Source organism: Molossus molossus, unplaced genomic scaffold (assembly GCF_014108415.1).
Source record: "Molossus molossus isolate mMolMol1 unplaced genomic scaffold, mMolMol1.p scaffold_m16_p_5, whole genome shotgun sequence".
Classification (NCBI taxonomy): domain Eukaryota; kingdom Metazoa; phylum Chordata; class Mammalia; order Chiroptera; family Molossidae; genus Molossus; species Molossus molossus.
Genome location: NW_023425388.1, coordinates 107,024,843 through 107,089,629, shown reverse-complemented (window position 1 = coordinate 107,089,629; position 64,787 = coordinate 107,024,843). Strand labels below are relative to the sequence as shown.

General features: G+C 37.7%; 1 protein-coding gene across 1 annotated transcript; it reads left to right on the top strand.

Annotated features, from left to right (window-relative positions):
• The first annotated feature begins 6,309 nt into the window (after positions 1-6,309).
• LIPI (lipase I) lies at positions 6,310-57,800 on the top strand. Its single transcript, XM_036242528.1, is given in 12 exon segments — positions 6,310-6,355; positions 9,514-9,720; positions 9,723-9,898; positions 13,753-13,861; positions 22,194-22,295; positions 26,601-26,698; positions 28,094-28,253; positions 35,890-35,931; positions 39,474-39,585; positions 43,186-43,308; positions 43,310-43,360; positions 57,713-57,800. Coding segments are annotated over 12 exon segments (1,314 nt in total).
• The last annotated feature ends 6,987 nt before the right edge of the window (positions 57,801-64,787 follow it).

Below are 64,787 nucleotides of genomic sequence, written 5' to 3'. Positions count from 1 at the left end.
GCAAAAATTATTCTCAGTGAGGATGAAAAAAAAACAACCCCAACTCTACCCCGGGTTGCAGGCTGATCCCGGGTAGGGGCCGTGCAGGAGGCAGCCTGTCCATGTTCCGCTCTCACACAGATGTTTCTCTCTTCCTTCCTCCCCCACCCAAAAAAAAGTAGTACAAATCTATACCGCTCATTCGTGGGGTGTAAGGCGTGAGGACGCTTATTTTGTCACCTGAAGGCAGTGACAGGGCAGTGTTCCGTTTTTTGCCTGAGCACAGCCAGGGCCCAGGCAGCCCCGCGAGGCCCTCACTCAGGGCGGAGCCTTCACTGCCCGGTGGGGATGGGGCGCGCACCGCTGTACCCAGCCGCTCCCTGCAGACAGTGCCCGGCAGACCCAATGAAAGCCAAGGCACAGCTGAGGGCGGGAAGGGGGCCGGGCTCCGAACGGTGAGGTACGCCCACCCCTCCGCCGCCCCGCCCCGCCCCGCCCGCCCCGCCCCTCCGCCGCCCCGCCCCGCCCCCTCCACCGCCCCTTGCCCACCGACGGCACCTGAAGGGACAGCTCGTGAAGGATCTCTTCCCGCACAGCCTCTAAATCCCCACAAACACCGTCCTCCCGTCCTCCTGAGCAGGGCATCTCCCTCGGGTCAGGGCGGAGGACGGCGGAGGAGGTGCCCACACGCCCCCTCTTCACCCCTTCGCCGCGCTGCCGGGCGAGGGGGTGGAGCCACGAGCCGAGCGCCGAGGGGCCGAGCCCGGCCGCGAAGCCACGCCCCCGGCGCCCCCCGGACCCGCCCACCGAGCCCTCGCTGTCCGGGCTCCCGCTGGGACCGCGGGCCGGGGTAGTGGGTGCGAGTAAGAAAGATTAGTGTGAAAGGGGCTTTGCCCTCTGGCTTGGGGAGTGCCCGCCGTATTCCTTCCTGGGAGCGACATTAGTCGCTGATTCTGGATTTATTCAACCAACAATTTTTTTGAATTAATTTTTTTTTGTTACAGATGTTTCTCCTTTTTTTTTCCCCATTGACACCCTCCTCCTCATCCCTCCCACCCGGTCCCCAGCTTTGTGGTCCGTGTCCATCGGTTATGCATACATGCATATAACTTCTGTGGTTTATCTCTTCCCTCCCCCCACCCCCTCTTCTGAGGGGTGTCAGTCTGTACCCTACTTCCATGTCTCTGGGTCTACCCTATTCCTCAGACTGTTAGTTCATTATATTCCACAAATAAGTGAGATCATGTGATATTTGTGAACCAACATTTTAAATAAAATATCTATAGAGATTAAGTTATACTCACTGCATTATGGAAGCTCCCAGCCAAATGGGGGGAAATCAGTTTCCAAAGAGTAAATAAATACATCTTTAGGATTTTAAAATTATATTCTTTATACAAGTCTTTTTGAAAGAATGAATGCACACATGCATGGATGTGGATACAACAGAGTGAGTACCAGAACTAAAGTGTATTCGCCCAGGAAGCACTTCCCAGAGTCTGAAGTGGCTGCAGAAGTTTTAGGTGGATGCTTGAAGGCACTTGAATTTGAGAAAACAGCCTACACCAAGGAATACTAGAAAGTGTGTACAGCAAGTTTTGTGACTGAAGCCAGAATTCTTGCAGATAGCTGCTGGGCGCTGTAGTAAGATCCAATATTTGCACTTTGTGTTAGAACTGTACTTTGTATGTTGTGTACCAGTGTGAAGAATTGATTCTTACTTGAAGATTTTTTAAACTCCTAAAAACAATAAAGATAATTTAAAGGAAGGGAGATGAAAACTTAGAATCTCAGTACTTTGGTAAATCAACGGCCAACTGTTAACTTGGCTTCCTTTCTGAAGATAGGTATGTCTCCATAGAAACCTGAAATCATTGTGTTAGTACCATTCAAGTAACCAGGACCTCATCTGGCCTTTAGGAAGGCATGGAGATCATTAACTTTGCATTGAGTAGGCATGCTTTTTACTTGGTTGGTGGACCAAAAAAAAAAATCATCTCTTCTAATGAAAAGGGACACAACTTTGGAACCCTGATTTTCAATTGAACTCTGACATTACTTAATTTTATGATTTTAGATAAATAATTATACTTTTTGGAATTCAAGTTCTATTTCTTGCCCAGATGGTGTGGCTCAGTGGATTCTGCCTTGTGCCATGGACTGAGTCCAGGTAGGGAGCGTGCAGGAGGCAGCAGTTGATGTTTCTCACATCGATGTTTCGCTTTCTTTCTCTCTAAAAAAATAAAAACATTAAAAACCCCCTTCTATTTCTTTTTTAAAAATATGTTTTCATTGATTTTTTTACACAGAGAGATAGAAGCATCCATCAGCTGCCTCCTGCACACCCCTAAGTGGGGATCTAGCCTGCAACAGGGGCCTGTGCCTGACCAGGAATCGAACCAGGACCTCTCAGTCCATGGAACCATGTTCAATCCACTGAGCCACAGCAGCGGGGCAAAATTTCTATTTCTTAAGAAATGGATTGGACTAATGCAATTACTTAATTTAATAGGTATTTTCTGAGTGCTTGTTATGTGCCAGGCACTGTCTTTAATCCTTGGGAAACAAAAGTAAATATAAAGATCTGTCTTCTTAAAGATTACAGCATAATAGGAGAGACAGACTTCATGTACATATAAATACAAAATAATGTGTCAGTAACTTTACTAGTCACCTTCAGTTGATATATCATGATATAAATTCTGTCTTCATTTTTTCTTTCTCTCCTTTGTCATTAGCGTTGTTGTAGTAGGGTAGAAAGGGGTTAAGGAAACTAGCACCTTGTAGATGTATAACAAATGTGTTGATCATATGGATGGATACTTGCAAGTTTCAATTATACCTGGATGTATTGATTTTTAAAATTCATTTACCTCATAAATCTTATCCAAACCAACATATTTTCTTATTAACTCCCCTCAAACATTGCTTATCTGGGAGATGTATCTTCAGGTATTATTGTAAAATGTGCAGCACATATATATGACTGAATGAGAAAACTATTATATTTGTAATTATTGATCATATTATATTGCTACAGTGAAATTTACATTATTCTTTGTCTACAAATGTATATGATTTTGTAGTTCCTATTATATCCTCTTTTCTTCTGGCAGTAGGTAAGTTTATAGTGCTTATAGTTCTAAGCAAATTTAATGTTACAAGCTCTGAAAGTTAGCTCAAGCAGTTAGTTCTTTGTTCAAAATTTTATATCAATATATCCTTTTTCTATGTAAGCTTACTGTATTTCCTTACTCATATGGAGTGCATGCATGGTCATAAACCTATCAGAAGCTGAAAAATAACACTTTGCTCTCACCGTTTATTGAACTATTAGTCACATATAAGGTTTAATGGGTTAAATACATGGAACACTCTATAAAAAATTAGCCTTTCTTCATTCATACCAGTATGTCTAAAACCCCTAACTGTATTAATGTATCAAAAATGAAAATGTTTATGAGTATATAATATATTCTATATAAAATATAAATGACATTCATAGAAAAATATATTTATATAATATATATAAATATTATATTGATAAATATAAATTTATGTATTTATATTGTATATAATTTATGTTTTTAAACATTTTGTATATAAATTAGAGCACCTTTCTCCATTTTTTGTCTTTATATAATACTTTATTCCTCAATATTTTGCTATTTAATGCAATGGACATTAATAATGTCAACTTTCTAACTATTGACAGTAAGTGAAAAATATGAAATGTAATTTTATATTTTGAAACTGCTATGCATAATCCTGACTTAAATGCCAAATTGATATACATATATAATTATCACCTGAGGACATTAAAATTTATTTTTATTGATTTTAGAGAGAGGGGAAGAGAGAGAGAGACGAGAAGAGATGAGAAAAGAGAAGAGAGAAGAGAAGAAAGAAAGAAACATTAATGTTTGCCCTAGATGGTTTGGCTCAGCAGTTAGAATGTCAGCCCATGGACTAGAAAGTCCAGAGAGTCCCTGGTTCGGTTCCGCCAGGGGCACATACCTTGGTTGCAGCTTGACCCCAGGCCCTGGTTGGGGTCGTGTGGGTGGCAACCAGTGAATGTGTCTCTCTCACGTGGATGTTTCTCTCTCTCTTCCTCCCACTCTGTTGAAGAAATGTCCTTGGGTGAGGATAAAAAAAATAAACATCAATGTTGGAGAAAAACATGGACTGGTTGCCTTCTGTACATACTCTGACCGGGCTGGAACCAAAAACCTAGGTATGTGTCCTGACTGGAAACCAAATCAGCAACCTTTTTGGTGTAGGGGACACTCAACCAACTGAACCACCCAGCCGAGCCAAACTGATATTTTTAATATGAGCTCTTTAGAATGGTAAAGATGAAAATAATGTGTAAGATTCATATTATACTGTCACATCAAAAGCAAAAGGAAAATTTATGTTAAATAGGAAAGACATGCCCTGGCCGGTTTGGCTCAGCGGTTAGAGTGTCGGCCTGCGGTCCAGAGAGACCCGGGTTCGGTTCCCGCTAAGGGCACGTACCTCGGTTGCAGTGTGTCCCCGGCCCTGGTCGGTTGTGCGGGTGGCAGCACTTGATGTGTTCCTTTCACATCGATGTTTCTCTCTCTCTCTCTGTTCCTCTCCCTCCCACTCTACCTGAACAAAAAATGGAAAAAAAAAAAAAAAGTCCTCGAGTGAGGAAAAAAAAAGGAAAGACATTGTTTAATATGAGTATAAATTGATTAAGAAAAATCTTTTTTAAAATATGTTTTTAGTGATTTTTTAGAGAGAGAGGAAGGGAGAGAGAGAGAGAAACATGGGTGAGAGAGATACATCTATAGACTGCATCCTGCACGCCCCCTACTGGGGATCAAGCCAGAAACCTGGGCATGTGCCCTGACAGGGAATGGAACGGGGACCTCTTAGTCCCTGGGCCAATACTCAATCCACTGAGCAACGCTGGTCAGGCTTTTCCCAAATTTTGAAATGATATTGTCTATTTATATCTTTGTTCGAGAAGTGCAGTTGTTATAGCTAAAATTATGTAAAAGGACCTAGGTTATTTGGTGGCCTTCAGTCAAATTTTAATGGACACAGACAACAAGGTGGATAGGGCCAGAGGGAGGGGTAGGTGGGATCTGGGTGGAGAAGGGTAAAGGGGTGGGGGATGAGTAACATCTGTAATAATGCTGACAATAAAAAAAAATAAAATAAATGGTGGTACTCTTTTAAAAGTCTCACAATATAATGTTGATAGTCATTAGCAATTAAATTTGTCATGATTTTTAAATGAATAGCTCATTCTGTTTGTGAATCCTCTGAAACACCTCCCCAGACTTGCTCAGACTGGTTTCTGTTGATCAATGATGTAAACCAAACACCCCTTCCCTTCCCTTCCCTTCCCTTCCCTTCCCTTCCCTTCCCTTCCCTTCCCTTCCCTTCCCTTCCCTTCCCTTGTACGTGCCCCTAGCGGTAACCGAACTGGGGACACTCTGGTCCACAGGCCAACCTCTGAGCCAAACCAGCCAGGGCCAAACACTTATTTTCTTAAAGTATCTTTGGAAATTTACAGACTTAAATTTTCAAAAAACAAATTTAATTTTGAATTTATAATGCATGTATTAGATAGAACAATTCTCTGTTTTCCTTGCCTATTTAAGTCAATTGCTGGAAGGAAAATAAAAGATAAATTAAGTAAGCATTTGAAAATAGAACCTATAATTTAAAAAATGCTTGTTATACTAAAAACAAAAATATTTTTTATTTTCAATTTTAGATCTCAAGAGACAGCCTAGCAGTTTGAATTTTAAAATAGCCACTGAGTTTGGGTTGTAAAATGACAAACATGAAAAGGCCATATTTTATACTTGACAGTTTTATGGACATGGATTTCATTATTGATTTTATGGTATAGAAAGACAACTTAGTTTATAATCAAAATTAACATAAAACCACAACTTTTTCTGACTCTTTCCATTTCTAGCATTTGCTAACATCACATTTGCTCTGCTTTCAACAAATATGTTCCTCCTACCACTTCTGAAATCCTGAGGTTAAGAGAAATAAAGAAAGATATAATTAGCTTTTTCTTTCCCTTACATTCAAATTGTGTAGTTGAATGTTTGTGACTTATTACAAAGTCTTTGACTTAAAAATCTTTCTCAAAACTACAAGCTAATTGGGTAAAAACAAACTGCCTGACCTTTTCAACAAACAGGGTGGAGCAAGAGGTCAGGATCTTTTACATTAAAACCTACCAGAAGGTGACAATCCTGCCAAAGAGCAACCTCACTGAATATCAGAATTTCTTTTTTGGTGAATCTGAGTACTTCTTTTGCTTCTGTCAGATTCCAAATGAGAGTATACATATTTCTCTGTTTGATGTGCTGGGCAAGATCTGGTAAGAACTTGATAATTTGATTTATCTTTAAAAATTATGTATAAAATAATCAGTTTGGTCTGTATTGTGAGATATAGAATGCTGACATGATATGAAGAAATATACTATGATTATGGATACAAATGATATCAAACAGATTACTATGAAGAAAGTTTGTATATATATGTATATAAGAGTGTGTGTGTGTGTGTGTGTGTGTGTGTGTGCGTGTGTGTGTGTGTGTGTGCGTGTGTGTGTGTGTGTGTTTTGGTAAATTGTATATTCTGTTTTTCCTTTCCTGATAATAGGTAACTAGAATACCTTTTACAAGAATATGCTGAGAAGAAATTGAAATATTAAGAGAAATTAGAATAATTTAGTAATAAATTAATTCAGTGTTTGAAAAATTTGGCATAAAAAACAGCTTGTTTCAATATAATTTGTTCAAATAACTCTACCATTGAGGAAGACTTTTACATAGGTATATTGTCAATTGCAAAGCAAACATACTACAACTTTCTTTTTTGTTTCTTTCTTTTTTTTTTTTGGTCCTATTATGCTAGAGCAAATCCCAAACTGATTTATGGTAATAAAGCAGAACTTTCTTCTTCTGGCTTGCTAGTTTATGGTAACAAAATTTACTACTTTTAATAATACCATTTCTTATTTTATGGCAATAAAGTAGAACTACTTGATCTAGTTCTACTTTATGATAGTAAGAAAAGTAACAAATTTAAAATTCATGATGAATAGTTTTTTGTTGGGATTTTGGAAAAGCAGATTCTTTTCTTTGTTTTTATTTATTTAAAACTCTTGACTGCATACTCGAATAACCTTAAAAATATAACCTAAATATTCAAGTTATTTTTTGTTTCTCTTCCATTAGATATTTGAGTTAACCATACATTTTGGAAATGTTTTAGTTTTATATTATGTGGGGGAGGAATAAACTTTCCTCTCCCCTCAAAGTTCTTTCAGCTAGTCTGGTAATCAAATAGGCATGAGACAGATTAACAAGAGAACATAACCTAATTTAATACATATGTATGCATGGGAACCTTGAATACATGGGAGATTCAAAGACAGACAGTGAAAGCCATATATGTGACATTCTAAGCTTCAGAACAGGGGAAGTCATTTATAGGATGATAAGAGCAGTTATTCAGCAATTAGAAGATAGGCCAAAAAAAAGTTATATGTAGATGATCTTTTATTACAGGCAAGGCCCTAATTCATATAGTTAAGGGGAGGGGCAGAAGTTTTTCTTTTCTCTCTTTTCTTCTTTTTAATCCTCACCTGAGGGTATTTTTCTATTTATCTTTAGAAGGGAGGGGGGGAGAGGAGAGAGAGAGAGAGAGAGAGAGAGAGAGAGAGAGAGACATCGATGTGAGAGTGAGGGAGCACACAGTTTTTGAGCCTACAGGGTCTTGGTTGCCTTTAGCTCAAATAATCCAAATACACAAACCCCATCATAGGGTGATTCATCCCGAACACCCAAAACTCAAATACAGAATTTAAATAGTACCAATATACAGTTTATCATCTATGTTTTACTCCTTTGGAAGTTTCTTGATAGGCATTTTATGTTTCTGTAATGTATAATAGCAGCAACTTGAAAGTTAGAGAAATTTGAAGTCTAGGCTCCTAAGCTTTGTGTCATATCATGATTTACATAATTTTAATATCACAGTTTATACACCAAATTTATATGGCTGACGTTCTGAAAGTATTATTCCTTTTGTTACTAGATAGTTGTTTATATTTTCAATTAGGAAAACTCAGATATAGTTACTAAGTATGTTTTTGTCTCTGTTCACTAAAGTAGAATAATAGAGCTTTCAGTTATTAATAATAAATAAAAAATAAAGAAATTAGCCCTGCTGGTGTGGCTCAGTTGGTTGAGCATTATCCCATGGACCAAGAGATCCTTGGTTCAATTCCTGGTCAGGGTACATGCCCAGTTTCAGGCTCGACCTCCAGTGGGGGGCGTGCAGGGGAAGCAGCTGATGTTTCTCTCTCATTGATGTTTCCATTTCTCCCTCCCTCTCCCTTCCTCTCTCCCAAAATTAATACAAACATTAAAAATAAATAAAATATTTCAGTGATTCTCAAAATCATTCTTAATCCATGCACTCTTATGCTTTCTCACATTTTCTTTCCATTTATTTTATTTTATTTTTATTGTCTACACTATTACAGATGTCCTCCATTCCCCTCCCCCTTTTGCCCACCTCCACCCCTCTTCCCCAGGCATTCTCCACATTGTTGTCTGTGTCCCTGGGCTATGCATATACATTCTTGAGCTAATCTCTTCACCTTTCTTTACCCCTCTAAGATCTGTCAGTCTGTTCCTTGCTCCATGCTTCTGGTTCTGTTTTGCTTGTCAGCTTATTTAGTTCATTAGATTCCACCTTTAAGTGAGATCATATGATATTTGTCTTCTTCTGACTGGTCTATTTTGCTTAGTGTAATAATCTCCAGGTCCATCCATGCCATAACAAATGGTAAGAATACCTTCTTTTTTACAGGTGCATAATATTCGATTTTGTAAATGTACCACAGCTTTTTTATCTACTCATCTACTGATGGGTGCTTGAGCAGCTCCTAGATCTTGGCTATTGTAAATAATGCTGCAATGAACATAGGGGTGCATATATTCTCTCTAATTGGTGTTTTGGGATTCTTAGGATATGTTCCCAGATGTGGAATCACTGGGTCAAAAGGCAGTTCCATTTTTAACTTTTTTAAGGAAACTCCATACTGTTTTTCATAGTGGCTGCACCTGTCTGCATTCCCACCAGCAGTGCACCAGGGTTCTTTTTTCTCCACACCCTCACCCGCACTTGTTGTTTGTTGGTTTATTGATGGTAACCATTCTGGCATGTGTGATTTTACTAACACAATTGCTATTTGGTACAGATTAAAAAGAATTCTTAATTTTTAATCAACTATATTTATTTCTATATTTTAGTAAATTTTAAATACTTAGTTCAAATATTCTTTTTACATAATCAATACATCAACGTTGTAGTTGCTTAGTAAATTATGTTGAAGTGCTAGTGGGACTAAATTTTCCCCACCCTTCTATTTCAATTCTATTGTTTGCAAGAGCAACAGGAATGGAATCAAATACTATCTCAGTACTCAGCTTAACTGAATTGCTTTTTTTTTTTTTTCAGAGAATAAAAGACCATGCCTTAAATTCTCTGAACTAAGTATAAAGGATTCCTTCAGAGATTTGTTTAATCCCCAAACAGAGATGTTTCTGATAATGTATACAAGGAACAACCAACACTGTGCTGAGCCACTGTTGGAGCAGGATAACTCACTTAACGTGAACTTTAACACAAGTAAGAAAACAGTCTGGCTTATTCATGGATACAGACCAATGGCTCCATTCCATCATGGCTTCAGAACTTTCTAAGGATTTTGTTGGATCAAGATGATATAAATATAGTTGTAGTAGATTGGAACCGAGGTGCTACAACTTTTATTTACAACACAGCAGTTAAAAACACCAGAAAAGTTGCTGTCAGTTTGAGTGAGTGCATTCAGAGGCTGTTGGTAAGTCTGGAATGTTATGTGTTATATATGCTATACAATATACAGTGTATTATGCAAGACTACAAAGTGTTAATAAAATGTTTTTTTTCATACTTTCAATGCTTAATGCTTTTTTCTCATAAACATTCAGAATTGCTTTGATATGCTAATGTATGAAGCTATCTTTATTTTGTGTGTGTGTAAAGACATGACCTGTTTTACTTTTTAAAAATTATCTTAAAAACTATGTTATTATGTTTTATCTTTTAAGTTTTTTTGATACTAAGTATAATAGCTGACATTTATTGAGTGATTATTAATATGCCAGGCACATTGTTTTGTTTTATCTTTACAGCACTCAGCTCTGTGTGTGTGTGTATGTGTGTGTGTGTAAATTTTATTTTATTTTATTTTTATTACAGATGTTTCTCTTTTTTTTTCCCATTGACACCCTCCTCCCCATCTCCTAATCCCTTCCCCAGCTTTGTTATCCGTGTCCATTGGTTATGCGTACATGCATATAAGTTCTGTGGTTTATTTCTTCCCTCCCGCCACCACACCCTCTCCTGAGGGTTGTCAGTCTGTACCCTACTTCCACATCTCTGGGTCTACCCTATTCCTCAGATTGTTATGTTGATTATATTCTACAAATAAGTGAGATCATGTGATATTTGTCTTTTTCCACTTGGCTTGTTTCGCTTAGGATAATACTTTGCAAATCCCTCCACGTCTTCTCAAAGGATAAGAGATCTTTCTTTCTTACAGCTGCATAGTACTTCATTGTGTATATGTAGCACTGCTTTTTTTTATCCATTCATCTACTGATGGACATTTGGGCTGTTTCCAGATCTTAGCTATTGTAAACAGTGCTGCTATGAACATGGGGGTACAGATATTCTTTCTGATTGGTGTTTTAGGCTTCATAGGGTATATTACTAGAAGTGGGATCACTGGTCAAATGGAAGTTCAATTTTTAATTTTTTGAGGCAACACCATATTGTTTTCCATAGTGGCTACACCAGTCTGCATTCCCACCAGCAGTGTACTAGAGTCCCCTTTTCTCCACACCCTCGCCAACACTTGTTGTTTGATGATTTGTTGATGGCGGCCATTCTGACAGGTGTGAGGTGATACCTCATTGTTGTTTTAATTTGCATCTCTCTGATGATTAGGGATGTTGAGCATTTCCTCATATGTCTCTTGGCCATTTGTATGTCCTGTATGGAGAGGTGTCTATTCAGTTCCTCTGCCCATTTCTTAATTGGGTTCTTTGTCTTCCTTTTGTTGAGTTGTATGAGTACTCTATATTTTGAAAATTAACCCCTTATCTGATATATCATTGGCAATTATGCTCTCCCATACCGTGGGTTGCCTTTCCATTTTGATGGTTGTTTCTTTTGCTGTGCAGAAGCTTTTGAGTTTGATGTAGTCCCATGTGTTCATTTTTTTCCTTTGCTTCTGTTGCCTTAGGTGATGTATCAGTGAAAATTCTTCTGCGTATGATGTCCAAAATTTCGTTGCCTATCTTTTCTTCTAGGATTTTTATGGATTCACAGGTCACATTTAAGTCTTATCCATTTTGAATTTATTCTTCTGTATGGTGTAAGTTGATGGTCTAGTTTCATTTTTTTGGCATGTACTGTCTAATTTTCCCAAGACCATTGATTAAAGAGGTTGTCTTTACTCCATTGTATGCTCTTGCCTCTTTTGTCAAATATTAATTGAGCATAATGTCTTGGGTTCATTTCTGGGTTCTCTGTTCTGTTCCACATATCTGTTCTTGTGCCAGTACCAGGCTGTTTTGATTACAATAGCTTTAGTATAACCTGATATCTGGTATTGTGATCCCACCTTCTTTGTCCTTTTTATTTTATTTTTTTCAGGATTGCTGTAGCTATTTGGGGTCTTTTTTTGTTCCATATGAACTTTTGAAGTATTTGTTCTAGTTCTGTGAAGTATTTTTTTGGTATTTTGATGGGGATTGCATTGAATCTATAGATTGCTTTGGGTAGTTGGGTAGTATGGACATTTTAATGATGTTAATTCTTACAATCCATGAACAAGGTATGTGCTTCCGCTTTTTTATATCTTTTTCTATTTCTTTTTTTAATGTCCTGTAGTTTTCTGCCAATAGGTCCTTTACTTCTTTAGTTAAGTTTATTCCTAGGTATCTTAATTTTTTTGCTGTGATGGTAAATGGGATTGTTTTTTTCAGTTCCTCTTTCTGTGAGTTCATCATTGGTGTATAAAAATCTCACCGATTTCTTGACGTTAATTTTGTATCCTGCTACTTTGCCAAATTCATTTATTAAGTTTAGTAGATTTTTGATGGAGTCTTTGGGGTTTTCTATGTATAATATCATGCCATCTGCAAATAATGACAGTTTCACTTCCTCCTTTTTAATTTGGATCCCTTTTGTTTGTTCTTATCTTTTAAGTTTTTAACTCCATAAAGATTTTAGGATAAAAGAGTGATTCTATGTGGACATAGGGAATAAACTATATAATCATTAGATACTTTAGATATTTTTTCTAAGGTATGGCTAATATGTTTACAGTAAATCAAGTGTGAATTGGTAATAATTAGGAAAAAACAATTTGAAAAGTGGCTTACGTCTGCCAACATTGGAGGCAGGTCTCAGTTTCATTCATATTTGTTCAGCACTTAGGTCCAGGGTTAGGATGGATGAAGTAAATTCAAGACTGTTTTAGGTCATCTTTCTTTACTCAGTCACCCATGTGGAAATCCATGTCTGTTCTTGAGAGAGGTGGTGGTGATGGGCATTTGAGAGAAAGAAAGGTGATATCTGATTTGAGGGGCACTTATGGACTTGAAATCTGCCTTTGAATTGTGTTGTGTTTAACTTTCAAGTCTCTGCTTAAATCTAGCAAACATAACACATTCAAAAGTAGTTACTGTGGTGGTTAGGAATCCAACTGGAGGGTTTCAAAGACCAAATCCATCTCATCATCTACATGACTTTGGACAATTGCTTAACCTTTCTGCCTCATTTCCTTAGCTATACATTTGGAATAACAAAAGATTAGAACAATGTTTAAGTATTAAATGAAATTGATTCTTAAACAGTGCCTGCCATTTAATAATCATTGACTAAAATCAGCTATCCTAATTATTTTTACATACTCAGATTTGGACAAAACCAAACCATCCTTCTAGGTAACTGATGCTCCTGTTGTTATGGATAGTCTGTACATTGCATAATTGATTTTTCCTTACAACAGTGGTCTTTAACTAATTAACGTATGTACTTCAAAATATGGGAAATATAGTATCTTTGAAATGAGGATGATTATTCACACTGTCCAGTCTTCCAAAAATTTTGACAGAATCAGATTAGTATATATTTTGGAATTAAACAGACCTGGATCTTTTTCACTTATACTATTAAGTATATGTGGCTTTGGGCAACTTATGATCAAACGATACTTACTCAGCATTTCACATGTTCCAGGAACAGTTTTAGGTAATAGGATAAAAATAAATACCTTCTAGACTATTGTGAATATTAAATATAAGATTTATAAAGCACCTGTCAAGGTAGTTGGTACAAAGTAAGTGCCCAATAATGTTTAATTACTATTGTTATAAAATGCTTTATTAAGTAAATGTGTTATTTTGCATATACTATTCTAGATTATAGATGACAAAGGTTTTAAAATTTTTAGATAAAAATTTAATGTAATTATTAAAAATATATAGAGAAAAATCAGATATTTAATGATAAAATCTTATTTCCTATCTCCCCAAAATGGATTCAACTACACAAAAATAACAAATTTTAGAATATTGATGCAAAAGGCATAATTTGTGATTTTCTGAAGTGAAAATTGTAACAATGAATTTTCAATTGCAGGAACATGGAGCATCTCTTGATAATTTTCATTTCATAGATGTGAGCTTAGGGGCTCATATTAGTGGATTTGTTGGAAAGATATTTAAAGGTCAACTTGGAAGAATAACAGGTAAAATATTTTTGATAAAATTAATGTTAGCATACTTTTAAGAATTAAATGTTACTTTATTTAAAATTTAATGGCTATAATATTTAAGCCATAAAAAATGCACAAATACTTATTCTTTCTATATTCTATTCAAATGCTAGTCTTTGTTTTAGTTCGACTTTAAAGTCTTGTTTAGTTCTTAACTGAGCTTAAGTAACCCTTATAGAATTGAAAGGAATCAGATCAACTTCTGCAGCCCCATGTGAATTTTAAAGACACATTATTGTTACAATCTAGAGAAAAATTTGGTCCATTAAATATAAAACTCTTTTCTTTTTTCTTATCCTCACCCAAGGACATTTTTGCATTTATCTTCAGATAGAGCAGGAGGGAGAGAGAGAGAAAAAGAGAGAGAAACATTGATGTGATAGAGACACATCTCCTGGTTGCCACCCACATAGCCCCAACCAGGGCTGGGGACAAACTAACCAAGGTACGTGCCCTTAGCGGAAACCGAACCCAGGTCTCTCTGGACAGTGGGCTGATGCTCTAACCGCCGAGCCAAACTGGCCAGGGTAAATATAAAACTCTTTTCATGTATTAAATAAAAATATACAGATGCACTGTATTTAATTTTCACAAACTTTGATGTATTTCAATTCTTAAAACACTTTTTTTTTTTTTTTTTTTGAATGACAGGAGACTTAGCAGTTGGTATTCAAGCTTAAGGGATTCTGGATCCCAGTTCCCCTAATATTTTCTTAACAAAGTCACTTCATCCAGTAACCAAATAATGCTGATGGATTTTCATGCTTCCCTTTAGGAATGCTGGTGATTTCTTCTTTCTTTCTTTCTTTCTTTTTTTTAAGAATTACAGATTTTCTTTGTATTTGAAGACTTCCATTTATGGTAGGGATGAATTGGCTATAAAGCCACCGAGCATGGCTACACAGATTGAACTCTATACTTCTCTAGGGATAAGATGGAAATGGTGCTTCCTTGAGTTCTCCAGTCCACAACCACACAGCCTAGCAACCCATCAAGGGAGAATCACAGCCATCTGGTCTATTTATCTCGAAGGTGCAGCCTAATTAGTGAGTGAACCTAAATTAGAATATAGGTCTTCTTTTTCTCTGCTCAACACCTTCTAAGACCATGTTTTGGTTTTCTGGGGCCAGTGGCAGAGTGGCTTAGCTAGACATAGCAAGCATGCTTTCACTTTAGCATGGAGTTGTCACTGGAAGGTGATAACCAGCTTCTCTCCCTGCTTGTGATACTATTCAGCCAGTAGGTTTCCATTTCTCAGCACCAAAAGGTCTAGGGGGCCAAATGGTTTCCTGGACCTCACAGTCCACCTAAGTGTCAATCAGTGAGTATTTAATTTTAATTTTATTATTTAATTTTTTTATATTTCAATTATAGTTTACATTCAATATTATTTTCAGGTATGCAGCATAGTGGTTAGACAGCTATATAATTTACAAGATAACCTCCTCCAATTATTCTAGTGCCTACCTGCCACTGAAATAATGGTGACTTTAGAACTAGTGGGATAGTATCTCTCCCCAGCCAAGTTAACTTTATAACAATTATGGAGATTAATGTCCATAAAGATGTGTAATCATTTCAAGTGTAAATTAAAGGTAGTAGAGTTTTTAGTGAAGTGAAGCAAAAGGGGAGGGGAGATGTGAATAACTTGTGCAGAGCATTAAAATGTTTATAACCCTTTAGTATACTTACTCTGATCAGTTTTAATGTCATTCTCATTATACAAATGTGAAACTTGAGGTTAATTGAATGAATGTGAAAGGGTTAAAAATTTAGCAACAGCTAAGCCAGGACTTACATGAAGGTGTCTAGCAGCTGAAGCCCATTCTTTTTCAATCACTATGCTAGTTCAGTTTCAACTGGTGATAATCCTACTTTATTTTAAGGTGTGTTGACTCACATACTAGTCCAGTTTGAAAGGCTTCACATGCCATTTAATTATGAAAGCTTACAAGGCCAGAAAATGTGATGCTTCTACATCAGAATAGTTTATAGGAAGAGAGAAATTTCTGCCTCATTCATTAAGTGGGCTAAATAAACAAGAATAATAGAAGGGTCTGAGATAAGCAACATTATACTTAACTTTTTAAATTTTCTTTATAAGATGATTGTGTCTTCCATTGAGTGGATCTTCTCAAGGTGTTGACTTTTATCTCTTCCCTCCTTTTTTGGACACTTTTTAGAACAACAGTTCTCAACCTGTGGGTCACGACCCCTTTGGAAATCGAACTACCCTTTCACAGGGGTCGCCTAAGACCATCGGAAAACACATATTTCTGATGGTCTTAGGAACCAAGACACCGCTCTTCTATCCGTCACCAGGCGGGTCAGCCCACATGCAGATATGCCCACATATGACTACATGGCGTGATGACATTATCGTGCCAACCGCATCACAAACACCCCATACAAATACAGGTGTATGTGACAGGGTTGGTGCCATATGTACTTATGCAGACCAGTCACACATGTGTAGAAAGCAGCTACTCTGTTAAAAGCAGCTACTGTGTTGAAAGCAGCACTATTGAAGGTAAAATGTAAAATCATGTGCTGTAAAATCATCAACTACTGCAAAAAAAAAAAAAAATCTGTACCATGGGAATTTAATCTAGATGATGGGTCTTTTTATTTTTTTATTTATTTTATTTATTTTTATTTTTTTATCTTTATTGTTGAATGTATTACAGATGTTCCTCAATTTTCACTCATTGATCTCCTCTTCCTCTCGCACCGCCCCCCCCCCCCCACCTCCTGCCTTTTCCCACACTGCTGTCTGTGTCCATTGGTTATGTATATAAGTTCTTTGGTTTATTTCTTCCCACCCCCCAAACCCCTTCTCTTTGAAGTTTGTCAGTCGAGCAACCAATTTGTACTTCTTAATCCCTTCACCTTTTTCACCCATTCCCCCAACGCCCCCCCCCCCACATCTGGCAACCAATAAAATGTTCTCTGTATCTATGAGAATGTTTCTGTTCTGCCTGTTCATTTTGTTTGTAGATTCCATTGTCGTTAGATATGTATTCATTGCCATTTTGTTTGTTCATATATTTTATCTTTTTCTTCAAAAAGACCCTTCAACATTTCATATAATAATGGTTTGGTGGTGATGAACTCCTTTAATTTTTTCTTGTCTGGGAAACTCTATATGGCCATCTATTCTAAATGATAGCTTTTCAGGATAGAGTAATTTTGGTTGTAGATTCTTGCTTTTCATCACTCTGAATATTTCTTGCCACTCCCTTCTGGCCTGCAAAGTTTCTTTTGAGAAATTAGCTGACAGTCTTATGGGAACTCCCTTGTAGGTAATCAACTGCTTTTGACTTGCTGCTTTTAAGATTCTCTCTTTGTCTTGAACCTTTTGCATTTTGATGATGATGATGTGTCTTGGTGTGGGCCACTTGGGGTTCATCTTGCTTGGGACTCTCTGTGCTTCCTGGACTTGTATGTCTGTTTCCTTCACCAAGTTAGGAAAGTTTTCTGCCATTATTGTTTCAAACAGGTTTTCAATTTCTTGTTCTCTCTCTTCTCCTTCTGGCACCCCAAGATGCGAATGTTGGCACGCTTGAAGTTGTCCCAGAGGTTCCTTACACTATTCTCATTGTTTTGGATTCTTTTTCTTTTTGCTGTTCTTATTGGGTGTTTTTTGCTTCCTTATATTCCAAATCAATGGTTTGCTTCTTGGCTTTACCTACTCTACTATTGAATCTGTGTAAATTATTCTTTATTTCAGTTAGTGCCTCCTTCATTTCTGACTATGCATTCTTCATTTCTGACTGGTCCTTTTTTATGCTATTGAGACCCTCACTAAGTTCACTGAGGTTCTCACTAAGTTCATTGAGCATCCTTATAAGCAGTATTTTGAAATCAGCATCTGTTAAGTTGCTTATCTCTGTTTCGCTTAGTTCTTTTCTTGGGGTTGTGTCCTGTTCTTTCATTTGGGACCTGTTTCTTTGTCTCTTCCTTTTGGCTGCCTCCCTGTGTTTGTTTCTGTGTATTACTTAATGAGAGGTACAGGGCTAGCTGAGACCAGATGCTGCTTGTTTGAAAGAATTTAGGGACACCTGAAGCAGGATCCAAGTCAGGCCAATCCTATGGTTAAGCAACTGGCAACAGCATGGGTGGGCCTGAAAGTTGGGTGGGGCGAGGCCTCAGGGAATCACCAGGGTGGGGCTACCAGTGTGAGCCAGGTTGCTGGAGTCCCAGATATGGCGGCTGTCTACCACCCCAGGGCAGGGCTTACCAAAAAAAAAAGGCCTCTGACAGCACGTTTGTACCAGAGAAAGCCCCCTCTCCAGCCTTCACTCTAATGCCAAACAGCTCAGTTCTTCCCTGTATGTTTCTCGCGCCCCTCGAGCTGCCCTCCCCCCCAAGCTTAGAGGGAGTGAGTTTGATAAGTCTGTGTGCGGTCCCTGTAAGGAGCTGCCTGGGGCTCCAGCCGCCTCAGCCTCCCTGAGCCTCAGTTCCCACTGGTTTTTCCAGCCAGAAGTTATGGGGACTTCTCTTCCTGGCACTGGAACCCTGAGTGGGATACCTGGTGTGGGACAGGGACCTCTCAGTCCTCAGGAAAGACCTTCCCAGCTGAGGTGTCCTCCTGATTTTTATCCACCACATGTGGGTGTGGGACCAGCCCGCCTGCCTCCTGCTTCCTACCAGTTTCGATGAAGCTGCTTCTTTAATCCCGTAGTTGTAGGTCTTTTATTCAGCTCGGGGTCAGGTGGCTTTGAATGATGGTTGTTCTGTAGTTTAGTTGTATCTTTGATGTGGTTGTGGGAGGACGTGATACCGCATTTACCTATGCTGCCATCCTGACCAGAAGTTGATAGATCTTTTTATATTCAGCTGTGGTTGATGTGAATACTACCCTCTTGTGATAGTAACAGGTATGTACAAAAAACAACACAGAATGGTAAATCATAGGAAACTTTAATGAACTGTATTGAGTAAACTATGCCATGTATCATCTTTAGTATTATTATAGCTATTGTTATATACTATTTTCATTAGCAAAGCATCCCATAACAATGGATTATGTAGAGAAGAATGTTAAGAAAAGAAAATATAGTGAGGATTTTTTACAGTATAGTTTTACCTTAATAATTACAGCAGGAATTGAGAAACCACAATGTGTTATTTGTTGTGAAGTTCTATCAGCCAAATCTATGAAGCCGAACAAACTAAAATGACGTTTTGATAGCAAGTATCTGAGCTTTGCCAGCAAGGATACCAACTATTTTAGAAGCAAAGCTGATGAACTCAAGAAAGCCAGACTTGAAACTGGTGGCAAGTACCACAAACAAAACATAGCAGCCATTAAAGCTTTATATTTGGTAGCACTCAGCATTGCCAGAGCTATAAAACCTCACACCATTGCTAAAGATTTATTGTTGCCAGTAGCCAAAGATATTGTTCGAGTTATGATTGGAGACAAATTTGTTATGAAATTGAGTGCAATTTCCTTATCTAATGACACTGTCCACAGAAGAATGACATGTCTGCTGATATTCTTTTTTTTTTTTTAATCCTCACCCGAGGACATTTCTTCCATATTTTGTTCAGATAGAGTGGGAGGGAGAGAGACAGAGAGAAACATCGATGTGAAAGGGACACATTGAGTGGTTGCCACCCGCACGACCCAACCAGGGCTGGGGACAAACCGCAACTGAGGTACATGCCCTTAGCGGGAACCGAACCGGGGTCTCCAGACCGCAGGCCGACGCTCTAACTGCTGAGCAAAACCGGTCAGGGCTGATATTCTTGATCAGGTTATCCAGGAAATTAAATCTGCTCCACTTCCAATATTTAGTATCCAGCTTGATGAATTTACAGATATTGCAAACTGTTCACAGTTACTGGTCTACGTAAGGTATATTAATGATGGCGACTTTGAAGTTGAGTTTCTTTTTTGCAAACCTCTTGAAACAACAACTACTGCATGTGATGTATTTGACACAGTTCATTTCTGAAAGAGCATAAGATCTCTTGGAAAAAGGTCTGTGGTGTTTGCACAGATAATGCTTTAGCTATACTAGGGTGTTGATCTGGATTTCAATGTTTGGTACTGAATGAGTCACCAAAAGTCGTCGGAACTCACTGTATGATTCATTGGCAAATATTAGCAATGAAGACACTGCCACAAGAGTTATAAGAAATAACAAAAAGGCCCTGGCCGGTTTGGCTCAGCGGTTAGAGCGTCGGCCTGCGGTACAGAGAGACCCGGTTCCCGCTAAGGGCACGTACCTCGGTTGCAGTTTGTCCCCGGCCCTGGTTGGTCGTGCGGGTGGCAGCCACTCGATGTGTCCCTTCATATTGATGTTTCTCTCTCTCTCTCTCTTCCTCTCTTTCCCTCCCGCTCTATCTGAACAAAAAATGGAAAAATGTCCTCGAGTGAGGATAAAAAAATAAAAAAAAATAACAAAAAGCATCATAAGTTCTGTCAATTTTGTAAGGGCGAGCATTTTAAACAGTCGACTGTTTTCGTAACTGTGCAATGAGTTGGGTACACTGAACAATGCTCTGCTCTTTCACACTGAAGTAAAATGGTTGTCAACAGGAAACGTTTTAAAACGTGTTTTAGAGCTTCATGATGAACTCAAAACGTTTTTTTAATCAGAAAGCAATACCGCAGTTCGAAGCACTTTTCAGCAATAAAAGTGAACTGCAGAAAATAGCTTACTTGGTTGACGTCTTTGCCATCTTGAATGAGTTAAATTTACCACTGCCAGGAACAGATGCAACATGCCTCGATTTGTCTGAAAAGATCTGATTATTCCAAATGAAACTTCAGCTTTGGCAAAAAAAAATTGGATGAAAATAAAATTTATGTGTTGCCTACCTTATCTGCTTTCTTTGAGGAACATGGCATTGAACCAGACAAAAGAATTATGATGATAGTTTCTGTGAAATAACACTTACATATGCTTGCAGATGAAATTTCATCTACCTGACATCCCATTTGCACTTACCAGAAGCCCATTCACAGTCAAAGTTGAAGATGTTCCTGAGACAGCGCAAGAGGAGTATTGAACTTATTAACAGCAATGCAGCGAGAACTGATTTCTCTACAATGCCAGTTACAATATCCTAGATCAAGTGTTTGCAGTCATATCCTGTTCTGTCTGAGACTGTGTTGTGCCTTCTTCTTCCATTTCCAACAACATATCTTTATGAAACAGGGTTTTCCAGCTTGTTAGTATCAAGTCTAAATACAGAAGTAGACTTGTTGTGGAAGATGATCTTCATTGTGCTCTTGCAAAGACTGCCCTAAGAATTTCTGATCTTGTGAGAAAGAAGCAATCTCAACCTTCGCACTGACCAACCTTCGCACTGATGTTGGCTTTTTATGCATACTGTCGCAAAATGTAGCAATGTAGTTTACTGTTGTTATATTAAGAATGTCACCCATGGTGCACCATGCTTCAAGACAAAATTTTATTTATTTGTAACTAGAAATAAATATTTCACAATATATAATTACATATTATTTTTGTGATTAATTACTATGCTTTAATTCTGTTCAATTTGTAACAATGGAAATACATCCTGCATATCAGATATTTACATATCAGATATTTACAAAAATAATTTTATGGTTGGGGGTCACCACAACATGAGGAACTGTATTAAAGGGTCGCGGCATTAGGAAGGTTGAGAACCACTGCTCTAGAAGGTCATGAGCCTAGAATTTTTATTTAGAATTTCAAATACATCAGATATATATATATATACATATTCAATGGAACTTTTAACACATTTTTTTCATATGTGTGTGGTAAACTTTTGTGAGAAATGAATGATAAATAAATGTTTGTTTAAATATAAAACAGTGATAAATATGTTTTATCCCACAGCCCTAATTGCATCTGATACCTAAAAATTAGTTTAGACCTATAGATAGATCCAGGATGCATTAGTAAGGCAAAGGTTCAAGAAAGGACCAGGATGGTATTAATCCCCCCTCCAATCAGAAGTAGTAGTAGTTATTTATTATTCACATTCTACTTTTTTTTTTCCTAATTACTTCTTAAATTAAAATGCTAAAAAACTACAATATTTTGTTGAGGCATCTCTAGTGTGGCTTAATATTGTATTGTTGATAAACTCTGAAGATTGGTAAAAAGTATTATTCAAATAGTAAAGATGCTTGCTATTCACCCAGTTTTATTTATCTCTAAATTTGTTTTGACAAGGTTAAGCTAAAACTGTACAGGCTTATGTTTATGATGGAATAATAATGCAAACATATGATCTAATGAACAATACAGTAAGAATTGATTAATAGAATAATAGTTTCTTTCTTAAATTTCAGGAGTTGACCCTGCTGGGCCAAGCTTCTCCGGAAAACCATCAAATGGCAGATTACATCACACCGATGCAAAGTTTGTGGACGTCATCCACTCTGATACCAATGGTAATAACAGTGCAGGATTTATCGCTCAGTTATTTGAAAATGAAAAGAAAGGGATGTAGACACTTGGAAAGGAGAACATAAGAGGAGAAAGAGTAGGGGATAAAGTGATAATAAATATCACTTTAGTGATAGTATAGTGATTGTATTTCCCACAAGCACTATTTTTTAGAGTTAGTGAACTCCTGCGGTATCAAACGGCAATCTTTGCCTTCAGCTTTTCTTCCTTAGGTTTCAAGAACTATCATGTCATCCAAAAGAGTTGAAATTTATAAAAACAATACTTTATCCTGTTCACTCTATTTACAGTTTTATTGATTTGATCACAATTTTCCCCTTGCTTCAAGTATTTAGGTTAGCATTCTCTCCGTTCATTTTCTTGGTGTGATGTATGTCAACTAGACCTGAGCACAGCAATTCAGGCACAGATAGAGAATAACTTTCTCTAAAAGTAGGAAAATAATTTTTTTGTTGTTTTTAATTATCTTTCTGAAAATGACTTATAGATTATTTTGATAGTTTTGGCCAGAGAACATTAGACAGACCCTTTCAAGGAATAATTGAGATTACCCTGACCCCCTTTGACACTGATTATAATAATATTTATTGAATGTTTTCTATACATCAGACAATGTTTTAAGTGCTTTATGTTAAATAATTATGAAATGCTAAGCCCCTATGAGATAAGTAAACCTTATCCATGTTTTACCATTGTGGAAGCTAGGGTTAAGGTCATAAGGCCATAAGTGGCAGAGGCAGAATTTGAAATCAAACCTTTTGATTACAGTCTACACTTCACCAGTATGTTGCTCTGGTTAAGATGTGGTTGCGGGCCTGGGGAGGGTATGGTGTTCAGAGAGACAGGAGGAAGCAACACTCAGATGGCCCCTATTTCCCTGTTTCCTCAGGTTCCTTTTCCTTTGGTTCAGGTAATTTACTTTCACATTCCTCTGAATTTACCTTGTGGAGATCCATACCAGTGATTTTGTGAGGAACATAAATCCATAAATGCCATAGATGACAATTTTTCAATGTCTATGTCATATGCCAGAGCCTATGATAGAAATAATTCTTCTCTTTATTTGGAATCTAAGTTCATCTACAGTGCCCAAAGTTTCATAGTCCTAGTATGATAATCCCAGCATCTCAAGTGTCTGTTTTCTCTAGCCCTCTATATCAGCTTGACATTCCCACACACAGCACACCTGCTGCCCAGTTACTCTCAAGTTCTTGGTCTGAACTCTTCCTTCTGAAATCCCAGTTTCTCTTCTGCTTATGACCTTTCGAATTAGCTCTTTATACTTTGAATTAGTTTTGTTTGCATTTTTAGTTTTCCTAATAAATTCATTTGGATTGTTTTATACAGTCATTTCTCGGTATCCATAGGGGACTGGTTCCAGGACCCCCTGAGATACCAGAATCTGCAGCTCTTCAAGTCCCTTATGTAAAATGGTGCAGTATATATAACCTACACAAACCCTCCCACATCCTCTCAATCATCTCTACATCGCTTCTAATACCTAATATAATGTAAGTGCTATGTAAAAAATTGTGATGCTGTATTGGTTAGAGAATAATGATAAGAAAAAATGTCTGTACCAGTTCAGTACAGATGCAATCATCATAGGCCTAACTACACAGCACATGCCAGCAACAACGTAACATGTTTTTTAACATTTTTGATCTGTAGTTGGTTGAATCTGTGGATGTGAAACCCACAAATATGGTGGGCCAACTGTACTCTTGATATCTTTTGATGACAGCCTGTCAGATCTAAGTTGCCGCTAGGTACCACAGAGTTGGCATCTTTGATTGATCTTTTTTATGACAATCATAAATGAGGAACAGAGATTTTTGATACTACATATTCACCTGACAATGTAAATTGAACCCAAGACCCTTAGGGCCAACGCTCTAACCTCTGAGCCAAACTGGCCAGGGCTAAGTTAATATATATATATATATTATATAATATAATATATTATATATATATATATATATATATATAATCCTCACCCAAGGACATTTTTTTTTCCATTTTTGGTTCAGATAGAGTGGGAGAGAGAGAAAGGAAGAGAGAGAGAGAGAGAAACATTGACGTGAGAGGGACACATCGTGTGGCCACCACCCGCACAACCAACCAGGGCCGGGGACAAACCACAACCGAGGTACGCGCCCTAAGCGGGAACCAAACCCAGATCTCTCTGGACCACAGGCCGACGCTCTAACCACTGAGCCAAACCAGCCAGGGCTAAGTTAATATATTTTGATGTGGGTGTCAAGTGGCTAAGTGGCTGCTGGCTTTATAATAATAAAACCTAGCATCATGATTTATGTCTTTTTCTTTATTTATGGTTTACATTTACAATAAAAAGAATTAAGAACCCACATCTGCTCTCCCCACCCTTCTTGCAACCAAGGGAATGAATGACTTAAGCAGACCAAGCTGCCCTGCCCCCTCCACCTGACAAAAGGGAAATAACATGCCTGAATCAGCTGCTTACAAGGTAATAATATACACTTTTGCTTCTCCATGATTCCTGAGCAGTCTTCTTGGTTTGATTCTACTTCATTGGCAGATTGGAGAAAATGATGCCTCTAAACCTGGAAACCTTAGTCTTGGAACTTCATCTTGAGTTCAGATATGAGGAAATTCTAAGGATCTCAACAATTATTGGACTTTTTTTTTTTTTTTTTGCATATTCAGGAGATTGTTCATCCTTGCTTAAATTCCACAAGCTAAGTGGGTGATGGTATATAAAGAGGGATTAATTATCATACCCTTTCCATTGTCACAAATCACACATCTGCTTCACTGAATTCTATGGGTTCTACTGAAGCCATTTACAGCATGCTTTCTCTTTCCTTATGTGCTGATTTCCCTTCCCTTAATGTACACGCCCAGTGATGCCCAGTGTTCACATGCCCTGGGGACACCTCACTAGCTGTTCACTTGGTCTGTGACATACTAGAATTAAATCTAGGTGTTGCATCATTTTTTTTTAATCTTCAAGAATTTTATTGCCATTAATAACCTGTAAAAACATTTTTCAAAATTTATTTTTAGATTGCAGTATCTCCCAATAAATGTTTCACTGTAATCATCACTTTATAAATGTTTAGAATTCCCTGAGAAATGATGTAAAGCTTACAGTCTTTTGCAAGTTTGTTATGAAATGAGCCTCTCTTGGGCAGGTGTGTGGCAGCTGTGCTTGATCTAATGCTGTGTCCCCTCAGGAATGGTGTCCTTTTCATTTTCTAGTCATCTTAATCCTTAATGTTGATCTAAGTATTTATCTTTGTTATGCTAAATGTATTATTATCTCTCTCAAGAGTTCATGATGTTGTAGGATATTTTTCTGTCTAAAGCCAAAGCTTGCAATCTTATTTGGTAGCAAGATTTTATATCTAATCATAGTCCTGAATATTCTTTCATTCTTATAGCTCCCCTGTGTTATAGACCCTATATTGGTAATGGTCCCAGAATTTGCAATTTTCCTAGTACCCCAAGGATCTACAGATGTACAGAAGTCCTTAAATCACAGCTACTGTTTCATGTCACCCTGGCCCAACTTGTTCCAGCTGAAACAGCATATTTAGATGTTCTCCAGTTTGTGAATCTAGCACTTAGTCCTAGGCATTATGATCCAGAATGGGAGCAAGTCATCCCACTCGCCTGAGAGGTCCTGTGTGACTAGTCTTTATTTCTTCCATTGCTCCCTCTTACACGTTCCGCTCTTGCTAACCTGGCTTCTTGGAGCATCTCTGGCATGCCCACACAGGTACGTGCTTGGCTCACTGCCTCACACACATCCGCCATGTCTTTGCTCAACTCTCTCCTCCTCAGTGGGAGATTATCTAACTGAATTACTGAATTAATTCAAAGTGCAAACTACAACCTTCACTAGTCACTTACTGTTCCCCTATTCTATTAAATTTTCCTAGAGCACTTATCTGACATACTGTATTTTCACTTGTTTATTATGTCTTACTTCCATTGGAATGTAATTTCCATGACAATTTTTGCTGCACTTATTTTTTTCACTTATATTCATAACACAAAGAACTATGATGAGCCCGTAGTAAACTGGTAAATGTGTCAAATTAATGAACCATACTTTTCATGAGGAATTAATTTAAAGAATTAGCACCAGAAAAACTCATCTTTTTAAAAATTGCATTTATTTCATTTTCAACTAAAAAATTGAAAGTCTCTTTCAATAGATTTTATATGAGATTTTATTTTATACAAATGTTGCTGATCTGATTATATGCACTTTGTGATTCTTGGGTACTTTTTTTTCTCAGGTTTGGGCATTAAAGAACCCTTGGGACATAGAGATTATTACCCAAATGGAGGAAAAAAGCAACCTGGTTGTCCTAAATCAATATTTGCAGATATACCAGTGATATTTTCAAATAAATTACATATGATTCAAAATGAAAGAAAATCAATATACTTTTCCCCCTCTTAATCTCTGGGGAAGATTTTGATAACAATTGCCTGTGTATCAGGAGTTACAGGTGAAAAATGGTTTGATTTTATCCTTCTTAGTTGATAAGGATTAGCAGTAGACATTCCATATGGCCATGGATGAGATCTAGTACATTGCAGTTTCAGCAGTTTTAGTTCATAATTTTAACATTAGGAAGTTTTAAGTCACCGAAGGAGCACATGTGGCCAAATATCATATAACACAAGTCTGGTCTCATGATTTAATCTTTACTGTCAGCATAGTATTACAGAAACACAGATTTATAAACTCTTTTTTTTTTATTGAGTTGAGAGAGAGAGGAAGGAAGAGGATCAGAGAGATAGAAACATCGATGAGAGAGAACATTGATGGGTGGCCTCCTGCATGCCCCCACTAGGGATTTGGCCTGAAACCTGGGCACTTGCTCTGATTGGGAATCAAACCAGCGACCACTTGGTGCATGGGTCAATGCTCAACCACTGAGCCACACCAGCTGGGCCAGATTTATAAATTCTTGCACTTGGTTGTTCTGTACATAAATAGCCAAGCAAGTGCTCCAGGTGTGGAATTTGGCTAACTTCAGAGCCTTAGAGAGAAATGTTCTGAGTTGTACAGTGGCAATTGGTCAAGAAACACATTGCTAAATGCCGCTGCAGCTACAGAAGTCTGGTCAAAGAGATAAGGATGTGAGAAGTTGGAAAAGGAAAGGGACGTGATAAAATTGTCTTTTAAAATCTTCACCTGAGGATATGTTTTTCTAGAGAGAGGATGAGAATAAGAGAGAGAGAAACATCAACGTGAGAGAAACATTGATTGGTTGCCTCCCATACACACCCTGACCTGGGATTGAGCCTGCAGCCTTTTGGTATACAGAATGATGCTCCAACCAACTCAGTCACCTGGCTAGGGCATGGGACATGATGACGTTTTAATATCACCTGATTTCATAGTCATCTCTGGGATTGAGGAGAAATGTTAAGATGTGAAGTTAGAAAAGAGAGATGTTTGTACTAGTTATTAAGTATGGTAGCACCATGTTTACAAAGTTTGCTAAATTATTTAAATTGAACATTTTTTTGCTGTGTTAATTATGACGTTAGAAAAATTTCTTATAAATATCATGTAAAAGGCATACTAAATTTAAATTTTTATTGGTATGATTTATTTAGTTGCTCTAGATAACACTGCATTGTAGTCAACACTTGAATATTCCTAACATACAGTATTGAGTAGAACTTAATCTTTATTTTTTTCTAACTTGCTTGAACTTAGTTTAATGCATCTACAATTTTTTTTTGCTTGATTTTTAACATGTAAGGAATTCAGTTTATTAAATTCAGCCACCAGAGACCAGTTTTCCTGTTCATGGCAGCTATGGAAACCAACTGCAATTTTATTTTATTTCCTTGTCATTCATACAAAGATTACAAAACCGGTTCATGTGTGGAGTGTGACAACTTTAAGAAAAAGTCTTGTCCCAGGCTAGGTAAGAGAAATTGTTATAATTACTATAATTTTTTGTGGGAAATGAGTAAAGTAATTGTGTTAGTATCTTCTGCTGAAAGCTTTCCTATTTATTTGTATGTCAGCATTTTATGGAAAAATTATCTGTGGAACCACCAGAAAAAAAAATTGTTCACATTTTACTAAATATTTTAAGATGTTTAATGAGGAGACCTTGATCAACTGTCTTCCTATGCTCGATATAGTGGGATAATTTGGTGGTTTCATGATGATCCTTGTTCTTGATATACTGAAGAATCTCGTCATCTATTTGTCATCCATCTGTATTTCCACCAGAGAAAGGGACCTGTGCATTCTTAGTGGCACAGCGGTAGTTTTTCTTTAGTGTTAGGAGCAAGTGAAGAGGTGTGAATCATAATTATAATTAGCTTTTCATTTGCTATTAGCAGGTAGACATGACTTATCTGTGGTTCACACCTTCTAAATCCATAAAGCTTGGTTAAGGATTTTTTCTGAGCACTGAAGCCTGCCAGTGGGAATTTAGTGAAAGAAGATTCCACAAAGAAAAGAATGCGATAGCTGGAAAGAATCTCAAACGCCGTTTGTTCAGGGTTTTCTAAAGAGAATAGCAGAGCCCAAGCATGTCTTGAGCATGTCAACATCTGATCAGTATCGTGTCAAGGGCTGCAAATGTTTCCCAAGACAAGGGGCTCATGGAGTGGGCAGCAGTGGCAAAGGCTGATTAAACAGCCACGGGCAGTTCTCCTCCGCAGGAGGTTTACACTAAGGCACAGAATTGCTAAGCAGAGGCAGGAAATAAGCAGGCTTTGCCAGACTTATTTTCTCATAGACGGGGTCAGTCCAAACTGATTTTGTAGAGTCAGTTTTCTTCAGACCTTATGTGTTGCTTTTCTGGTCCCATTGCTTCTCCTGTAAGTAAGAGAATTGGACCTCCTGTGAACATATGGATTGCTTCTGGGCACAAGAGAAAAGTAGCGTTAAACCTCCGAATTCCCAGTTAAGTATCCTTTCTACTATACTCAGATCTCAAATTTGGAGGTAGTAATGTAGAAACACACAAATACATGAAGTGGGAAGCATCTTATGTTTGCATACGTACATATTCTTTATGTACATATAATGTATGTATCTAAAATGTATATCAAATGTAATATACAGTATAGATGGATGCTAGCTATACTATGTATTGTATATAATGTATACATGTACACACTATATTTATATGAATGTATACATAGAAGGATTGGGGGTTGTACTCATAGAGCTAAATTTAGTGTTCAAGTTTTATTTAATCACTTTATTCTGCTGAATATATTAAAAAGAGTTACAAGTAAAATTCTGAACTTGTAATACAATAATAAAATTGTCTACAGATGGACTCTAGACATATGGAATATTCTAAGTTCTGATAATATTTCTAGGCAGTGGATTTATTTGTAAATCTTCAATTTAAGACATTATTGTAATTAAATAAAATGTGAAATTATTTGAAAAATTTTAAGTCATAAAAATCCATTTTAAGTTATACTACTACTGCCCTGGCCTGTTTGGCTCAGCAGTTGAGCGTCGGCCTGCGGACCAGGGAGTCCCGGGTTCGGTTCCTGCTAGGGGCGCATACCACACACACACACACAAAAGTTATACTACTACTACTGCTCATTATTATTATACATTGATGTTTTAGTTCCTTTATGAGTTTGAAATTTTTGGATGCTATTTGATGGAAGTCTAATTCTAACATTCCAATTTGTTCAGGTAGAGTGGGAGGGAGAGAGAGGAACAGAGAGAGAGAGAGAGAAACATCGACCTGAAAGGGACACATCGAGTGGCTGCCACTCGCATGACCGACCAGGGCCGGGGAAAAACTGCAACCGAGGTACCTGCCCTTAGCGGGAACTGAACCCGGGTCTCTCAGGACCGCAGGCCGACGCTCTAACCGCTGAGCCAAACAGGCCAGGGCATAGTAAGTTAACATTTTAAACAAACAAATGATTGGTTTTATGTATGAATTTATATTTTATTCAAAATGTTATTTCTTCCCAGTCAAATTTCATCATATACTTTCAAGGAGCTTTAAATTTTGTTAGATTCAGTTGTACACATTTAAATAAGGACTTGGTTTTTTAGCTAAAATGAACATATGCTTTGGGTAATATTTTCCCAAAGAAACAATCAAGGTCCTTGTTTTTTCCCTAAAATTTGCATGACTATTCTTCCCATTTTTAGAGTTATGTCAGCATATAACAGGTTCCAGAGCTTAAGACATCTATCTTCACTTTTCCACACTTTTGAGAACCTAAACTAAACTATCTAAATTTTAAAAAGTGCAAATAAATAATAATTTTCCCAACAAGAGGAAAAAATGTGAAGAACAAGAGAGAATCTTTTAGAACTTAATTAAATAATAAGATTTATGAGGTGGTAAATGAGAAAGCAAAATTTTTCTGTTTAGAGATGAAAGGGTCAAAGTGATTTATAATTAAAGGTAAATGTTATTGTATGAAGAATCTTGTGAGAAAAGTTTCCAGTTACAATCATTGACCTTGGTTATTGGGGGGCAAAAATTTTAAATAGATTCTCATATTTAAAACTATGTTTAGGTCAGTTGTTGTCAATGTTTTGCAGTCATCGTTTCTATTAATTATAAGATATTGTAGTTCTTTAAACATTAGTGATCTTTCCTATTACCCAGAATTGGGCCTGTGCATTCTTTTTTTTTTCCAAATCTTTATTGTTGAATGTAGAATGTATTACAGTTGTTCCACATTTTTCCCCCATTGACCCCCTCCTCCCCACTCCTGTCCCCCTCCCACCTTTTCCCACACTATTGTCTATGTTCATTGGTTATGCATATAAGTTCTTTGGTTTATTTCTTCCCACCCCCCCAACCCCTTTCCCTTTGAGGTTTGTCAGTCTAGCAATGAATTTGTGCTTCTTAATCCCTTCACCTTTTTCACCCATTCCCCCAACCCCCCTCCCAACTGGCAACCAACAAAATGTTCCCTGTATCTATGAGAATGTTTCTGTTCTACCTGTTCATTTTGTTTGTAGATTCCATTGTTGATAGATATGTATTCATTGCCATTTTGTTTGTTCATATATTTTATCTTTTTCTTCAAAAAGACCCTTCATCATTTCATATAATAACGGTTTGGTGGTGATGAACTCCTTTAACTTTTTCTTGTCTGGGAAAGTTTTTATATGCCCATCGATTCTAAATGACAGCTTTGCAGGATAGAGTAATCTTGGTTGTAGGTTCTTGCTTTTCATCACTCTGAATATTTCTTGCCACTCCCTTCTGGCCTGCAAAGTTTCTTTTGAGAAATCAGCTGACAGCCTAATGGGAACTCCCTTGTAGGTAACTAGCTGCCTTTCTCTTGCTGCTTTTAAGATTTTCTCTGTGTCTTGAACCTTTTGCATTTTGATGATGATGTGTCTTGGTGTGGGCCTCTTGGGGTTCATCTTGTTTGGGACTCTCTGTGCTTCCTGGACTTGTATGTCTGTTTCCTTCACCAAGTTAGGAAAGTTTTCTGCCATTATTGTTTCAAACAGGTTTTCGATTTCTTGTTCTCTCTCTTCTCCTTCTGTCACCCCCAAGATGCGAATGTTGGCACCTGCTGACTCCCTGAGGCCCCGCCCCACCCCACCCAACTTTCAAGCCCACCCAAACTGTTGCCACTTGCTTAACCATAGGATTGGCCAGTCTTGGATCCTGCTTCAGGTTTTTCCTAAATTCTTTCAAACGAGCAGCTTCTGGTCTCAGCTAGCCCCATACCTCTCATTAAGTAATACACTGAAACAAACACAGGGAGTCAGCCTAAATGAGGAGACAAAGAAACAGGTCCCAAATGAAAGAACAGAACACAACCCCAATAAAAGAACTAAGCGAAATGGAGATAAGCAACCTAACAGATACTGAGTTCAAAATACTGCTTATAAGGATGCTCAATGAACTTAGTGAGAACCTCAGTGAACTTAGGGAGGGCCTCAAGAGCTTAAAAAAGGACCAGTTAAAAATCATGGATACACAGTCAGAATTGAAGGAGGCATTAACTGAAATAAAGAATAATTTACACAGCTTCAATAATAGAGTATGTAAATCCAAGGAGCAAACCATCAATTTGGAATATAAGGAAGCAAAAAATGCCCAATCAGAACAGCAAAAAGAAAAAATAATCCAAAAAAACGAGGATAGTGTAAGGAGCCTCTGAGGCCTGTGAATTCTTAAATTAAATTTTCATCAAGTTAATTTTAGATTTACATGTAGATTAAAAAATAGTATAGAGAGATCCTATGTACACTTTATCCAGTTTTCCTCAATGATAAAATTTCACAACAGTATAAAATATATCACTACCAAGATATTGACATTGATACAATCTATACATCTTCTTCATATTTCCCAGCAGACGTGTGCTTGTGTATGTGTGTTCAGTTCTGCACAATTTAATCACACATATAGGGCTATGTATCTGTCACTGCAGTGACAGATTTTAAACAGTTTTATCACAAGTATCCCTGGGGTGGCACTTTTATAATGACATACACCACCCTCCTTTCATCCTGCTGTTTTTATTCTCTGTTATCCATTAATACATTCCTAAAATTTTATTTTGAAAATGTTACAGAAAGGTAATAATTTATTTAATTGGCCTTATTTCTTTTTAACTCAGCATAATTCTCTGGAGGTTTATTCTTGTACCATGTATCAATAATTCATTCATTTTTATTGCTGACTAGTATCCCATGGTATGTATGTACTGTAGTTTGCTTAATAATTTATCCATTGCAGAACATTAGAAAGTTTTTAGATTTGGACTATCATTAATATAGTTGCTGTGGATATTTCTATATAAGTTTTTGTGTGAATTTAAGTTTTTTGTTTTTTTTCTATCCTCACCCGAGGACATCCTCCCATTTTTTGTTCAGATACAGTGGGAGGGAGAGAGAGAAACATCAACGTGAAAGGGACACATTGAGTGGTTGCCACCAGCATGACCCAACCAGGGCCGGGGACAAACTGCAACCAAGGTACGTGCCCTTAGTGGGAACCAAACCCGGGTCATTCTGGACCGCAGGCCAATGCTCTAACTGCTGAGCCAAACTGGCTGGTGCTTAATTTAAGTTTTTATTTATCTATTTTAAAGACATAGGAGTGCAATTGCTGGGTCAGAACTTAATTGGAGATTTAACCTCATAAGAAATTGACCAAGTGTTTTCAGATTGGCAGAACCATTTTACATTCCTCTTAGCAAAGTGATCCAATTCTTCTGATTTCTTACTAGTGTTTTTGGTTTTGTTATTGTTTTAAAAATATCATTCTGATAACATGGTGATACCTTATTGTGGTTTTAATTTTTGTTGCCTTGACGACTTATGATACTGTATATCTTTTCTATATATTCTCTTTGATACAATGTGTGTTTGTGTCTTTTGCTCATTTTCCAATTGGATTTTTTTAAACTGTTGAGTTTTGAGGGTTCTTTTTGATAGCAGCCATGGTTGGATATTTGGTTTGCAAATATTTTTTATTTTCTCCTTGTCTGTAACTTGATTGTTTTTTTCATTTTGTTCACAAGGACTTTTGCAAGATCAAAAGTATTTATTCTTGATGATATCTAATTTATCATTTTTTCAATTAATGGAACATGCTTTTGATGTCTAAGAACTCTTTGCTGAGCCCTAGGTCCTGAAGATTTTCTTCTGCATTTTTTTCTAAAAGTTTTATTTGTTACATTTAAATATGCAATCCATTTTAGTTTAGATTTTATATAATACATGAGGTTTAGGTTGAAGTTCACTTTTTTCGGGCCTATCAGTGCTCGTTTCTTCCAGTATTATTTGTTCAAAGGGCTATCCTTACTTTATTGAAGTGCTTTTGCACCTTTATAAAAAAATAAGTTAAGCATATTTGTTTAGGTCTATTTATATTGGGTCTATATTATGCTCTTTGTTCTGTTGCATTGGTTTATATGTTTATCCTTTTCCCAAGAGCACACTGTATTAATTACTAGGGCTATGTAGTAAGCCTTATTATCAAGTAGAATGATTATTTCTTCTTTAATTGTCTTTGTCATGATTATTTTAGATATTCCAAGGTATGTGCCTTTCAATATATGTTTAAAAGATATTGTCTATGTCTACAGAAACTTAACTTGGATTTTGGTAGGAATTACATTAAGCCTAAAGATCAATTTGGAGAAAACTGACATCTTTACCATTAGTCTTCTGATTTATAAATATGTGATGTCTCTCCATTTGCCTTGAATCTTTGATTTCTTTCATCAACATTTTGTAATTTTCAGAGTACATATTCTGTGCATTTTTTTTTCCCTAGCGGGAACAAAACCCAGGACTCTGTGGTCCGCAGGCCGATGCTCCAACCGCTGAGCCAAACCAGCCAGGGCTATTCTGTGCATCTTTTGTTACAAGTATACCTAAGTCATTTTTTGAGTGATAGTAAATGATATTTAACAATTTTGATACCTTCATGTTTATCATTAGGATAAAGAAATGGGACTGGAATGTTCTATATATGTCAATAAGGTATTGTTGGTTGGTCTCCAACATTATCAACTCAAAGTAAAAAAAATCTCATCTAATCTCATCAGATAAAATATTCCAAATCATGTAATTTAATTCTAAATGTCAGATTTGGGTGAGGCTCTAGAAAGAATCCATCCTTGGGCACAATTTATCTCCACTTGCAAGTGTATGAAACTGAAGAATTATGTTACCTGATCCCAAACTAGAGTGGTGAGGCAGGCAAAGGATACCAATTATAGACATTCCTGTTCAAAAGAGAGAAAATTAAAGGAAAATGGAGTCAATGGTCCTAAGCAATTTTACTGTTCAGTGAGACAAATTTCATTTCATTTCATGGCCTGGGAATAATCCCCTGTAGTTAATTTACCCCGAGTTCTGTCTTTCGGGTTCTTAAGTCCATATTCTAGGCTCTCAGAGTCATCCTTCCTCTTTATTTTTTATATGAATGGTAGCATATGCTTCCATCTGAATAGTTTTATCAGCCTATTTCTTGCCTGTAGAATTGCGGGGGTCCTACACCTTCTTTCATTTTGTACTGTCTATGCCCCTTCCGGTTCACACTGGTGGTATTTATGCTGCTACAACATTCTCAAAAACCTTGAATTTATTTTCTATCCCCACCATAACAAATTACCACACACTTAGTGGCTTAAAGCACACTAATTTATTATTGTATGGTTATGTAGGTCTGAAGTCTGAAACAAGTGTTACTGTGTAAAATCAAGATGTCAGCAGGACTTCATTCCTTTCTGGAGGCTCAAGGGGAGAAGCTATTTCCTTGACTCTTTGAGCTTCTAGAGGCTTTATTCTTTGGCTTGTGACCTCATCTTCCACAATAGTGGACTGAATCCTCACATTGTTTCACTTTGTCCCTTCTGCATCACATCTGTATTTCAGATTCTCTTACTCTGTCTTCCTCTTCTGCTGCTGAGGTCTTGTGACTGCAATTCTTGCGATTACATTGGACCACATAGATAATTTAGGGTAATCTTTCTATTTTTAGGTAAGTTAATTGACAACATAAATTCTATCTGATATCTTCATTATCCTTTGACACTTACGGTACCACATTAACAGGTTCCAGAGATGAGGATATGACGTGTTTGGGGAGGTGTACCACAACTGCAATATGCGTATGTGATTTTTCATAGTCTACTGGTGTCAACATTTTACCACTTCAGTGAAATGTGGGCACCTCACTTCCTTTTAGGTTCCTTTATTGCTACTTTTAAATTTCATTGTCTTGAGTATTTGAGTGTATGATAATTTTAGTTTTAATCATCAAATAAGATTTATAAAATTCATGAAGAAAGGGATAATCTATTGTATGTGCCCATGTATCTTCTCTTTCCTCTTCTGTCTCCTCTTTGTTTCTTATGGTCCAAGATGATTTACTTTAACAATACCTGTTTGAAGAAATTCCTTCTTATAATAATTAAGAATGGGTCTGGTAATGAGAAATTCTTTTAGTTTTTCTTTGAGAATGTCTTTATTTTTTCTTTATTCTCAAAGGATAGTTTTGCTGGCTATAGATTCGGAAGCAGTTCTTTCTTTGAGCACTTGAAAAATGTTGTGCCACTTTTGGCTTCTGTGGTTTCAGGCAAGGAATCTGTGGTGACTCAAACTGGTGTTCTACGATAGGTAATTCATCATTTCTCTTTGGCTGTTTTCACTATTTTATTCGTTTTTAGTTTTCTGAACTTTAATTATGATATGTCTTGCTGAGAATTTCTTCAAGTTTATTGTTTTACTTATCTTCTTGAATTTTTTTTTCTTTGCCAAATTTACAAAGTTTTCAGCTGTTATTTCTTTGAATATTCTTTCAGTTCCACCCTCTTTTCCCTCCTCTGGACACTCTGCTAACAGACATCGTTATAGTTCCAAAGGTCTCTGAGGCTCTTTCATTTTTTTCTTAGCCTGTTTGTTGTACAGAGTGAGTGGCAGATTTATCTGTTCACAAGTTCACTGATTTCTATCCTTAATCATCCTCAATCAACTCCACGTTGCTTTTGAGCATATCCAGTGACATGACTTCGTATCTGTTACATTTTTTACTTATGTAATTTCTACTTTGTTTTCTTTTATAGCTTCTATTTCTTTGCTGAGATTTTTCTATTCCATTTCTTTTTTTAAGACTCTGACTTTGAAGTATTTTTATGAAGGCTTCTTGAAAATCCTTGTCAGATAATCCCAGCATCTGAGTCATCTCAGTGTTAGCAATAGTTGATTGTCTTTTCTCAACAAAATTGTGATTTTCTTTGTTCTTAGTATAATGGGTAATTTTGAATCACATCCTGGACATTTTGTCTATTCTGTTAGAATTGAAGTTGTATTTAAATCTTTTCTTTTAGCAGGCAGTCACATTGTTGAGGTTTTTACTTATGTATTCTGAGGCTGCAATTATTTAGATGTACAAAGGTTCGGGGTTATTGTGGTGACTTGCTTTTAAAAAAATTTACATATGCATGTGTATCTTTCCTCAAAGATTATTTACTGGATTCTGTCACAAGAATTTGCCTCCTAGAACTTTTGACTTGTGTGTCTTTCCCATCTTCTGTGTTATGTTCTGTAGTATTTTATTTCAATTATTGTCTGAAAATCAATATTTATTATGAATATTATTACATAAAAAGTTCACTTATATTTACCAGTTTTAATTTTTTACATTTTGTCTTGCTCTGTTTCCCCCACTTTTTTTTTCTGGGTCTAACTTCTATTTTGCTGAAATATATCCTTAGTGGCTTTTCACTAGTACTCCCTCTCAATTTGTTTGTTTCCTTGAAATGACCTTATCTTTCTCTTACTCTGGAATATAAAGTTAGTTCAGGATAGAATTCTACACTGAGAGTTATTTTTGTTCAGCACTTTGAAGATACTAATTCTCTTATTTTCAGATAAATGTATTTTATTTATTTATTGTCAATTTAATTTCTGTAGTTTTCTTCTGGTTAAGTTGATCTATCTATCATCTATCTATCTGTCTATCTATCATCTATCTATCTATTCATCTATCCATTCATCCATCCATCCATCCATCCATCCAGGCATAATTTATTATCAGTTTCTCATCTCAGTGGTCAGCCTAAGTCTCTGTTAAAAATTAAAGAAAATATATTTGTGCTATTAAATGAAAATCTGTGTCTTCTTTTAATATAGAAAAATTTTAAGAGTCAGCTCTTCTTCAAAATTTTCCCATCAGAGTAAGTTGTATGCCCCCCCCCACCCGAATTAATGTACCATAATCCTGGAGTATTTTTAGTATAAATTGGGGGAGGGAGGCCTTCACCAAGTGATGAATATAAATTTAAATCCAATGTTATGTGGAGTTTTATTTAATCTTAGAGAATTGTTTTTCTACCTAAGACCCACACACAACCAATAGGAGAAATTTTCCAAGTTCCTCTTTCAATGACAAGCAAAAAATTAAGGACCCTGATACTGTGCAGGGCTTTTTATTTTAGCTCTATTACTTAACATTACGTCTTCTTTCTCACATCTTCTTTTCCACATGAAAGTTGATACCTAACACTCTGTTTCCCTGCTACATGCAGTTCTTAAGTTCTCCAGAAATCCAGGGCTTCAGCCTTTCTCATAACCTTAGAGTCGACTTTAATTTCTCTTCATTTACGCTTCCTGGTGCTTCCCTTCTTCATCTGAGCTTGGTTGTATATTTAACTTACGAATTGTACATCCAGAATGTCTACATGCTTTAGCAGGAGGAGGGTTTATTCTCACAGTAACATCTCACTGTGTCATGCTGCCAAATATCTGAGCAGCCACCTTTTTTGGGTGAGGTAGAACAAAGTATTTTGTCTAAAGCTGGGCAGTCACTTCAAGGTAAGAAGTGTTCCTGTATATCTCTTGTGTTAGAAATAGATGAGGTCCCATAATAAATCTATTACCTTATTTGAGGTAGTACTAAGCAACAGGCAAAAGACAAGAAGTTACTCTTGCCTATTTAGTAGCAACATTTGGCATCTAACATGCACAATTTAGTACATGTATTTCTCAAAAAAAAATTTCATGCATTCCATTTTCGGTTTATATATATTATCTTTAGGACATGGTGTTCAGTACTAGGGAAAACTCACAGAGTGTCAGAACTTTCTGTTTATCCAAGTCAATATAGACTATAGGGGTAAATTCAGCATCCTTGCCTCTGAAAGATATACTATATCAATGTTAATAGGAGCATTTTGAATAAGAGCTTCTATGAGCTTACTCTATCTAGGATTATTTAATTTCATAGTCATTCTTAAACAACCAGTAAAATTGGAAATTATATTTGTCAAGCAATTTAGCTAGCACTATTACTCAGATATTTAAGGAACCTTATATTTACTTTAGGTGTGCTATTTTTAAAAATAGTTTAATTAACCTAAACTCTAAAATTTTTTACTTGCCAAACAGTTAGTATTCACTAATTATTTGTTCACCTTTTCACCATACCCATGACTGCCTGGCAGGCTTTGCCATTCCTCATTTATAATACTAGTTAAAAATTGACAAGAAGTAAAATATATTACTCATGTATCAAATAAGAGCCTTTTGACATTTTTGCATATATAATATGTGCTTAGTTTACATACATATGTACATACATGCATATATGCATATGTACCAAAACAATTTATTTTAAAAATGTGAACTGTGTTCTATGTTTTTTTCTTTGTAGCCTATTATTTTGTTCTCAGTATAACTGTTTTGCATAACACTAGGAAGGATGGCTATATTACATTTAAATTATTAAACCAGCTTGGAAAAGTTGAACAACCAAGGCTCTATGAGTAAGTATATTTAGCATTATTTTTATTCATAAATTAAATGTTTGTTTTCTTGAGTATCCACTTTGGAAGGTAATCCAAATAGTGTGAATTTTCTATCCAGGGTACTTTCAAAGGCATGGAGATAGGAAGGCACCTGATTTCAGTAATAGCACACAGACTGCAGCCCTAGAACAATCATTTCAAACCTGTTCAGAGGGCAAAGAAATTGCGAGTCTTGATTTCCTTTACAAGCATCATGCTCTGTGCAGAACACCATAAAAACACTGATGCATTTTATTCAAATACTTGAATTAGTACATTTTGGAAATAAAGGAATATAAAATAGGGAATGCTTTCTCATAGTAAAACTGTCCATCTAAGCCTGGCAATGAATTAGTTATATTTCTATTAATAATTCTTAGCTAATACATTTTGTCATGCTTTGGAATTTGAACTGTTTTAGATGCCAGGGAAGTAAGAGATTTCTATATGATCTTTTATTTCTCTTCTAAAAATTTAAGTAGGAATATTTGCTTGCTGTAAAAAGCATGTCCTATTATACAGTAGAAAATGAGACTCATCTATAATTATATGACCTGGGGATATTCAGATTTACCACTTGGTTTAATACCATTCCTACTCCCCTTTCTTCTTTACCTCCTCCATTCATTCCTATCTTCTTTTTGTACATGCCCCTGTGCACACACATATTACTTTTTTATTTAGCAAAATTACAATCTCATTGTAAATGTGTTCTGCATCCTGATTTTTATATAAATGCTATTGTGTGATCACTTTTCTGCATGTGGTTAAAGTCACATACATTAAAATATGGTACTACATATATTAATATGCCAACATGGAATTTTAAACAGGGGATACCAGTAATGGGTATTCAGGGTAGAACGATTCCCCAGATGGATGAATAATGGGGAAATTAGAGTGAAACAAGACCAGAGAGGTGACTATTGTAATAATTGATATAAAAGATGTTGGGAGCATAAACCTAGGAAGTGGAATTGGGTTTCTAGGATTTAGAATATATCTGTTTTTATAATTAAACATGTGAAAGTGAAGGAAACAAACCAATACAGTGACTTTAAGTTTTAATCTTTATGACTATTTAAATTATGGTCCCAGTCACTGAGCTAGGAGATATGTGGAAAGGGGCCAATTTAATAATTCAATAAAAATTATTGAGAGCTTCTATAAGCCAGGAACTGCACTAAAAATCAGGGATAAATTTTGGACAAATTAGATTTTTGTCTTTACATAACTGGTCTAGTGCAGCAGACAGACTTACAAATATACAATACAAATAAAATGATATTCGTCATTTCTCTATTCAAACAAATTGTAATGACTGACCATGTGGAACTAGGCACTGTGCTAAGTGCTGAGAATTCTGTGATAAGAAAAACAAACATGGTCCCATCCTCATTAATCTCACAGCCTAATGAAGGATATACATGTAATTAAATAATGATAAAGATATGTAAATAAAATGTCCATGAAAAATTGTCTTGAGGACATTATAGTATGTAAGGAAACATAACATTGGGGAGAAGAATTAGTTAGTGGGGATACACTAACTAAAAGGATGTTTTATATTTATTGACTGAGACCCAAATGATTAGCTGGAGTTAGTCTGCTTTGCTGTATTCCAGGCAGAGGCTGATACAGTGATCCTGAGGCAGGAGGGAACATAGATCATCTCAGGGGCTGGAGGAAGTATATTATGTCAGAAAATAAAGAGAGGTAGAGAGCGCCTAGGTTTTGTAGGAACTGGAACTTGCAGGACATGTTTCACTGGGAAAATGGAAACCACTGATGTGTTTTAACTGAGGCAATCTGGTTGAGGCAGGATTGAATTTTTATTTTGGAAAAACATTTTGACCACAGTGGGTTGGAAGCAGAGAAGACTGGGTACTGTTGCAAGGATGTGGGTAAGAAACAGTCCTGAGATAGAGTGCTTGCAGTGGAGGTGGAGAAATGAGGATGCATTCAAAGCAGATTCAAGATATACACAGGTAAAGTCTGCAGGAATTTATGGTAGATTGGACATGGGATGGAAAGACAGGGTCATGTCAAGGGTGAATCCTAGTTGTCTGATTTGGGTAATAGGTGGTGGTCCAACTGAAATTGGCAAGGACATTTGTAGACTTTAGGATGTTTTTGATAAGAAGTAGGTGTTAGGGAAGGTGTCATTTAGGTTTAACCCACTGAGCTTTAGGTATCTTGAGATATTCAGTAGACATGGTGAACAGCTATGGATCTAGGGGTCTGGCTCCATCCGGACCCAGCTGGAGGCAGAGACCTGGTGGCCACAGGCAAAGGGATTTGAAACTACTGGAGTGGATGTGAAACCGTCGTGGAGGAAGACGACACGTTCGTATCTGGATATCTTAACTTTGGAGTATCTCCGGGAAATCTAGATATGCTCCTAGACAAAATTTAGAGACATGACCAGTGACCTATTCTGTGAAAGAGTAGGTAATAGTAACTCAGCCAGCAGGGCACAGAGGTGAACTTTGCGGGAGCGATAATGGCCACCTAGGGGCCTGCCTGCTGTGGAGATTCCAATGGAGAGCAGACAGGGCTAAATATGGATGGCAATAGTGCGGGGTGCCTTCTGGTTGCACTTCTGCTGTTCTGTGTCTGACTGTCACTTTTGCATGAGAAAGATGTTGCCTCAAAGGAGGAACTTACTCCAACAGATTTTTAAAAAACTATCTTGCTCTTCTTTCTTCTCTCTTCTTGCCTCTCCTTTCCTTTCCCTTTTTCTTCCCTCTCCTCTCCTCCTTTTCCCTCCCTCTCTCCCTTGTTTTCTTCTTCCTCCTTCTCATTTTCCCTGGTGTTCCCTTTGGAGTTAGCAGACCCTTTGACAGGACGCGGGGGCCCCAGGATCCTGGCGCATAGCGATGAAGCCAGTGGAGTGGTCAGGACGGTGTACTTTGCTTCCCTGCTCTGCGTCGCTGGCTTAGGACAGGCACGTCCATGCTCTGCCACTCAGTTTTCTCGTCTGTAAAATGGTAATACTGTTACCTAATAAAAAGAGTTGTGGAGATCATTAAATGGGATCAAGTATGTAAAGCTTTGTTACAGTTCTGGGTACCTAGAAAATGCTCAGGAAATTGTACTTATTAAATACTAAATTTATTTTTCTTTTGAATCTCAGGCTTTTGTAGTTATTTCTTTAATTCACAAATCTTTGAGAAAGTGGCACAGAACAGCAAAGGATTATTATTTGAGTACCCAGTCTATTCAAGGAACTGTGATAGTTGCTCAGAGGTCTAAAAAAAAAAAAAAAAAGCATAGGATAACTTCTCTAATTTTAGACAAATGAATAATCTAAACACCCAGGCAAAAAAATAAAATGTTCCCCTCCCCCAAAAAAACTATTTCCAAAATATTGTGTGTGGGGGATGCAAATATTATTATTGTTTGTTTTAAATTATTGTTTAAATTATTTCAATAAATACTGAAACAAAAATTTATTGTTTGGCCTTTTCCTGTAAGATTGGTCTCTCTCCATCCTGCTTTGTTAATGTTATATTGATTTTAGACTTAAATTATATTTCAAATTACTAATATGAAGGGCATGTCAAATTTTCTGTTTAGGAAGAATAAATTATTTTATAAACTTCAAGAAGTCAAGATTCTTGCTCAATTTTTAAGTGACGCTGTTAATATTTTGAGCATTGTGTTGGCGTATTATCAGAGCTCGAATCAGCACTGCTCCGCGCAGGCACAGCGTCCAGCGTCTCATGTTAAGATCACTCACTTATCCAGAAAGGTAAGAACATTAAATTTTGATTTAAATATGTTATCTTTTAAACTTGAAAATATTGGCCTGCTAAAAACTGGTTTAAGAATTCATGTAACTCAAATATCTGTTTATTGTGTATTTCATTATATATATATATATATATATATATATATATATATATGATTTTTTTTTTTACCCTCACCCGAGGACATTTTTGCATTTATCCTCAGATAGAGCAGGAGGGAGAGATAGGGGAAGAGGGAGAGAGAAACATCGATGTTAGAGAGACACATCGACTGGTTGCCACCTACACGGCCCCAACTGGGGTGGGGGCAAATTGCAACCGAGGTACGTTCCCTTAGTGGGAACCAAACCCAAAACTCTCTGGTTCATGGGACGACTCTAACCACTGAGCCAAACTGGCCAGGGCTCATATTATATTTAATTAGAATATCTAAAAGGTATGAAATGCATTTTGTTTTTTGGTTTGGATGAGATTCATTTGGAATTGCACTACTCAAGCAAGGAAAACACACACACAATTACTTCATTAGACACAACACAATTGAAAAAAGTAAGACAAATGTCTGCCTTAGAAGTTTATCAATAATTTCTTGTATATAAGTATATATTTACAGAGTGGCTTAGAATCCTTTTCTACAATCCTTTAGATGCCGTCCAATGGCTAAAAACTCTATAATGAGGCATATGGTTACGGAAGATATAAGTCATGATTCTCAATGATCTTTTTTTTTTCTTTTTTTTTTGTCTAACTTTATTACTCTTTATTTGAGAAGAGAAAAATGTTCGTTTTCATCTGCTGTATCTAAGATTCTACAGATCACTGGAGATTCAACACCAAGGATATACTGACAGGAGTGAGACTCTAACATATATTCAATGACAGCTTGAGAATCTGCTCTGCACTTTAGTTTTAGTCATCTGTCTTGGTTTGTCAGTAATATCATAGACATCTCCACTCCCAGAATGATGACAACATCATCACTGTGTGGATACCATTTCTGAAAGACAATAGATTCTAACAGTATTATTCTAAGTCCATTTAATATGCTCATCTTGGTTTCATATCCTCGCAAGCAAAGAGGTTTTCCCACTGTCCTTTTCCTTATGGTATGGATGTGCATATTCGCCATGGCAGGATCTACATATCTGTGAAAACAGCCCTGTGAAAACACCAAGATCCACTAAGAGCTCTTTAATGAGTTGACCATCTGCCAGTTTGAATATCTGAGTTTTTCTGAGGGTGTGCATCAACCGAGTGCCAGTGCAATGGGTTGGTAGATTGCAAGAAATCTCTCTTTTTTAGTTGATTGCAACACTTCATCTTTATTTCTTCATATGCTTTTGTATTAATATATTTGATTTCCTGATTGCCTTTCAATGGATGTTGAACTTAGTAAATAAGAATTTTTGATGAATAAAAATGATACAAATAACTAATAAAAATATTCATTTAGTTGACATTTATATCACTAGAGGCAAGTTAGGCAAATTCTTTGAAGTGTAAATTATCTTGTAAGTTTTGGTAAAAGAATATTTAATCATTCAAAAGTCAATGAGGGACTTCCGGTCCAGATGGTGGCGTAGTAACGGTGGTATCACGTCCTCCCACAACCACATCAATGTTACAACTAAAGTACAGAACAACCATCATTCAGAACCGCCTAAAATCAAGCTGAATGGAAGTCCTACAACTATGGACTTAAAGAAGGAGCTGCATCGAGACTGGTGGGAGGGCGGAGGGGACGGGCTGGTCCCACACCCACGTGTGGTGGATAAAAATCAGGAGGACACCTCGGCTGGGAAGGTCCTTCCTGAGGACTGAGGGGTCCCCGTCCCACACCAGGCGCCCCGCTCAAGGTTCCAGTGCCAGGAAGAGAATCCCCATCACTTCTGGCTGGAAAACCAGCAGGAACTGAGGCTCAGGGAGGCCGAGGCGGCTAGAGCCCCAGGCAGCTCCTTAAAGGGCCCGCGCACGGACTTATCGGACTCTCTCCCTCTAAGCTCGGAGGGGAGGCAGCTCGAGGGGCGCCAGAGACATATAGGGAAGAACTGAGCTGTTTGGCACTGGAGCGAGGGCTGGAGAGGGGGCTTTCTCTGGGACAGACGTGCTGTCAGAGGCCTTTGTTCCTTTGGTGAGCCCTGCCCTGGAGTGCCAGACAGTCGCCATATCTGGGACCCCAGCAACCTGGCTTACACTGGTAGCCCCGCCCTGCTGACTCACTGAGGCCCCGCCCCACCCAACTTTCAGGCCCACCCAAGCTGTTGCCAGTTGCTTAACCATAGAATTGGCCTGTCTTGGATCCTGCTTCAGGTTTTCCTAAATTCTTTCAAACGAGCAGCATCTGGTCTCAGCGAGCCTCATACCTCTCATTAAGTAATACACAGAAACAAACACAGGGAGGCAGACATAATGAGGAGACAAACAAACAGGTCCCCAATGAAAGAACAGAACAAAACCCCAAGAAAAGAACTAAATGAAATGGAGATAAGCAACCTAACAGCTGCTGAGTTCAAAATACTGCTTATAAGGATGCTCAATGAACTCAGTGAGGGCCTCAAGAGCATAAAAAAGGACCAGTCAGAAATGAAGGATGCACAGTCAGAAATGAAGGAGGCACTAACTGAAATAAAGAATAATTTACACAGATTCAATAGTAGAGTAGGTAAAGCCAAGAAGCAAACCATTGATTTGGAATCTAAGGATTGGGTGCAAAAAACACCCAATCTGAACAGAAAAAAGAAAAAAGAATCCAACAAAATGAGGAGAGTGTAAGGAGCCTCTGGGACAACTTCAAGTGTGCCAACATTCGCATCTTGGGGGTGCCAGAAGGAGAAGAGAGAGAACAAGAAATCGAAAAGCTATTTGAAACAATAATGGCAGAAAACTTCTCCAACTTGGTGAAGAAAACAGACATCCAAGTCCAGGAAGCACAGAGAGTCCCAAACAAGATGAACTCGAAGAGGCCCACACCAAAACACATCATCATCAAAGTGTAAAAGGTTCAAGACAAAGAGAGAATCTTAAAAGCAGCAAGAGGAAGGCATCTAGTTACCTACAAGGGAGTTGCCATAAGGCTGTGAGCTGATTTCTCAAAAGAATCTTTGCAGGCCAGAAGGGAGTGGCAAGAAATATTCAGAGTGATGAAAAGCAAGAACCTACAACCAAGATTACTCTATCCTGCAAAGCTGTCATTTAGAATCAATGGCTATATAAAGAGTTTCCCAGACAAGAAAAAGTTAAAGGAGTTTATCACCACCAAGCCGTTATTAAATGAAATGATGAAGGGTCTTTTTGAAGAAAAAGATAAAATATATGAACAAAAAAAAATGGCAATGAATACATATCTATCAACAATGAAATCTACAAACGAAATGAACAGGCAGAACAGAAACATTCTCATAGATACAGAGAACATTTTGTTGTTTGCCAGATGGGGGAATGGGTGAAAAAGGTGAAGGGATTAAGAAGTACAAATTCATTGCTAGACTGACAAACCTCAAAGGGAAAGGGGCTGGGGGGGTGGGAAGAAATAAACCAAAGAACTTATATGCATAACCAATGGACACAGACAATAGAGTGGAAAAAGGCGGGAGGGGGGTGGGAGTGGGGAGGAGGGGGTCAATGGGGGAAAAATGAGGATCATCTGTAATACATTCAACAATAAAGATTTGAAAGAAAAATGTCAATGAGTAAGATGTCATTATTATGCAAAACAATTTGGGGATAATTTTACTGGCTTTAACTCTGATTGAAATATTTGCAAAAATATGAAAATATATAGATATTCTTATTTAAGAATATTAGCAATCTCTCTCCCTGACACAGTAAATCTGTCAAGTGTGAAGGATTAAAGGTTTGAATGACATGAGTCCATTTATATATGGCTAGTTTTTAAAAAATAAATATATTGTAAATGGTTTTGAAAATTTGGGACAATTTAAAAAAATTGCAGATGAACCACGTAGCCTAGAAATTTAAAAAATATTTAAGTATGTCACGAATGCATAAAATATATGTATTTTCTCTTTGTTATGATTTTTCTAATATTTTTTTTTCTCTAGCTTACTTTATTGTAAGAATATAGTATATAATACATATAACATACAAAATATATGTTAATTGACTGTTTATATTATTGGAAAGGCTTCCAGTCAACAGTAGGCTATTAGTAATTAAGTTTTGGGGGAGTCAGAAGTTCAATACAGATTTTTGACTGCGCAAGGGATCTGCATTCCTAATCCCTGCATTGTTCAAGGGACAATTGTATTTTTATAGTCCCTAAAAGCTAGGTTTTAAAGAAGCCAGCGTTGTCTTACCACCGTATTTTCCTATTCTCCCCCATTAATATCTCTATGAACATAAGGAAGGTGAGTGTGTCTAATATATGGTGACAGAAGATGGTTTGGCTCTGGGTGGTGGGCACACAGTGCAATATGCAGATCTTGTATCTAGAAATGTACACTTGAAACCTATATGATCTTATTAAACACTGTCACCCCAAAAAGTTGCATTATTTAAAAAAGGCATAAATAAAAAGAAAGGTATAAACAGTGAAGTTAGAGGGTGTCATTTTCATCCTGTGTTTCTGGCATTCAGATGTAGAGGATGCATGTTGTCCAGGAATAAAGTCATCTTCCTATATGTTATAAATGGAAAGAGAAACAAAAGTGTAGAAGAAGCCCTGTAACGTTAATGTTGGCCAGACACCTGAAATTTGGTGAGACTCTTTGTACACAAAATAGCACAGACACTGAAAATGATAAATGTAGTTCTATACATGTGAACAGTAAAAGGGAACCAGGATAATCAGCCTATGTGTATATGGGCAAATGCCAGCACTGGATCCTCTTCTCATTGTTTACATCTTCGTAGAGTCGTGCAGCTTATTCACTGCAGTAGCTTCGAGGCTCACTGTTCACATAGATAACAATATGATCGTAATGTACTTGAAGCTTTGTAACATAATAGATCTGGTTATAAGCAGTTTCTCTTTTTAACCAAAAGTTAATGACTGCCATCTTTTGTGGAATATTCAACTTAGTTTTTCCTTTATTGTGGGATACTTCATTTCTCCCCAATGTTGGCTTGTGATAAACACTGGCTATGCATAGGCAACTATCTACACTTTGAACAGTTTCTTTGTTTTAAATTCATAGAATAAATACCAAGGAGGAGGAACATTTTCAAATCTCCCACCTCACCACTCCCTGATACAGAAAGTTGGTGAGCCTGCAGACAGCCATCGCTTTCTCTGAACATTTCTCTTTTTTAAGTGACTCATTTTAAGTGGGGAGGAAAGGCAGACAGATGTGACACTGTTATATTTGACTCATTTTCTTCTTAATTATGTTTTACATAGACACGTTATATGCAACTCATTCACTAGGGTGAAGTCATAGGGATATGCTACAGAACAAAAAGTAAGCATGCATGTAATTTTAATTTTTATGGGACATCTAAACAGTGGATAGACTATGAAAATTTACTACATTTACAAAATGTAGGTACAATTATTTTGCACTCAGGGAGAGAAAAACACTAAAATACATTGTGGGTGTTTAGTGAAACTCTTATCATTTCCTGCTGGCTGGAGATGCTAACAGATGCTTGGATGAAATGTATGCTTTAAGTTTAATTACCTAGATAATTGTCATAAGCATTTAGTTGCTTTCCCTATTTAGATCTGTCCAAACAGATAATGTGCAATTAATGAGAATTAGTACTGCCAAATTATTGGGAACATGAATTATAAAAAATGTGATGCCTTCTGGTACAGATTAAAGTGTGTAAGCACTCAACCAGAAATTATCTCTCTGCAACAGACTGTGAGAGAGACGACAACACACTTCTCTTCTAGGTTTTTCTAGTAGAGCAAGGCCTTTGAATTTAGGGACTGAGAAGGATATTCACAGTGGAGGTGACCTGGTATAACTTCCTGAGAAAAGATGGACTAAGCTACCTTTAGAAACTTAACATTAAAATGTACTTGCCCTGGCCAGTTTGGTTCAGCGGTTAGAGCGTCGGCCTGTGGTCCAGAGAGAGTCAGGTTCGGTTCCCGCTAAGGGTGCATACCTTGGTTGCAGTTTGTCCCCAGCCCTGGTTGGTCGTGTGGGTGGCAGCCACTCGATGTGTCCCTTTCATGTCGATGTTTCTCTCTCTCCCTCCCACTCTATCTGAACAAAAAATGGAAAAATGTCCTCAGGTGAGGATCAAAAACAAACAAACAAACAAAAAAAGGTACTGCTTTAGGCATACAGTTCCACGAGTTTTGATAAATTCAGAGTCATGTAACCACCACCACAGTGAAGAACTAGACATTTCCATCAGTCACAGAAACTGCCTTATGCCGCCCCTGTATTTTCAAATGCGTTCCGCACTCCTACTCCCTCCCTGGCTACCACTGTAACTAGTTTTGCCTTTTCCAAAATGTGATATACATGGAATCATATAGTATGCAGCCTTTTAAGTATGGCTTCTTTCACTTAGTTCATACATTTAAAATTTATCCATGTTGTTTCTTATATCAATGGAATGTTATGGATGAATGGTATTCTATGCATGGATATACCAGAGTTTATTTATCCATTCACCAGTTGGAGGACATATGATTAATTCACAGTAAAAAAAAAAATGTTTTTATTGATTTTTTAAAGAGAAAAAAGGGAGAGACAGAAACATTAATGAGCTGCCTCCTGTACGCCCCCAACTGGGGATCCAGCCCGCAACCCGGGCATGGGCCCTGACCTGGAATGGAACCGGGACCTCTCAGTTTATGGGACAATGCTCAATCCATTGAGCCACACCCGCCTGGCTAATTCACCGTTTTTTATAACTGTTTCTTTTTTTTTTTTTAATCCTCACCCGAGGATATTTTTCCATTTTTTGTACAGATAGAGTGGGAGGGAGAGAGAGGAAGAGAGAGAGAGAGAGAGAGAGAAACATTGACGTGAAGGGACACATCGAGTGGCTGCCACCCGCACGACCAACCAGGGCCGGGGACAAACTGCAACCGAAGTACGTGCCCTTAGCGGGAACCAAACCCGGGTCTCTCCAGACCGCAGGCTGACGCTCTAACCGCTGAGCAGAACCGGCCAGGGCTCTAACTGTTTCTGAATACAGCCAACATAAATATTTGCATGCAGATTTTTATGTGAACATAAGTTTTATTTCTCATGGATAAACACCTATCAGTGAGATTCCTGGATCATATTGTAAGTGTTGTATAACTTTTTTTTTTTTTTAATTTTTAACTTTTTTTTTTCTATATTGTTGAATGCATTACCGATGTTCCTCATTCCCTCCCCCATTGACCCCTCCTCCCCACTCCTGCCTTTTCCCATACTGTTGTCTGTGTCCATTGGTTATGCGTATAAGTTCTTTGGTTTATTTCCTCCCACCCCCACAAAACCCTTCTCTTTGAGGTTTGTCAGTATAGCAACCAATTTGTTCTTCTTAATCCCTTCACCTTTTTCACCCATTCCCCCAACCCCCCTCCCATCTGGCAACCAACAAAATGTTATCTGTATCTATGAGATTGTTTCTGTTCTGCCTGTTCATTTTGTTTGTAGATTCCATTGTCGATAGATATGTATTCATTGCCATTTTGTTTGTTCGTATATTTTATCTTTTTCTTCAAAAAGACCTTTCAACATTTCATATAATAACGGCTTGGTGGTGATGAACTCCTTTAACTTTTTCTTGTCTGGGAAAGTCTTTATATAGCCATTGATTCTAAATGACAGCTTTGCAGGATAGAGTAATCTTGGTTGTAGGTTCTTGGTTTTCATCATTCTGAATATTTCTTGCCACTCCCTTCTGGCCTGCAAAGTTTCTTTTGAGAAATCAGCTCACAGCCTTATGGCAACTCCCTTGTAGGTAACTAGATGCCTTCTTCTTGCTGCTTTTAAGATTCTCTCTTTGTCTTGAACCTTTTGCATTTTGATGATGATGTGTCTTGGTGTGGGCCTCTTGGGGTTCATCTTGTTTGGGACTCTCTGTGCTTCCTGGACTTGGATGTCTGTTTTCTTCACCAAGTTGGAGAAGTTTTCTGCCATTATTGTTTCAAATAGCTTTTCGATTTCTTGTTCTCTCTCTTCTCCTTCTGGCACCCCCAAGATGTGAATGTTGGCATGCCTGAAATTGTCCCAGAGGCTCCTTACACTCTCCTCATTTTGTTGGATTCTTTTTTCTTTTTTCTGTTCAGATTGGGTGTTTTTTGCTTCCTTATATTACAAATCGATGGTTTGCTTCTTGGCTTTACCTTCTCTACTATTGAATCTGTGTAAATTATTCTTTATTTCAGTTAGTGCCTCCTTCATTTCTGACTGGTCCTTTTTTATGCTCTTGAGGCTCTCACTAAGTTTGCTCATGTTCTCACTAAGTTCACTGAGCATCCTTATAAGCAGTATTTTGAACTCAGCATCTGTTGGGTTGCTTATCTCCATTTTGCTTAGTTCTGTTCCTGGAGTTTCGTTCTGTTCTTTCATTTGGGACCTGTTTGTCTCCTCATTATGGCTGCCTCCCTGTGTTTGTTTCTGTGTATTACTTAACAAGAGGTATGGGGCTATCTGAGACCATATGCTGCTTGTTTGAAAGAATTAAAGAAAACCTGAAGCAGGATCCAAGACAGGCCAATCCTATGGTTAAACAACTGGCAAGAGCTTGGGTGGGCCTGAAAGTTGGGTGGGGCGGGGCCTCAGGGAGTCAGCAGGGCGGGGCTACCAGTGTGAGCCAGGTTGCTGGAGTCCCAGATATGGCGACTGTCTGCCGCCCCAGGGAAGGGCTCACCAAAGGAACAAAGGCCTCTGACGGCACATCTGTCCCGGAGAAAGCCCCCTCTCCAGCCCTCGCTCCAGTGCCAAACAGCTCAGTTCTTCCCTGTATGTCTCTGGCGCCCCTCGAGCTGCCTCCCCTCCGAGCTTAGAGGGAGAGAGTCCGATAAGTCCGTGCGCGGGCCCTTTAAGGAGCTGCCTGGGGCTCCAGCCGCCTCAGCCTCCCTGTGCCTCAGTTCCCGCTGGTTTTTCCAGCCAGAAGTGATGGGGATTCTCTTCCTGGCACTGGAACCCTGAGCGGGGCATCTGGTGTGGGACAGGGACCCCTCAGTCCTCAGGAAGGACCTTCCCAGCTGAGGTGTCCTCCTGATTTTTATCCGCCACACGTGGGTGTGGGACCAGCCCGTCCCCTCCGCCCTCCTACCAGTCTCGTGTGGCTGCTGCTGTAATCCCGTAGCTGTAGGACTGCCGTTCAGCTCAGTGTCAGGCGGTTTTGAATGATAGTTGTTCTGTAGTTTAGTTGTAACTTTGATGTGGTTGTGAGAGGACAAGATACCGCGTTTACCTACGCTGCCATCTTGACTGGAAGTCGTAAGTGTAAGTATAACTTTATAAGAAACTGCTGGACTGTTTTTTAAGTGATGGTACATTTTGCATTTCCACTGGCATTTATCAGTATTCCAATGTATGCCTGCACCAAAAACTACACCTTCGCAGGTTTTGTTGTTTGTTTGCTTTTATTTTCACTATTCAAATAGCTGTATCTCATTGTGTTTTTAGTTTGCATTTTTCTAATAACACATTATGTTGATGACATCTAACATTTTATTAAGAGTATTTACATCACATAATTGAATTATTAATGTGGTTGGCTTTAAATTTATCATCTTGCTGTTTTGTTTTTGATTTTTCCCGTCTGTTCTTTGTTTCCATTTTCTCATTGTCTTTTTTTGTTTAAATTGAGTAGTTTCATTGCTTCCATTTTATCTCTTTTGTAGCTTTATTATCTATAACTCTTGTTAAAAATTATTTTAGAGGTTGTTTTGGAGATTCATATTATAATCTATAATTTATTGCAATCTACCTTCAAGTGAATTTTACCACTTAACATATAACATAAAAACTGTATAGTAATATAATTGCATTTATTCTATTCTAGCTTTTGTTTTATTGTTGGCATACATTTTACTTGCACATATGCTAAAAATTCCATAATACAATATATCATATTTAAAAAAATCCTCACCAGAGGTCTTTTTTCCACTTACCTTCAGATAGAGTGGGAGGGAGGAAGAGAAAGAGAGAGAGACATTTATGTGAGAGAGACACATTGATTGGTTGCCTTCCACACCATCCTGACCAGGGCCAGGAACCAAACTGCAACCGAGGCACGTGCCCTTGACCAGAATCGAACCCATGACTCTTTGTTCCATGGGCTGACACTCTAACAGCTGAGCCAAACCCACCAGGGCCAAAGTATCATTTTTTAAAGAGTGAAGCTTTTAAAGAGATTATAAGTAATTGGGAAAATTCACATATTTATCTACGTAGTTACCATTTCTGGTACACATCTAAACCTTATGTAGATGAATATTTTCATTTGGTATAATTTATCTTTTGACTAGAGTGAGTTTCTTCAAGAATTTTTTGTAGTGTAGGTCTGCTGGTTGTACATTTTTTCAGACTTTTGTGTCTGGAAAAGCTTTCTGATGCCTTCATTTTAGAAGATAATTTATCTGGTTATAGAATGTTAGTGTGACAGTTTTTTTTACTTTGACTACTTTGAAGATGTTACTGTACTGTCTTCTACCATGCTTTTATCTTAATGAGAAATCTGTTACTATTCTTCCTTTGTTCCTATGAAGAAAAGATGTCTTTTTTATTTTGGTGGTTTTAGGATTTTTCTCATCACTAATATTATACAGTTTGATTATGATGTGATTTGTAATTTTATTCATACTTCTTATGTCTGGAGTTTGTTGAACTTCTTGGGCTTGTGAGCTTATAGATTTCATCAAATTTTATTAAAAATTTTAACAATTTTTTGAAATATATTTTTCTGTGACCCTTTTTTCTCTTTACCTTTTGGGGACTCTAATTTCAAATTTATTAGGCTGCTTGCAATTGTCCCAGAGCTCACTGATAGTCTGTTAATTTTTTAATTTGCTTTTCATTTTTCATTTCATTCTGAATATATTTTGTTGCTGTGTCTTTAAGATCATTATTTTCTTCTATAATGTCTAATCAGATATGAATCTCATCCAGGATACTTTTCATATCAAACGTTGTAGTTTCCACCTCTGGAAGTTTTATTTTTTCTTATGTCTATACTTAACTATTTGAATACATGGAATGCAGTTATAATAATTATTTTAATGTCCTTGCCTGCTGATTTTTACATTTGTGCTAGTTCTGGGCTGGTTTCAATTGGTTGACCATCATGTGGGTCCATTTTCCTACTTCTTTGCATGCTTGGTAATTCCTGATTAGATGCTAGACATTGTGAATTTTATCATATTGGGTGTTTTATATTTTTGTATTCCTATGAATTTTCTTCAGGTTTATTCTCAAAATGCTCTTAAGTTATCTACAAAGAAGTTGATTCTTTCAGGTACTGCTTTCAAGATTTATTAGGCAGGCTGGAGTAGTGCTTAGTTTAGGGTTCATTATTCCCACTACTGAGGCAAGACCTTTCTATGCATTTAACAGTGACCTGTGAGTTATTGGTTTTTCCCATCTGGCAGGTGCCAACAGACACCTGTGTTAGTGCTGGGAACCTTATCCTAAGTAACTTTTTAAAAGGTTATTAGATGCATAGACGTGCTGATATGTGGTACAAAAACCATAGGGGAAAATTTTTAAGTAAGAAAGAATATGTATTTTTTGTAACTTGGTATAATATATATGGATTTAAAAATGAATTGTGTTTGAATTTTAGAGTGATTTATTATCACTGGATTTTTTCTATTATTTTATTAAAGTTTATATTTTATCAATGTAATGAGTTCATTTCTGCTAATTTGTGGTAAGCAAAGCATCAAAAATGCAATATTAATTTCTTTTTGAAATTAAATAAAGCATAATATTCTTTTTCCCATGTTAGCTCAACATATACCACAGATTTTCTTATAAATTATAGTTTTTTTTTTTTTTTAAATCTTCACCCTAGGATATTTTTCTATTTATCTTCAAATAGAGTGGGAGGGGGAGGGAGGGAGGGGGAGAGAGAGAGAGAGAGAGAGAGAGAGAGAGAGAGAGAGAGACACTGACGGGCTGCCTCCTGCACACGACCCTGACCAGGGCTGGGGATGAACTGCAACCAAGGTATGTGCCCTTGACAGGAATCGAACCCGTGACTCATTTGCTGCGGGTCAGTGCTCTAACCACTGAGCAACATAAATTATATGTTTAAAAATATCTTTTTTATTGCCTGGGAAGAGGAACTACAGTGATACCTCGGTTCTTGAACATAATTCGTTCCAGGAGGACGGTCGAGAACCGAATTGTTCGAGAACCGAAGCAATGAAACCCAATAGGAAAGCGGACTCCACAAAGTGTGACTCTCTCTCTGCACTCACACTGATGACGCGAGCAAGGCGCGCTGGGCCGAATGAACGCCATTCGGCTCAACTCGGAAGTTCGAGTTCCAAATATTTGTTCGGATTCTGAGACAAAAGTTTCTCGAATCCTGATTTGGTCGAAAACCGAGGCGTTCGAGAACCGAGGTATCACTGTATTAATACATAAAATAAATGATGTCAAAAGTAGAGTCATGACAGTAGGATGAGGTAAGTTTTACCACATAAAAACAAGCTTAATATTTCTAAAATATATTGATGAAATTTAACTTTCTAAGCATTATGAGCCTGCCTAAATGGTTTTACAAATGATTGTAGGGGTTTTGTACAGTGTGGAATATTTAATTAAAAATATGCATTTAGCAAATTACTATTTGAAGATATTTAAATAGTGAAAGGGTTGACAGCATTTATATTGTAGAAAAAATACTTACTCTAATATTGTATTATAAATATGTGAATAGCAGAATTACATAATGGCTGAGATAACTTATAAATTAAGAAGTTTAATGATACACTTGTCCTACTATGGCAAGTTAAAAAATGAGGTGGAGCCCTGGCCAGGTGGCTCAGTTGCTTGGAGAATCATCTTGTACACCAAAAGATTGTGGGTTTGATTCCCATTCAGGGCACATATCTAGGTTGTGGGTTTGATCCCTAGTCAGGGCACATATGGGAGGCAATGATCCCTATTTCTCTCTCACATCGATCTCTCTCTCTCTCTCAAAATCAACATAAAAACATATGCTCAGGTGAGAATTTATAAAAAAATGAGGTGGAGGGAGATGCAGAACACTGAAGACACATTCAGTGAATAAGGGATGTAGCAGGATAAATAATTGATGTCAGTATAGATGAGTTGGGTGGGGGAGTGGTAAAGTCATTCCTCTATTTCTTAATAATGGAGAAAGGATGAGTCTGATTTTTCAATTATATTCTGATCTCTGATAATGTAATAAAAATATATTTTTGCTAATATCTAAAAAAATCTGAGATTAAAGTAATATAATTTTACATTCACTGATATAGTATTAACATTTAAATTCTAGCATATCTTTATTATTTTAAGTGTAAAATCCTGTAATATTTTATATCAACTTTTATAATTAAATATGAATGTCTAATTTTATCACTTTCAAATACATTAGCAGAAATAGAAAATTGGTTTATTTAAACACTGAAGAATTTAACCTAAAATTCTGTTGACTATTTTAAAAACTTACTCAATGATGTCTTAACCAAGCTAGAAGAAGACTGGGAGCAACATGTCTCTTGAACTAGACAAGTGCATATGATGAATACAGGTGAATTGCCAGCACCTCTGAGGTTGGACTGTCCCTTTCTCCTTGATGAAATTGTTATTGCTGATACAGAAAATTTCTATTTGTTGCTACACTTTTTTATTTAGCTCCTTTTCTGAACCTTTACCAGTCTTGTCTTATTCTAGTTAATTACTTTTTTGAAGGTTTTCAAGACATTAACCGGAAAATAACTAGAAAAGATGCCCCATTTACCACAGTGACTTGGCTTCTCAGAAATCTTCAAATACTATGTGATCTCTCCATGATCCAGAATAGTTTACACATTATTATTTCCATTTTAGTAGGTGCAAAGAGGATTGATTAAATCATTTGTCCGTGCAGTTCAACCCAACCCTTCCACGTGACTATCAACGGTAGAAGAGGGGGCCTAGCCACTGGGTTGGGTTCAGCTGTCAATTATTTTAGCATCCAACAATATCTCCCATACGTCGTAACTATTCCAATGAAGTAGCAAAAAGATAGGTTAAAACCCACAGAGTTTTTTTTATTTTTTCATAAACATTGTGTCTACTTTATCCCAGTAGGGCCCAGTAAGAGACTGGAAACCATTATATAGCTTTGTTCCAGCTCCCAGCATTTGAAGAACTAATTAGTTATAGGCATAAAATACTGTAATGTTTATGAAAAGAAAAGAAACTTGTTTGACTAAGAGTTGTTATCCTTTCTCTTTCTCTCTCTCACAGACCACCACTCTGCAGGTATGATTTTGTACTTAAAGAGAATGAGGAAGTATATCTCAGTCCACATACCTGCACACCAGGGGAAATATAATATGCCTTCTTCCATCAATTGTAACAACTTGCTTGTGAATTAAAGAAGTTGTAATAGGGAACAACATAATTAGTATTTCTTTTAGAATGTATTGTTCAATTAGGGATTCAGATATTTCTACTTCTTAAATAAAATTTTAAGACTCAAAAATATAAAAAATTTAAAAAATGCAAGTGGCAAAATATTCTGAATATATTCTAAAAGCTGTTTATTTCTGTTTACCTCAATCAAATGTTTATCATCAAATGTTTCTCTTAATTACTCATTATTAATAGATAATATATCTTCAGAAAAAAAGCTTGTTGTTCAATACAGTGTCTGAACATTCTCCACTTCTCAGACTGCAGTGGTAAAATAAACGAATGTTTTCAATTGTAGATTTGTCACTTGGAGAAGTCACTTGGATTAATGCAAATCTTATAATCATAAATATACCTTCTATTTAGTGATGTATTTAGCATTTTTTTGTAAAAAAAAAATGCTTTGTAAATAAAGATGTTGTTTCCATGGAGCATAATAATCTATGGGTCCATGATGTGTAAGGCCAATTATTGGGTCCACTACTACTGATGGTGTTATTATAATTACATATATCGCACTATGTTTCTGTGAAGATTGATTCAATAATTTGACTAGTATTTGCTTATAATGATAATAATAAAAACAATGATAGTCCCCTGGCTGGTTTGGCTCAGCGGCTGGAGCATTGGCCTGCGGACCAGCGAGTCCGGGTTCGGTTCCCTCTAGGGGCATGTACCAAAAAGAAAAAAAACAACCTATGATAGCTAACATGTAAATCACTGCATTCCTAATCATTTGTTTGTTATAAAACTATATAATATTGACCTTTTTTATCTCCACTGATGAAGAAAGTGAGGCAAAGAAATGTTACCTAACTTATCCAGGATCATAAACAAACCAGCTTTGCAATCTAAGAAGTCTGGTTCTTGTGACCATGTTTTAAACCCCTATAATATGTAGTTCTCCACAGTTCAATACATGTTAGTGGCCATGTTTACAAATATTACATTCAAATAGTAATCTAAATGTCCTTGGCATTGTCCTATTTACCTGTTCAGTCCAGGAATCCCTGGGCCTCAGGTCTCTCTCACTTATGTCTGGATGTTCCCGAGGTTTGTTCCATGTGTTTATAAACCGATCTGTCCACTTAGTCTCTGTGCTTTTGAATCCCTCCTGTAATAGAAAGAATTGTTGGGGCTGCCTTAACCAAGTATCACAGACAGGGTGGCCTGAACAACATGCATTTATTTCCTCAAATTCTGAAGGCCAAAGTCTAAGATCAAGGTGTCCGCAGGTTTGGTTTTTCTCCAGGGCCTCTTTCCATGAATTGCAGATGGCCACCTTCTTGCTGTGTGCTCTCATGGGTTTTCTCTGTGCATGGTGTCCTTTTGGTGTGTCTAATTTTTTTTTTTTTTTTTATCCTCACCTGAGGATATTTTTCCATTTTTTACTCAGGTAGAGCGGGAAGGAGAGAGAGGAAGAGAGAGAAACATCGATGTGAAAGGGACACATCGAGTGGCCGCCACCCACACGGCCCTGGACCCAACCAGGGCCGGGGACAAACTGCAGCCAAGGTACATGCCCTTAGCTCCGGGAACCGAACCCGGGTCTCTGTGGACCGCAGGCTGACGCTCTAACCGCTGAGCCAAACCGGCCAGGGCTAAATTTCCTCTTCTCATAAGGACACCAGTCAGATCTGAGTAAGGCCCACCCTAATGAATTTATTTTAATTCAGTCACCGTAAAGGCCCTATCTTCAAATGCAGGTACTGGGGGTTAGGGCTTTAGCATATGAATTGGGGGTGGTGGTAGTACACAGTTCAGCCCATAATACCTTTCATGACTTATTGGCTTCACAGTGATGAGCTTTGTCTAACAAGCCATTTGAAGGTGAATTGGGGCCCTTGTTGGTGCCCACCTGGAAACACTAATGTGTGAAGACCCTTGAAACATCACATGTGGTTCCACTTGCGCAGAGACAAATAGAGGCGCTTCTTCTTTGCATGGGGATTGAAGCATGCTGCCTGCACCTCTCTTGTCTGATGGTCACTTCTGAAACAGCTCCTTCAGTTTTGCTGCAGCCCCTCCTCCACAGGCCTCTGACTCCAGTCCACAGAGACACATCCTCTCTCTCCTCTGTCACTTACACATTTGCTCACAAATTCCCCACATTCTTAAACTAAACCACAAACTGTTATGTAATTTCACTTTTCCAATTCCCCCAATTAATTTGACAAATATCCTCAGAAAAGTTTGAATCTCAGTCAGTTACATTAAAGATATTTAAAATTAAGTAAAATGCACTATACACATGTTACCAGTCGTAGAAATCCTGCTCTCGTCTTTCTGGATGCATCGGGCCTCTGGATAACAGACACAGTAGCCACCTTGTCTCATGGTATGTTAATTACCCTGTAATCCTCACAATTACCCTGTAACCCTCACAACAACCCTTCCTTGCCATAGTGATAGAATCTTTCAAGGATAACTCAAAGACATAAACTTATGTAATGTTTTTAGGTTTTCATATTACAACATGTTCTCCATTATCCTAATTACAGTTTTATTTTTATTTTTGTTTTCAAGGTAAAGGTTAACAAGGAAAGGAAGCCTTGGAACTTGTCATGGTGGTGAGGAAACTAAGCTCCTCTGACTCTCAAGTTTATGGTCCTCTAAGAATATTTTACTATTTATTTTTTTCCAAATTTGTGGAAATCATAGATCAAAAATAGAAGTAAGAAGAAAAATATGTATTTTTCTGAGAACCATATGGAAGCACAGGTGTTCTATAGATATTATCTGGTCAACAAAAAGAACAAATAGCTATTATGCACAAAATATGTTCGAAGCCGAGCTGCTTTGAAGACATGATGCTCTGGATCAGATACAGAGGAGGCAGAGAGATGAGGTGTTTACATTCTTTGTCCTTCATAATGTATACTTGGCACAGGTTACAGATTTGGACTGAATGTTGTCTTTCAAAGTTCTCTCAACAGTATATTTTGAGGATTTTAGGTCAACATAATGGAGGAAGGTAAATGATGTGCTTACCTCTTTGTATGACCAATTGAAATTAAAGGCAATTTATACAGCAATCACCCTGAGAACCACCCGAAGACTAGCTGAACAGAACTCTTATAACGAATCTTAGAAAAAATAAGCTATGTCGAGACTGGTAGAAGGTGCAGAGATGTGAACAGGTGGCCCCACATCCGTGTGCAGGGTTGAGAATCAGGAGGGATATCTTGGCTACATAGGTCCCCACTGAGGAGAATGGGGTAGCAGTCCCAAACTGGGTTCCTAGCCTGGAGTACCAGTGTGAGAAAGAGAAGCCCCCACAACTTCTGGCTGTGAAAATCATCAGGGACTCCATCCAAGTGAGACAGAGGGCTCTGTAGACCCAGGCAGCTACAAACACGAGCTCTAAACTCCAGAGAAGGGGCAGCAGCTCAAAAGGCACCAGGGACACAAGGGGAGGAACTACATTGGCTGGCGTCAAGGTGAGGGTGGAGGGGCAGCTCTCTCTGAACTAAAGGAGAAGACAGCAAGAGACTGAAAATCTATGTGAAGAAAGAATGACCCAAAACTTCCCTAACCCAGTGAAAAGAATAGATATACAAGTCCAGAAAGTGCAGACAGTCACAAACTAGATGAACCCAAAGAGGCCCACGCCAAGACATGTCATAATTAAATGCCTAAGGTTAAAGACAAAGAGAGAATCTTAAAAGCAACAAGAGAAAATCAGTTAAGACTGTCAGCTGAGTTCTCAACAGACATTTTGTAGCTAGTGTTAGCTCTAACTTCCATATTACTGCCCCAAGCCTCTTACATCTTTTACTTTCATATTGATGCCCTAAGCCTCTCATCCAGGAAACCAAAACCCATCACTCCAGTCAGGAGGAACGGAATGAGGAACTACCCTAACCCACCTAAAGCTGCAAACGGTCGCTCGACAAGAAAAACAAGTTCAGGAGACCCCAGCCTCCCACCAATCAAGAACTCGGGAGACCCCAGCCCGGACCAATCAATGTTGACCACGACTCCTCGGCTGAACGACCACCCACCCCAGCCCTAAATTTAAAAATTCTTAGTCTGGATGAGCCGGTTGCTATTTTCTCCTTAGAGGTAGCCCGGCAGGTTTTTTCCTCAATAAACCTGCACTTCTGGTTCCTCAGCACCGCCTCGTTCTTACAGCTGGAGGAGATTGATATGAAATATTTAAAATGAAGAAAAGCAAGAACCTAGAACCAAGATTACTCCACACAGCAAGGTTATCATTAAATCAAAGGGTGTTAAAGAACTTCCCAGACCAAACAAACAAAAAAAGGAGTTCATTACTACCAAACCAGTATTACAAGAAATGCTAAAGAAATTTTTTTTTTAAGAAGAAAAAAAAGTATGAATAAGAAAATATCACAAAGGAACTTCCGGTCAAGATGGCGGGGAGGTAAACACGATATCTTTTCCTCCCACAACCACATCAAAGTTACAACTAAACTACAGAACAACCATCATTCAGAACCACCTGAAGTCAGCTGAATGACAGTCCTACAGCTACGGGATTAAAGCAGCAGCCACACGAGACTGGTAGGAGGGCGGAGGGGACAGGCTGGGCCCACACCCACGTGTGGCGGATAAAAATCAGGAGGACACCTCGGCTGGGAAGGTCCTCCCTGAGGACTGAGGGGTCCCCGTCCCACACCAGGTGCCCCGCTCAGGGTTCCAGTGCCAGGAAGAGAATCCCCATCACTTCTGGCTGGAAAACCAGCGGGAACTGAGGCTCAGGGGGGCTGAGGCGGCTGGAGCCCCAGGCAGCTCCTTAAAGGGCCAGCGCACGGACTTATCGGACTCTCTCCCTCTAAGCTTGGAGGGGAGGCAGCTCGAGGGGCGCCAGAGACACACAGGGAAGAACTGAGCTGTTTGGCACTGGAGCGAGGGCTGGAGAGGGGGCTTTCTCCAGGACAGACGTGCTGTCAGAGGCCTTTGTTCCTTTGGTGAGCCCCTCCCTGGGGCGGCAGACAGCCGCCATATCTGGGACTCCAGCAACCTGGCTCACACTGGTAGCCCCGCCCTGCTGACTCCCTGAGGCCCCGCCCCACCCAACTTTCAGGCCCACCCAAGCTGTTGCCAGTTGCTTAACCATAGGATTGGCCTGTCTTGGATCCTGCCTCAGGTTTTCTTTAATTCTTTCAAACAAGCAGCATCTGGTCTCAGATAGCCCCATACCTCTCGTTAAGTAATACATAGAAACAAACACAGGGAGGCAGCCATAATGAGGAGACAAAGAAACAGGTCCCAAATAAAAGAACAGAACGAAACTCCAGGAACAGAACTAAGCAAAATGGAGATAAGCAACCTAACAGATGCTGAGTTCAAAATACTGCTTATAAGGATGCTCAATGAACTTAGTGAGAACCTCAGCGAACTTGGTGAGGGCCTCAAGAGCATAAAAAAGAACCAGTCAGAAATGAAGGAGGCACTAACTGAAATAAAGAATAATTTACACAGATTCAATAGTAGAGTAGGTAAAGCCAAGAAGCAAACCATCGATTTGTAATATAAGGAAGCAAAAAACACCCAATCTGAACAGAAAAAAGAAAAAAGAATCCAACAAAATGAGGAGAGTGTAAGGAGCCTCTGGGACAACTTCAGGCATGCCAACATTCACATCTTGGGGGTGCCAGAATGAGGAGAGCGAGAACAAGAAATCGAAAACTTATTTGAAACAATAATGGTAGAAAACTTCCCCAACTTGGTGAAGGAAACAGACATCCAAGTCCAGGAAGCACAGAGAGTCTCAAACAAGATGAACCCCAAGAGGCCCACACCAAGACACATCATCATCATCAAAATGTAAAAGGTTCAAGACAAAGAGAGAATCTTAAAAGTAGCAAGAGAAAAGCAGTTAGTTACCTACAAATGAGTTTCCATAAGACTGTCAGCTGTTTTCTCAAAAGAAACTTTGCAGGCCAGAGGGAGTGGCAAAAAATATTCAGAGTGATGAAAAGCAAGAATCTACAACAAAGATTACTCTATCCTGCAAAGCTGTCATTTAGAATCGATGGCCATATAGAGTTTCCCAGACAAGGAAAAGCTAAAGGAGTTCACCACCACCAAACCATTATTATATGAAATGTTGAAGGGTCTTGAAGAAAAAGATAAAAAATATGAACAAAGAAAATGGCAATGAATACATATCTATCGACAATTGACTCTACAAACAAAATGAACAGGCAGAACAGAAACATTCTCATAGATACAGAGAACATTTTTTTGGTTGCCAGATGGGAGGGGAGTTGGGGGAATGGGTGAAAGAGGTGAAGGGATTAAGAAGAACAAATTGGTTGCTAGACTGACAAACCTCAAAGGAAAAGGGGTTTGGGGGGTGGGAAGAAATAAACCAAAGAACTTATATGCATATATGCATAAGCAATGAACACAGACAACAGTGTGGGGAAACGCAGGAGGAGGGTGGGAGAGGGGAGAAGGCGTTTAATGGGGGGAAAAATGTGGAACATCTGTAATACATTTAACAATAAAGATAAGTTTTATTTTAAAAAAGCAAATATCACAAAGGAAAAAAATTCTCAGTGACGAAGGCAAAAATAATAATAGCAGTGGATCAAGCAACACAAACGCTAGTATAAAGGTTAAAAGACAAATGTAGGAAGATCATGTGTAATTAGAACAGTAAATTAAGGGATTCACATAAACATACACATGCACAAAGTAAAAAATAATGACGAAAACATAAACGTGGAGGGGATGAGTAAAAATGGTAGCGATTTCAGATGTGATTGAACTTAAGCTACCATCAGCTTAAAATAGACTGCTATAAACATAGCTTGTCATATATAAAGTACATGGTAACCACAAACCAAAATTCACAAGTGACTTGCAAGAAATAAGAGAAAGAAATCCAAACACAACACTACACAAAGTCATCAAAATACAAGAGAAGAGAGCA